The sequence below is a fragment of the Myotis daubentonii genome, assembly GCF_963259705.1.
Source record: "Myotis daubentonii chromosome 1 unlocalized genomic scaffold, mMyoDau2.1 SUPER_1_unloc_1, whole genome shotgun sequence".
NCBI classification, from domain to species: Eukaryota; Metazoa; Chordata; class Mammalia; order Chiroptera; family Vespertilionidae; genus Myotis; species Myotis daubentonii.
The window spans coordinates 472,831-542,859 of record NW_026775446.1 but is presented as its reverse complement, the minus strand read 5'-3'; the positions used below and the strand labels follow the sequence as shown (position 1 = coordinate 542,859).

General features: G+C 48.1%; 1 pseudogene and 6 gene segments (V, D, J or C); all 7 read left to right on the top strand.

The window, feature by feature from the left end:
• Window positions 1-8,155: 8,155 nt before the first annotated feature.
• On the top strand, window positions 8,156-8,635 carry LOC132225737 (immunoglobulin heavy variable 4-38-2-like; the record flags this gene model as incomplete). The annotated part of the segment is given in 2 exon segments: window positions 8,156-8,239; window positions 8,322-8,635. Coding segments are annotated over 2 exon segments (360 nt in total), but the record flags the coding sequence as incomplete, so codon positions are not given.
• A 7,198-nt stretch (window positions 8,636-15,833) lies between these two features.
• Window positions 15,834-16,340, top strand: LOC132225733 (immunoglobulin heavy variable 3-21-like; the record flags this gene model as incomplete). The annotated part of the segment is given in 2 exon segments: window positions 15,834-15,925; window positions 16,021-16,340. Coding segments are annotated over 2 exon segments (366 nt in total), but the record flags the coding sequence as incomplete, so codon positions are not given.
• Window positions 16,341-24,433: 8,093 nt separating this feature from the next.
• On the top strand, window positions 24,434-27,695 carry LOC132225707 (immunoglobulin heavy variable 1-46-like; annotated as a pseudogene).
• Window positions 27,696-43,476: 15,781 nt separating this feature from the next.
• On the top strand, window positions 43,477-43,973 carry LOC132225736 (immunoglobulin heavy variable 3-43D-like; the record flags this gene model as incomplete). The annotated part of the segment is given in 2 exon segments: window positions 43,477-43,561; window positions 43,657-43,973. Coding segments are annotated over 2 exon segments (363 nt in total), but the record flags the coding sequence as incomplete, so codon positions are not given.
• Window positions 43,974-46,561: 2,588 nt separating this feature from the next.
• LOC132225706 (immunoglobulin heavy variable 4-30-4-like) lies at window positions 46,562-58,425 on the top strand (the record flags this gene model as incomplete). The annotated part of the segment is given in 2 exon segments: window positions 46,562-46,617; window positions 58,121-58,425. Coding segments are annotated over 2 exon segments (351 nt in total), but the record flags the coding sequence as incomplete, so codon positions are not given.
• Window positions 58,426-62,254: 3,829 nt separating this feature from the next.
• On the top strand, window positions 62,255-62,763 carry LOC132225705 (immunoglobulin heavy variable 3-48-like). The segment is given in 2 exon segments: window positions 62,255-62,336; window positions 62,432-62,763. Coding segments are annotated over 2 exon segments (378 nt in total).
• Window positions 62,764-65,109: 2,346 nt separating this feature from the next.
• Window positions 65,110-65,597, top strand: LOC132225704 (immunoglobulin heavy variable 4-30-4-like). The segment is given in 2 exon segments: window positions 65,110-65,184; window positions 65,266-65,597. Coding segments are annotated over 2 exon segments (378 nt in total).
• The last annotated feature ends 4,432 nt before the right edge of the window (window positions 65,598-70,029 follow it).

Sequence of the window (70,029 nt, the reverse complement as noted above, 5' to 3'; positions counted from 1 at the left end):
CACACCTGGTCATGACGGAGGTTCTTCTATGTCTCAAGGCATGACACTGGATCCACAACAGTCTAGACCATCCTGCAGGTGCAAACAATGAAAATCCATCCTGCATATCAGATATTTACATTACAAGTCACAGTAGCAAAATTACAGTTATGAAGTAGCAACGAAAATAATTTTATGGTTGGGGGTCACCACAACATGAGGAACTGTGTTAAAGGGTCACAGCACTGGGAAGGTTGAGAACCACTGGGAGAATAAACACGACAAAGGAGGCCGTGCAGCTGCTACACATCCAGCACCAAACTGCCCTGAAGAAATATAACCCAGGATCTCTGTCTGTGTCTCCCTAGTTCATGCTTCTGATCCCCAGGGACCCTCACAGACACTCTGCTCTCCCCAACACTTGCTCCACTGGCTCTAGGCTCACACTCTGGTCTTAGTTTATCCTCTGATCACTTTGTAAGGGAACAGTGTCACATGGGTACTTCTGGTCTCCTGAACATGAACCTCCTGCAACAAATGAGGACTTTAAATGCTGAAGGAAAATTGAGTAGCCATCAAGGGTGAATTCTAAACTAACTGGAAATGTATTTCAAAACTGAATGAAGCCATGCTGTGGCACAGTGGTTGAGCTTCAACCTATGATTCCATTCCTGGTCAGGGCACACACCTGGGTTGTGGGCTTGATTCCCAGTCGTGACCATACAGGAGGCAGACAATCAATAAATCCCTTTCATCATTGATGTTTCTCTCTGTCTCTCCCTTCCTCTCTGAAATCTATAAAATATATATTAAAACAAATAAATGACAATGTTGTGGGTATGATTCCCAGTCTTGGCAGACATGGGAGGCAAATGATAAATATGTTCCCTGACGTCAACGTTTCTCTCTTCCTCCCCAACTTTCTCTGTTCAATATTTCCATCTCAAATCAATTTTTCTCTCTCTCTCCTTTCCATTTCTCTAAAAATCAATGAAAATATCTTCAGGTAAGAGTAAAGAAAACCATCTCTATATCAATACTATATCTATATCTATAAAGACGTTTATAGTCAAATTATACATATATTTAAATCAATATCTAAATCAATATCTATATCTATAACTATATCGATATCTATCTATCTATCTATCTATCTATCTATCTATCTATCTATCTATCTATATCCATGGGAGCAGAGGCACATTGATGTTATCCCTAAGGAGTCACGGACTGTGCCCACATCCTACTTCCTGATCCCCTCCTGAAGCAGAGCCCCTGGTGTGGAAGGAGAGGTCATTGGGCACAGTGACCAGGACCCTAAGGAAGGTCTGGTTCTCTGAGGGCACAGTCAGCACCTCCTTCCAGGAGAAGCCCCAGAGACCAGGACCTCCCTCACCTCTTGCCCTTTGTATGTGCAGACACCTCCCATATGCAAATGCCCACACGGCCACCAGACACACACACAGTTGGCGTCCACTTAAATGGAGGACCTCCTCACCCTGGAGAACACTTTCTGGGGGACGAGGACCTCTCACCTGCAAGGTATGACTCCCATGTGGCTCTTCCTCTTCCTGCTGTCAGCTCCCAGATGTGAGTGAGTCAGGGCTTAGACATGAGGAGGTGGTGATCCTGCGTCTGAACCCAGGACTCACTGTGTTCTCTCTGTCCCAGGTGTCCTGTCCCAGGTGCAGCTGCAGGAGTCGGGTCCAGGACTGATGAAGCCCTCGCAGACCCTCTCCATCACCTGCACTGTCTCTGGTTACTCCATCACCAGTGGTTCCTACTGGAGCCGGATCTGCCAGCCCCTGGGGAAGGGGCTGGAGTGGATTGCTTACATAGATTATGATGGAAACACTGCCTACAGCCCCTCCCTCAAGAGCTGAACCTCCATCACCAGAGACACGTCCAAAAACCTGTTCTTCCTGCAGCTGAGCTCCATGACCACCGAGGACATGGCCCTGTGTTACTGTGCGAGACACAGTGAGAGGAAGTCAGTGTGAGCCCAGACACTAACCTCCATGAAGGCAACAGCAGGGTTGGACTGCAGGGAGAGTCCATGACCACCAGGAGGCGGTCAAGACCAGCACAGGGCACTGAGCAAGAGCAGGTGCAGAGTTGAGCAAAGATACCATTTCCTGCTCCATCTTAAATTAGTTTTGCTGGTTGGCTCAGCCACGGAGCTCACAGAAAGCCCTGTCCTAGGTCTACTTGTAGGGATTGTATTTGTGACCAAAAAGGGGGCTCTGTCCTAAATCCGACAAAACTCAGTGACTGACTGGACCCTCACAGGAGGCTCTGATCAGACATCCTACCTGGGCAGTCCTGGGGTGGGAACGCCCCAGGCTCCTGACTTCTTTACTAAAAGGCTCATCTTTGCCTTAAGCACCCCGTCCATGGTTCCTGTGCATCTGGGTTAACACACCTTTGACATCAGCATGACCACCCTCAGGAGAGCACGTCTTGGCCGTCTGTGTGTCCACTTTGGAGACTTACCTATGAGGCCCTTCGCCCATTATTCAATTGTGTTGTTGTCTTCCTTTTGTTTAGTTGTATGAGTTCCTATGCATTTTGGAGATTAACCCCTTATCAGACGTACCCCTGCTGTTGCAAATGGTAAGAGTTCTTTCTTTTTCACAGCTGCATAGTGTTCCATGGGGTAGATGTACCACAGTTTTCTTGTTTTCTTTTTTTTATTCAATCATCTGCTGCTGGGCACTTAGGCTGTTTCCAAAGCTTAGCTGTTGTAAATTAACTGCTATGAACATAGTGGTGCATGCATTCTTTCTGATGTGTGTTTTGGGTTTCTCAGGATATATTCCTAGAAGTGGGATCACTGGGTCAAATAGGAGTTCCATTTTTAATTTTTTAGGAAAATCCATACTGTTTTCCATAATGGCTGCCCCAGTCTGCATTGCTTATGGACCAAATAAACTGATGAACAAAAATAGACCCAGAGACATGGAAGTATGAACAGACTATGGAACCTCAGAAGGAAGGCAGGGGAGGGTGGATGGGAAGAGATCAACCAATAAACTTGTCTGCATATTAGTATATTCCTAACCCGTGGACACAGATAATGGGGTGGTGAGGGCCTGGCATGATAATGGGAGTGAGAGGGAAGATGATAATGGGTAGAAAATGGGAACCTATGCAATACTTTCAACAATAAAGATTCGAAAAAAGAGAGAGTGAGAGAGAGAGCACCTCCTGTTAACTATCTTGGCATCCAGTCCCACCTTGATCTCTCCCATGTCCATTTCACTCCTCACCTTCCCTCCTTAACTTCAAATGCACAAACGCAGCTGCAAATGGTTATTCTCTGGAGCATTGGAGGCCTTGCTCCCCCACAGTTGTCATCATTTTGGCTCTTATAAAATAGTAGTGACCCGGTAAACAAAATTTGTGCACATTAAAAGGGGATTATTTAGGGGAAATATTTTAATATATTTCCTTTCTCTATAATAGAAGTGTCAGAGCTGAAAGAAAATTAGTAAAATGTATATGAAAATCTTCCTCTTGTCAGAGTCTGGGGTGCACCACAGGACCCAGAGTCAAGTCCCTGCCCATCCGCGGCACCTCAAAATCACAGGAGACCCAGAACCAGACGTCCCCACTCCCACTGGGAGAGATCCAGACCCTGCTGGTCCCACCCTTCTCAAGCCCCGCCAGGTGGGGGGCATGGCCTGAGGGGCCCCTGCCTGGTTCTGGGGCAGGAAGGCAGCCTGAGGTCCCCTGCCAAGCCCACCCAGCGGGGGGTGCATCATCAGGACCCATGCCCGAGCCCAGCACCACGCAGCCTCAGGTCCCTGCTGATTGCTCGTGAAGGCTCGTTACAGGAACTCAGCCTCTGCTGTGGACGCAGCCATCTTGTGTTGTGAAAACCACCTCCACTGTGGGCGCTGCCATCTTTGTGGTGGTGTGACGGTCAATTTGCATATTCCCTCTTTATTAGGTAGAATTGTATACATGTTAGGACATTTCTCATATAAAAATATTCTGTTTACTTCATTCACAGCATACGTTCATATGTGTTTTTTCTCTGTGTGCAGAGGGAAGTTCACACAATTATTAAAAAACAGCTACTCTTACAGAATTTACCAGGTGATAGAAAAATACACAGGAGTGCCTGGAGATACAGGAAGAAACCATATATTTCTAGAGGTACTGGTAAGATGACTCAGGAGCGGCTATTTCCAAATCCTGAACAAGCCAATATGAGGAATATTTCCTTTTATGCCCTTTGGTTTCTTTGTCACCCAAATATGGATCAGACTTCTGGACCTTTTGCGGGCTTTCCAAAAAGCCCCGTGTGTTGGCATGGGGATTATGTGAGCACACCTAAAGGCCTGGCCTGGCGCCAGCGCTGATAACCCTCTCTGGGTGTTGTGTATGGTTCATGAGGCCTCTGTAAAATGGGGATATTTAGGTAAACAGGTCTTACAAGACCAGATAATTAAGGAGACGCAGTGACTAGACTACAGGCTTGCAGGAATGTGCATTAGGGATACTGATTAACTGGGTACAGAGTCAGGCTGCTGGTCTCATACATTCTTTCACAAATGTCTTATTTACCTCATCACTACCTCGACAGAGTGACTTCTAAAGAGTTCACACCATTTGGTGTGGGGATGACGCTCCAACCACTGAGTCCCACCAGCCATGGCTCCATGTGTAAATGATAGAAATTCTCCCACTTTGAGAGTCTGGGAAACAGGACTTCTGCACACAAACACAGGGAAGTTGAATGAAATGAGTGGTTTCAGGAGGCAGCCATGTCGTTGTGAGAGTGGCAGCAGGTTTGAGATGGAGGCTGCAGCCACAGCGTCCAGCCCAGCCTCCCCCGCCTTCTCACAAGTAGAGGTTCGAGTTTTATAAAGGATCTGATTGAGGAATATAACCAGGAGAATCCTTCAGTCTCAAAATAAAAGCATCATTCAAAGAAAAATCTTATTCCCAAACCCCAGAAAGTCGACATGGCCCATGGCGGGGAAAGGAGAGAGAGAGGAAGCCCCATCCATGCACCTCTGGGGGAGCACCCCTGGGTCCTCATCAAAACCCCAGAAAGAAGAACTCTCAATCCTGAAAACTTCCCACAAAGATATGGGATCAGGGCGACAGGTCTCAGGTAAGGGGGGAGGGAGGGGGCTCAGGAAGGACCCCTTGTGGCCAGCATCCTTCAGTACTTTCCCATCTGGGGTAGCGACTTGGATGACAAGGTCAGACATGCAGCCCATGGTCCCAGCTGCACCTTATAAGCAGACTCCATGGAAATGGGGCTCTCCTCCTGCTCAGAAAAGGGGGCCCTTGCCCGGCATGTTGGGGAAACACCCAGAACCCAAGCGCCTGAGACAGGACCCCAGCGGCTCCACCATGGACTTGGTGCCAAGCTGCGTTTTCCTACTGATCATTTCTCAAGGTCGTTCTCAGGAGTGGGGAGCGCTGAGACCTGTGCCTGTGCCTGTTGGTGCTTCCATGTGATTCTCAGTCCACCTTGTGTCTCTGTGTTTGCAGGTGTCCAGTGTGAGGTGAAGCTGGTAGAGTCTGGGGGAGGCTTGATGCAGCCTGGGGCGTCTCTGAAACTCTCCTGTGCAGCCTCTGGATTCACCTTCAGTAGCTACTCAATGCACTGGGTCCGCCAGGCTACACGGAAGGGGCTGGAGTGGGCCGCATACATTAGTAATGGTGCTGTTAGCACATACTTTGCCGACGCTGTGAAGGGCCGCTTCACCATCTCCAGAGACAACGCCAAGAACATGCTGTACCTACAAATGAGCAGCCTGAGAGCTGAGAACACGACCGTGTATTACTGTGCAAGAGACACTGTGAGGGGAAGTCAGTGTGAGCCCAGACACAAACCTCCCTGAGGGAGACAGCAGGGTTGGGTCGCACTGGGCTCTCAGGTCACCAGGGGGCGCTCTGGACCAGCAAACCCAGGGTCCCAGCTCAGAGGCTGTCCCTGGAGGGATGTGAAGGCTTCCTATTGGGGTCAATGCTTTCTTCCCTCCTCGTGTCCCTGGGGCCCTTCCTGCTTCCTTCTTTGTGTTTTTAATTAGATTCTCTGCAGGAAAAAAGCAGGAAGTGGCTGTGTGTCAGATCTGGTTGACTTCTCATCTGTGTCCTTCCTGTCACCATGTCCCTGATGGTCCTCTCTGGGTTTACAAGGAAAACATTGTAGGGATTCTGGTCCCCTCACTGAGAGCGCCATCCCCCACCCTCCACGCAGTGCTGAGCAGGATCACAGAGTCCAGGCCCCAAACCTCACCTGAGGATGATCAGTCCCTTCCTCTGCCCAGGAGGAGCCCTTTGGGGGCAGCTAGCTACTTGCCTCTCACTGACATGGCTGCACATGGAGGTGTAGGGTCGGACCCTGCAGGCGCTGCCTCTTTGTGAGTCTGGAAGCTCCCACCTCTCTGTGTGCCCCAGATAGAGTCAGGAAGACCTGCTGGGTATGTTCCCCGTGGGTCACAGAACTGATCCCAAGGGACTGCTGCTTCCCCTCTAGAATCCACCTGGATCCTGAGAACCTGCTGAAGGAAGTCATGGTCCCACCCACCTCTGCTGTACCTCCACCTCCGCAGACACCACCCCATCCTCACCCTCTGTCCTCTGCTGCCCACATTCTCACCGCATGGGGCCTACACAGGACGTCCTGTGTGGATGTGTCTGCCCTCTCCTTGCCGCCCTGGTTGGTTTTGCCTTAAATACAGTCCCACATCATCCCCTCATGCCCATCTCCTGTGCTTGGCTGTTCCTGAGACTCCGGGGCTGGGACACTCAGGCGCCCTGCCCTGCTGAGCCCACGGGCAGTGCCCGTGAGTGCTGTCAGGTTGTGGGGGTCTCTCCTGTGTCAGGTGGAGACATAGCTGAGCACTGAGCTCTGAGCACCTCCAACAGCTCACACCTGTGCTGAGGGAACCTCCAGGGGCCCATGAGCTGCAGGGCATTGTGGTGGACAAGCCTGTGGCCACTGGGGTCAGAGGGCAGTCAGGGAAGGGCTGGGGCCTGGTCACCTATGATGTTGCCAACATCTCGCTGACCAGAGCCCAGGTACACAGGGAGCTCTATGAATCCTAAAACTGCAGGTACAGCCCCGCCAGCATGGCTCAGTAGTTGATCGGCGACCTATGAACCAGGAGGTCATGGTTCAATTCCCGGTCAGGGCACATGTCCAGGTTGCCAACAACATCTCCAGTGTTGGACACGCAAGAGGAAGCCAATAAATTATTCTCTATCATTGATGTTTCTCTCTCTCTCCCTCTCCATTCCTCTCTCATATCAGTTAAGGAATATTTAAAGAAATAAGTACATAAATGAAAATGTTGACTGTTTGATTCACAGTATGGGCATATATGGAAGGCAACTGATCAACATTTCTCTCTCACATCAATGTTTCTCTCTCTCTCTTTCTCTCTCTCCTTTCCTTTCCCTCTAAAAATCAATGAAGACATCCTCAGGTGAGAACAAAGAATGAAGATCCAGCCTGGCTCATGTGGTTCAGCAGTTGACCATCAACATAGGAACCAAGAAGTCACTGGTTTAATACCTGGTGAGATCAGATGATAGGGTTACAGTCTCCATCCCAAGTGGGGCCCACGCAGGAGGGAGACAATCAATGATTCTCTCGTGTATGTTTCTCTCTATCCCTCTCCTGTCCTCTCTCAATATCAAGATAATTATATTTTTTAAAAGAAATGTATCTAAGTCTATCTCTACATCTATATATATAACTATAACTATATCTATAACTATATCCCTATCTCTGTCTCTATATATTATCTATATCCACATTTAAATATATATATGTATATATATATACATATAAATATATATATATATATACATATATATATAGCTGTATCCATGGGAGCAGAGGCACATTGATTTTATCACTAAGGAGTCACTGACTGTGCCCACATCCTACTTCCTGACCACTTCCTGCAGCATAGCCCCTGCTGTGGAAGGAGAGGGCCCTGGGCACAGTGACCAGGACCCCAAGGAGGGCCTGGTTCTGTGAGGGCACAGTCAGCACCTCCTTCCAGGAGAAGCCCCAGAGACCAGGACCTCCCTCAACTCTTGCCCTTTGTTTGTGCAGACACCTCCCATATGCAAATGCCCACACGGCCACCACACACACACAGTTGGCGTCCACTTAAATGCAGGGCCTCCTCACCCTGGAGAATACTTTCTGGGGGACCAGGACCTCACCTGCAAGACATGACTCCCATGTGGCTCTTCCTCTTCCTGCTGTCAGCTCCCAGATGTGAGTGACTCAGGGGCTTAGACGTGAGGAGATGGGGATCCTGCATCTGAGCCCAGGACTCACTGTGTTATCTCTGTCCCAGGTGTCCTGTCCCAGGTGCAGCTGCAGGAGTTGGGCCCAGGACTGGTGAAGCCCTCACAGACCCTCTCCCTCACCTGCTCTGTCTCTGGTTACTCCATCACCAGTGCTTACTATTGGAGCTGGATCCGCCAGCCCCTAGGGAAGGGGCTGGAGTGGATGGGGTACATAGATAGTGGTGGGAGCACTTACTACAGCCCCTCCCTCAAGAGCCGAACCTATATCTCCAGAGACACGTCCAAGAACCAGTTCTCCCTGCAGCTGAGCTCCGTGAGCACCGAGGACACGGCCGTGTATTACTGTGCAAGACACAGTGAGGGGAAGTCAGTGTGAGCCCAGACATTAACCTCCCTGAGGGAGACAGCAGGGCTGGGCTGCAGAGAGAGTCCAGGACACCAGGGGGCGCTCAGGACAAGGTGCAAGGCCATGGACCAGGAGCAAGTGGAGAGTTGATCAAAGATACCTCCTCCTGCTCCATCTTAAAATACTTTTGCTCCCGGGCTCAGCCACAGAGCTCACAGAAAGCCCTGTCCTAGGTCTAGTTTTAGGGATTGTATTTGTGAACAAAAAGGGGGCTCTGTCCTAAATCTGACAAAACTCAGTGACTGACAGGACCCTCACAGGAGGCTCTGATCACACATCCTCCCTGGGCAGTCCTGGGGGTGGGCATGACCTAGGCCTATAACTTCTTTACTAAAAGGCTCATCTTTGCCTTAGAAACCCCATCCATTGTTGCTGTGCATCTGAGTGACACCTTTGACATCATCAGCATGACCACCCTCAGGAGAGCACCTCCTGTTCACTGTCCTGGCACCCAGTCCCCGCCTTGCTCTCTCCCACCTCCATGTCACTCCCCACCTTCCCTCCTTAACTTCAAATGCACAAACGCAGCTGCAAACAGTTATTCACCAGAGCATTGCAGGTCTTTTCCCTAACAGTTCTTATACATTTGACTCCAATAAAATCTTATAAAACATTCCCTACATATTTGAACATTTCTTACATCAACATGTTGTCTTTTCTTCATTGACAACATACGTTCATACACGTTTCTTCCCCGTGTGGAGAGGGAAGTACACACAATCATTAAAAACCTGCTCCCTGGACAGGATGAGTTTAAATGAGCTCACAGGTGGTGGAGATGAGACAAGTTTGCTGTTGGTTGTCATGGACATAAGTGCCCCATCTTTTTCCAGCCCAGCAGGCATGACTGGGAGGTTGAGCATCAACCTATGAACCAGGAGGTCACAGTTTGATTCCTTGGTCAAGGCACATGCCCAGGTTGCAGTCTTGATCCCCAGGGGGAAGGTGAAGAGGAGGCAGCTGATCAATGATTCTCATCATTGATGTTTCCATGTCTGCACTGGTCTCCTCTCTGGAGTCAAGGAAAGTGTATAAAAAAGGAGAAGGAAAGAAAGGAGGCTTCCCCAGCTATGCCGCCCCCCACCCTTGACACTCTGGAAGGTTCCCCTGCTGGTTGAATCAGCATAAAATTCACACCATAAATTAGCCACTTTGAAGTTGTTGACATGAGAACCTCTAAGCCTGTGGAGAATATTTTTTGGGGGTGGGAGGCAAATCACAGCATTTTATTCATTAATACATTTCATTCCATAATGCACCATCTTGTTCCTGGCACCATTAATACTACTGTCATTGTTTCCCTTGGAGAGGACCATGCCTCTAAAAAATCTGAGTTGGATTTCCATCGATTAACTCTAACATATTTTACCTTACTGAAAAGCAACACCTAATCAGCTAAGATGGAGGTGAATGGGTAAGGTGTTTCAGTGAAAAGCTGGGCACACAGGTAGACCAACAAGCAAATGCAGTATGTGTCGTAAACCAGATGGCAGGGAGAGAGCACCAGCACAGCCAAGGCCTTCGGGAGGGTAGCTAGAAGTACCCTGCCAAGTAGGTTAATCTGCAGAATGGGAAAGATACAACCCTTTCCCATTATCCACTCAAACCCAAGCAGAGAATCATATCTAATAAAGAGGGAATATGCACATTGACCATCACACAGTATTGGTCAAGATGCCTGTACACACAACGAAAGCCGAGTTCCCGTAATGAGCCTTAACGAGCAATGAGCGGGGACTTGAGGCCGTGCCCCCCACCAATACAGCGCTTGCTTGGGGACTTTTGTTGAGCCCCCCATCCGCGGGGATTGATAGGTCACCTCAGGTCATGCCCCCACCCAAGCACCAGGCTAGGGACCTGAGGCCATGCCTCCTGCCTGGGGGGTCGTAACAGGATGGGGCGCGGGGGGACCTCAGGCCTCTCTCCCTAGCCTGGGCCAGGGAACCTCAGGCCATGCCTTCCACCCCGGCAGGACTTGAAGTGATTGGGCCGTCTGGGTCTGAATCTAGCCCATTGGGGGTGGGGCCTGATGGGTGTGGGTCTCCCATGATTTCCAGACGCACATGGATGGGAGGGAATTGGACTCTGGTTCCATGGCGTACCCCAGACTCTGACAGGAGAATGATTTTCATATACACTTTACCAATTTTCTTTCATCTCTGACACTTCTATTATAGAGAAAGGGCAAATAGCAATATTAAAATATTTCCTCTAATTAATTCCCTTTTAATGTGCACAAATTTCGTACACCAGGCCATTAGTAAGAAATCATGAGTAACTACAGGGTCATGACTTCCCAGAAAACAGAAAGGTGGAGTAAGCACACCATCCCCCGATAAGAGTGAGGTGATGTCAGTGCAGGGAAAGGTTGGGTAAGTTCTTTAAGTTTGTTTTTGGCGTTTTGGTCTGTGAGCAATCAAGATGGAGAGGGAGGCTCGCCCAAAGGGGAACATCTGCAGGAACCAGAGTAGCTGAGCCCGACCATTCATGGTGCCTTTACACTTGCACATACCATGGCGACAAGGACTCTCCACGTGGATCAACCACAAGCCACACCCATTGCACAGAGGGTGTGATGATGGTCCACCAAGTACTGAGTGAGGAGCGCAGGGGCCGAGGCCAGAAGACAACCCACGTGTAATAGCCAAGGAAAGGGTGATGACCATGAAGCAGAACAGACTGCCCCCTGGAAGTAAGCCTCATCGCCTGCCGCCTTCCCCATCGCTGCAGCACATCCCCTGGAGAATTTTTTTTTTTTTGGAATACTATGCAAATATTTTTTGTGTGTGTGTAATTTTTTTTATTGCTTAAAGTATTACAAAAAGTATTACATATGTCTCCTTTTTTATTTTTCCCCACCCTTGACAATCCCCTGGCCTCCCCTACCTCCCAGTGTCTTATGTCCATTGGTTATGCTTATATGCATGCATACAAGTCCTTTGGTTGATCTCTTACCCACCCCCCTCCTGCCCTCCCACCCTCCCCGGCCTTCCTGCTGTAGTTTGACAGTCTGTTCGAGGCAGCTCTGCCTCTGTATCTATTTTTGTTCATAAGTTTATAATGGTCTTTATTATCCAGAAATGAGTGACATCATGTGGTATTTTTCCTTCATTGACTGGCTTATTTCACTTAGCATAATGCTCTCCAGTTCCATCCATGCCATTGCAAATGGTAAGAGTTCCTTCTTTTTTATAGCAGCATAGTATTCCATAGTGTAGATGTACCACAGTTTTCTAATCCATTCATCTACTGATGGGCACTTAGGCTGTTTCCAGATCTTAGCTATGGTGAATTGTGCTGCTATGAACATAGGGGTGCATCTATCCTTTCTGATTGGTGTTTCTGGTTTCTTGGGATATATTCCTAGAAGTGGGATCACAGGGTCAAATGGGAGTTCCATTTGTAGTTTTTTGAGGAAACTCCATACTGTTTTCATAGTGGCTGCACCAGTCTGCATTCCCACCAGCAGTGCACAAGTGTTCCTTTTTCTCCACATCCTCTCTAGCACTTGTCGTTTGTTGATTTGTTGATGATAGCCAGTCTGACAGGTGTGAGATGGAACCTCATTGTTGTTTTGATTTGCATCTCTCGGATGATTAGTGACTTTGAGCATGTTTTCATATGTCTCTTGGCTTTCTGAATGTCCTCTTTTGAAAGGTGTCTATTTAGATCCTTTGCCCATTTTTTGATTGGATTGTTTATCTTCCTTTTGTTAAGTTGTACGATTTCCCTATAAATTTTGGAGATTAGGCCCTTATCAGATATGACAAATATTGGCAAATATGTTTTCCCACACAGTGGGTTTTCTCGCTGTTTTGTTGATGGTTTCTTTTGCTGTGCAGAAGCTTTTTATTTTGATGTAGTCCCATTTGTTTATTTTCTCTTTAGTTTCCAATGCCCTAGGAGCTGTATCGCTGAAGAAATTGCTTCGGCATATGTCTGAGATTTTGTTGCCTTTGGATTCTTCTAGTATTTGTATGGTTTCCCGTCGTATATTTAAGTCCTTTATCCATTTTGAGTTTATTTTTGTGTATGGTGTAAGTTGGTGGTCTAGTTTCATTTTCTTGCATGTATCGGTACAATTTTCCCAACACCATTTATTGAAGAGACTATCTTGGCTCCATTGTATGTTCTTGCCTCCTTTGTCAAATATTAATTGAATGTATTGGTTGGGGCTGATTTCTGAGCTCTCTTTTCTATTCCATTGATCTATATTCCTGTTCTTGTGCCAGTACCAGGCAGTTTTGAGAACAGTGGCTTTGTAATCCAGCTTGATATCTGGTATTGAGATATCAACTACTTTGTTCTTTCTCAGGATCCCTGCAGCTATTCGGGGTCGTTTTTTATTCCAGATGAATTTTTGGAGAGTACGTTCTAGGTCTGTGATATATGCCATTGGTATTTTAATGGGAAGTGCATTGAATTTATAGATTGCTTTGGGCAGTATGGACATTTTAATGATGTTGATTCTACCTATCCAAGAACATGGTATGTTCTTCCATCTGTTTATGTCTTCCTCTATCTCTTTTTTCAACGTCCTGTAGTTTTCTGAGAAGAGGTCTTTTACCTCTTTAGTTAAGTTTATTCCTAGGTAGCTTAATTTTTTTTGGTGCGATGGTAAATGAGATTGCTTTTTTAGTCTCTCTTTCTGCACATTCACTATTGGTGTATAGAAATGCCATAGATTTCTTGGCGTTAATTTTGTATCCTGCTACAGTGCTGAATTCTTTTATTAAGTCGAATAGTTTATTGATGGAGTCTTTAGGGTTTTCTATGTACAGTATCATGTCATCTGCAAATAAGGACAGTTTTACTTCCTCTTTTCCAATTTGGATGCCTTTTATTTCTTCTTCTTGTCTAATTGCAATGGCTAACACTTCCAGTACTATGTTGAAAAGGAGTGGTGAGAGTGGGCATCCCTGTCTTGTTCCTGTTCTTAGGGGAAATGGTGTTAGTTTTTGTCCATTGAGTATGATGTTGGCTGTGGGCCTGTCATATATGGCTTTTATTATGTTGAGGTATGATCCTTCAATTCCCACCTTGCTGAGAGTTTTTATCAAAAATGGGTGTTGAATTTTGTCAAATGCTTTTTCTGTATCAATTGATATGACTATGTGGTTTTTTTCTCTCAATTTGTTTATGTGATGTATCACGTTTATTGATTTGCGGATATTGTACCATCCTTGCATCCCTGGGATAAATCCTACTTGATCATGGTGTATGATCATGGATCCGATTTGATATGATTTTGTTGAGGATTTTGGCATCTATGTTCATGAGGGATATTGGCCTGTAACTCTCTTTCATTGTGTTGTCTTTACCTGGTTTTGGTATTAGGGTGATGCTGGCTTCATAGGATGAACTTGGAAGTGTTCCTTCCTCTTGAATTTTTTGTAGTAGTCTGAGGAGGATAGGTTTTAGTTCTTCCTTGAATGTTTGGTAAAACTCCCCTGTGAAGCCATCTGGTCCTGGGCTTTTGTTTGCTGGAAGCTTTTTGATGACTGCTTCAATTTCTTCCATAGTTATTGGCCTATTGAGATTTTTAGATTCTTCCTGATTAAGTTTTGGAATGTTGTATTTTTCTAGGAATATGTCCATTTCCTCCAGGTTGTCTAGTTTGTTGGAGTAGAGTTGTCCATAATATTTTTTAACAATCATTTGTATTTCTGTGGGATCTGTTATTATTTCACCTCTATCATTTCTGATTTTGTTGATTTGGGTCCTTTCTCTTTGCTTCTTGATGAGCCTGGCTAGAGGTTTGTCAATCTTGTTTATCCTTTCAGAGAACCAGCTGTTGGTTTCATTGATTTTCTGTATTGTATTTTTGGTCTCTATGTCATTTATTTCTCCTCTAATCTTTATTATCTCCTTCCTTCTGCTCACTCTGGGCTCTTCTTGTTGCTCTCTTTCTAATTCTTTGAGCTGTAGAGTTAGATGATTTACTACCATTTTTTTCTTGTTTTTTGAGATAGGCCTGTAGAGCTATAAACTTCCCTCTCAGGACTGCTTTCATTGTGTCCCATAGGTTTTGGATTGTTGTGTTTTCATTGTCATTTGTTTCCAGTGATTGCACTTTCCAAGTGGCAGTTGCCGCCTTCCCAGGGAACAAGTGACCACATTCCCAGATACCTGTGTCTGTCTGTCCTCACCTGGGGCTGTGTTCCCAGGGTTTTGTTCCAAGAGCCATCATATTCCATTTTTAATCATGTTTTGTAATTATTTAATTTTATTTTTATTATTTGTTTAATTTTTATCATTACTTTGTTTGTTAATCCTCACCTGAGGATATTTTTTCATTGGTTTTTAAGGAGAATGAAAGAGAGACGGAGAGACAGACAGAAACATCGATGTGAGAGAAACAGATGGATTGATCGCGTCCTGCACCAGACCCGACCAGAGTAGGAGCCTGCAAGCAAGGTAAGTGCCCTTGACCAGAATCCAACCTGGGACCCTTCAGTTCATAGGCCCAAGCTCTATCCACTGAGCAAACCAGCCAGGATTCCTTTTTTAAATGATAAAAATTCCCCCAATTTGAGAGGCTGGAAAAAAGACTTTTGTACACAAACAGCAGGGAAGTTGAGTGAAATCTGTGGTTTCAGGAGGCAGCTGTGAGCTTGTGAGAGTGGCAGCAGGTTTGAGACAGAGGCTGCAGCAACCGTATCCAGCCCAGCCTCTCCTGCCTCCTCACATGTAGAGGTTAGAATTTTGTGGATCATCTGATGGAGGAAAATAACAAGGAGAATCTTTCAATCTAAAAATAACATCATCATTCAATGCAAATTCTTATTCCTAAACTCCAGAAAGGCAACATGGCCCACGGTGGTAGAAGGAAAGTAAGAGGAACGCTCATCCACGTGCCTCTGGGGGAGCACCCTGAGTCCTCACCAAAACCCCAGGAAGGAGGACTCTCAATCCTGGAAGCTGCCCCCAAAGGAATGGGGTCAGGGTGACGGGTCTCAGGAAGGGAAGGGGGGTCAGGATGGGACCCCTTGTGGCCAGCATCCTTGAGTCCTTTCCCATCTGGGGTCGCCCCTAGGATGACAAGATCAGGCATGCAGCCCAGGGTCCCAGCTGCACCTTATATGCAGACTCCATGCAAATGGGGCTCTCCTCCTGCTCATAAAAGGGGGCCCTTGTCCGGCATGTTGGGGAGACACTCAGAACCCAAGCGCCTGAGACAGGACCCCAGCGGCTCCACCATGGACTTGGTGCCAAGCTGTATTTTCCTCCTGATCATTTCTCAAGGTCGTTCTCAAGAGAGGGTAGCACTGAGACCTGTGCCTGTGCCTATTGGTGCTTCCATGTGATTCTATGTCCACCCTATGTTTCAGTGTTTGCAGGTGTCCAGTGTGAGGAGCAGCTTGTGGAATCTGGGGGAGGCCTGGTGCAGTCTGGGGGGTCTCTGCGACTCTCCTGTGCAGCCTCTGGATTCACCTTCAGTAGCTACGACATGCACTGGGTCCGCCAGGCTCCAGGGAAGCGGCTGGAGTGGATCTCACGCATTAGTGGTCCTAGTGGTACTTACATATCCTACGTCAACTCTGTGAGGGGCCGCTTCACCATCTCCAGAGACAATGCCAAGAACTCGCTGTATCTGCAAATGACCAGCGTTAAAGCCGAGGACACGGCCGTGTATTACTGTGCTAGAGACACAGTGAGGGGAAGTCAGTGTGAGCCCAGACACTAACCTCCCTGAGGGAGACAGCAGGGCTGGGCTGCAGGGAGCGTCCAGGACACCAGGGGGCGCTCAGGACCAGCAAACCCAGGGTCCCAACTCAGAGGCTGTCCCTGGAGGGCTGTGCAGGCTTCCTATTGGGGTCAATGCTTTCTTCCCTCCTAGTGTCCCTGGGGCAGTTCCTCTTCCCTCTTTGTGTCTTTAATTAGATTCTCTGCAGGAAAAAAGCAGCAAGTGGCTGTGTGTCAGATCTGGTCGGCTTCTCATCTGCGCCCTTCCTGTCACCATGTCCCTAATGGTCACTCTCTGGGTTGTCAAGGAAAACAGTGTAGGGATTCCCATCCCCCTCACTGAGTGCGACTTCCCTCACTCTCCACGCAGTGCTGAGCAGTGAAACTCTGAGTCCAGGTCCCAAACCTAACCTTAGTGTGATCAGCCCCTCTCTCTACCGCAGGAGGAGCCCTTTGGGGGCAGTTAGCTGCTTGCCTCTCACTGACATGGCTGCACATGGAGGTGTAGGGTCAGACCCTGTGGGCACTGCCCCTTCGTCTGCCTGGGAGATGAACCCAGCTCTCAGTGTGTCCCTGGGCGGAGGCAGGAAGGAGGCCCAGTGAGGGACCCTGTCACAGCCCTGCTGGGCATGTTCCCCGTGGGTCTCAGAACCTGGTCTCGGGGGACATGTCCCAACACCTGTGCTGCTTCCCCTGGAGAACCACCTGCATCCTGAGAACCTGCTGAAGGAAGACATGGTCCCACCCACCTCTTCTGTGCCTCCAGCTCCGCAGACACCACCCCATCCTCACCCTCTGTCCTCTGCTGCCCACACTCATCCCATTGGGTCTACACAGGATGGTCCCTGTGGAGGTGTCTACCCTCTCCATCCCTCCTGGTGTGTTTTACCTTAAATGTACCCCCATCTCATCCCCTCATGCCCATCTCCCGTATCAGGCCCTCCCTGAGACTCCAGGGTCAGGACTACTAGGCTGCCCTGCTGAGCCCACGTGCAGTGCCCACTTGTGATGTCAGGTCCTGGGATCCAACCTGTTTCAGGTGGAGACACAGCTGAGCACTGAGCTCAAGCATCTCCAACAGCTCAAACCTGTGCTGAGGCAACATGCAAGGGGGCCATGAGCTGTAGAGCATTGTGGTGGAGAAGCGTGTGGCCACTTTGGTCAGAGGGCAGTGAGGGAAGGTCTGGAGCCTGGTCACCTATTATGTTTCCAACATCTCGCTGACCAGAGCCCAGGTACACAGGCAGCTCTGTGAATCCTAAAAGTGCAGGGACCACCCAGCCAACATGGGTCGCGATTGAGCATCTACGTATGAACCAAGAGGTCATGGTTCAATTTCCAGTCAGGGCACATGTCTGGGATGTGGGAAACATCCCCAGTTTGGGGCATACAGGAGGCAGCCAACCAATAATTCTCTCTCATCGATGTTTCTATCTGTCTCTCTCTCTCTCTCCATTCCTCTCTGAAATCAATTTTAAAAAATTTAATAATAACAGTCCCTGCAACAACAACAACAACAACAAAAAAAAAAGCACAGACATTCCAGAAAACTGGGATCTTAAGCCAACCAAAGGAATGGCATTTCAATTTTTCATTTTTATGTTTTTATTATTATTTTGTTAGCTTTTTTTGCTTTTTTTCTTTGTTATCCTTTTTTCTTGTTTGTTCCTTTATTTCCAACTTCTTTTCACATTATTTTTTCAACCACGTGAGCAGCAGACACATGAGAGGCGTGCTCTTGTCCTGGGAGCATCAGCCCCATGAGCAGCCTGCCTCGAGCCTAAGAGCAGCAGCCTCATGTGGCCTGCCCCTGTCCAAAGAGCAGCAGCTGTGTGAGCAGCCCACTTCCCTGTCCGAGGAACAGCAACCACGCGAGCAGTCCGACCTGTCCGAGGAGGAGTAGCCAAACGAGCAGTCTTCCTACGTCTGAAGAGCAGCAGCCTTGCGCAGCCCGCCCCATCCGAGGAGCAGCAGCTGAACACACCCTGCACTAGTCTGAGCAGCAGCAGCTGCACAAGCATTTTGCCCTCGTCCAAGCAGCAGCCACCACACAAGCAGCCTGCCCAATCCGAGGAACAGCAACTGTGTGAGCAGCCCTCCCCCATTCGAGGAGCAGTAGTTCTGCGAGTGGCCCAGCCCCATTTGAGGAGCAGCAGCAGCCCACCCCGGTCCGAGAAGCAGAGCCACATGAGCAGACCGCCCATGTCTGAGGAGCAGCAGCCTTGCGCAGCACGCACCAGTCCGAGGAGCAGAGCCACAACAGCCTGCACTTATCTGACGAGCAGCAGCCAGGTGAGGGGTACGTCCCTGTCCGAGGAGGAGCAGCCACATGTGCAGCCCACTCCCGTCCAAAGAGCAGCAGCCGCGCAAGCATCCCACCCCCATCTGAGGAGCAGCAGACTTGCAATCAACCTGTCCAAGTCCTAAGAGAAGTAGCCCCACAAGCAACCCACCGCATCAGAGGAACAGCAGCGTGCAGCCAGCCCCCATCCAAGGATCAGCAGCCACGTGAGCAGCCTGCCCCAGTTCAAGGAGTAGCAGCTGCGTGTGTATCCCTCCCCCATCCAAGGAAAAGCAGCCTCGTGATCAGCACACCCTCTGTCTGAGGAACAGCACATGTGTGTGAAGCCTCCCCCCACCAGCCAGAGGAGCCACCACGACTGTGAACAGCACCCACCAGAGGAGCTGATGCCAACTGAGGAGCAGCTGCTACCACAACCGCCCAAGAAGCAACCACAGCCCAAGGAGCCACTGCTACCCAAGGAGCAGCCCCTGAATGACTCAACATCTAGATATGTCAGTGAGATCAAACATGGGTAGACAAAGAAACCCCCAAAAGAAAGAAAAGGAGGACTCACCAGAAAAGCAGCTAAGTGAAACAGAGGCATGCAACATGACTGAAAAAGAATTCAGATTAAGGGTCCTAGAATGCATAAACCAGATGGAGGAAAAAATCAACAACCTATGCAAGAGTCAAGAAGAAACAGATGAAAAAATCAACTTATGTAAGAATCAAAAAGAAATGGATGAAAAAATCAATAACTATGTAAGAACCAAGAAGAAATGAAAAGTGATATAGCTGCAATAAAAAACACCATTGAAAGTTTCAACAGTAGACTAGGAGAAGCGGAGGACCGAATTAGTGAATTAGAAGACAGGGAAGCAAAACACACCCAAACTGAACTGCAATTGGAGAAAAAAAATTAAAAGACAGGAGGAGAGCCTGAGGTGACTATGGGACAACGTGAAACAAAACAACATATGAATAATAGGGGTGCCAGAAAAACCAAAAGAGGAACAAGGATTAGAAAACCTACTCGAGGAAATAATATCAGAAAACTTCCCTGAGGTGGGAAAGAAAAAAAGTCACACAAGCCCAGAGAGTCCCAAACAAGGTGAACCCGAAAAGACACACACCAAGACACATCATAATTACCATGGCAAATGTTCAGGACAAAGAGAGAATCTTAAAGGCTGCAAGAGAGAGAGAGAAAGTTACATACAAGGGATCTCCCATTAGATTATCAAATGATTTCTCAACAGAAACACATCAGGCCAGAAAAGAATGGACGGAAATTTACAAAGTGATGCAAAGCAAAGGACTGAATCCAAGAATACTCTATCCAGCAAGGCTATCATTCAAACTTGAAGGGGAAATAAGAAGCTTCACAGACAAAAAAAGGCTAAGGGAGTTTATCACCACCAAGCCAGCAATGCAAGAAATGCTAAAGGGACTGGTGTAAAAAGAAGAAAGAAAAAGCTCAGAAAGTTAAAAGCCACACAAAAAAAGAAATGGCTACAAATAGTACCTTTCAATAATAACTTTAAACGTAAATGGACTAAATGCTCCAATCAAATGACATCGAGTGGCTGAATGGGTAAAAAAAACATGACCCATATATTTGCTGTCTACAAGAGACCAACCTCAGAATAAGGGACTCACACAGACTGAAAGTGAAGGGATGGAAAAATATCTTTCAGGCAAATGGAAAGGAAAAGAAAGCTGGGGTATCAATACTTATATCAGACAAAATAGACTTCAAAGTGAAGGCCATAACAAGAGATAAGGAAATCCACTTCATAATACTAAAGGGATCAATACAACAAGAGGATATAACCCTGATAAACATATATGCACCCAATGCAGGAGCACCGAAATACATTAAAAAAAAAAAAAAAACTACTAGAAGATAGCAAGGGAGAGATCGACAACAATACAATCATATTAGCGGACTTTAATACACCACTGACATCACTGGATAAGTCCTCTAGACAAACATTCAGCAAAGAAACAGCAATCCTAAATGACTCACTAGATCAGATGGACTTAATAGAAATCTTCAGAACACTTCACCCCAAAGCCATGGAATATACATTCCACTCTGATGCTCATGGGACATATTCAAAAATAGACCACATATTGGGTCACAAGCAAAGTATCCCCAAATTCAAGAAGATTGAAATCATAAAGAGCATCTTCTCAGACCACGATGGCATAATATTAGAAATAAACTACAATAAAAACAACCCCAAATACTCAAACACTTGGAAGCTGAATAGCATGTTATTAAATATTGATTGGGTTACCAATGAGATCAAAGAAGAAATTAAAAACATCCTGGAAACTAATGACAATGAAAACACTACAATCCAAAACCTATGGGACACAATGAAAGCAGTCCTGAGAGGGAAGTTTATAGCTCTACAGGCCTATCTCAAAAAACAAGAAAAAATGGTAGTAAATCATCTAACTCTGCAGCTCAAAGAATTAGAAAGAGAGCAACAAGAAGAGCCCAGAGTGAGCAGAAGGAAGGAGATAATAAAGATTAGAGCAGAAATAAATGACATAGAGACCAAAAAAACAATACAGAAAATCAATGAAACCAACAGCTGGTTCTTTGAAAGGATAAACAAGATTCACAAACCTCTAGCCAGACTCACCAAGAAGCAAAGAGAGAGGACCCAAATAAACAAAATCAGAAACGATAGAGGCGAAATAACAACAGACCCCACAGAAATACAAATGATTGTTAAAAAATACTATGGACAGCTCTACTCCAACAAACTAGACAACCTGGAGGAAATGGACATATTCCTAGAAAAATACCACATTCCAAAACTCAATCATGAAGAATCTAAAAATCTCAATAGGCCAATAACTATGGAAGAAATTGAAGCAGTCATCAAAAAGCTTCCAGCAAACAAAAGCCCAGGACCAGACGGCTTCACAGGGGAGTTTTACCAAACATTCAAGGAAGAACTAAAACCTATCCTCCTCAGACTACTACAAAAAATTCAAGAGGAAGGAACACTTCCAAGCTCATTCTATGAAGCCAGCATCACCCTAATACAAAAACCAGGTAAAGACAACACAATGAAAGAGAATTACAGGCCAATATCCCTCATGAACGTAGATGCCAAAATCCTCAACAAAATCTTAGCAAATTGGATCCAGCAGTACATCAGAAAGATCATACACCATGACCAAGTAGGATTTATCCCAGGGATGCAAGGATGGTACAATATCCGCAAATCAATAAACGTGATACATCACATAAACAAATTGAGAGAAAAAACCACATGGTCATATCAATTGATGCAGAAAAAGCATTTGACAAAATCCAACACCCATTTTTGATAAAAACTCTCAGCAAGGCGGGAGTAGGAGGATCATACCTCAACATAATAAAAGCCATATATGACAGGCCCACAGCCAACATCATACTCAATGGACAAAAACTAACACCATTTCCCCTAAGAACAGGAACAAGACAGGGATGCCCACTCTCACCACTTCTGTTGAACATAGTACTGGAAGTGTTAGCCATTGCAATTCGGCAAGAAGAAGAAATAAAAGGCATCCAAATTGGAAAAGAGGAAGTAAAACTGTCCTTATTTGCAGACGACATGATATTATACATACAAAACCCTAGAGACTCCATCAAAAAGCTAATAGACTTAATACATTAATTTGGCAATATAGCAGGATACAAAATTAACCCCTAGAAATCTGAGGCATTTCTATACACCAATAGTGAACTTTCAGAAAGAGAGATTATAAAAACAATTCCATTCACCATCACACCAAAAAAATTAAGCTACCTAGGAATAAACTTAACTAAAGAGGTAATAGACCTCTTCTCAGAAAACTACAGGACGTTGAAAAAAGAGATAGAGGAAGACATAAACAGATAGAAGAACATATCGTCTTCATGGATTGGTAGAATCAGCATCATTAAAATGTCCATACTACCCAAAGCAATCTATAAATTCAACTCACTTCCCATTAAAATACCAACGGCATACTTTACAGATCTAGAACGAGCTCTCCAAAAATTCATCTGGAATAAAAAAAGACCCCGAATAGCTGCAGCAATCCTGAAAAAGAACAAAGTAGGTGGGATCTCAATACCAGATATCAAGCTGGATTACAAAGCCACTGTTCTCAAAACTGCCTGGTACTGGCACAAGAACAGGAATATAGATCAATAGAATAGAATGGAGAGCCCAGAAATCTGCCCGAACACTTGTGCACTGCTGGTGGGAATGCAGACTGGTGCAGCCACTATGAAAACAGTATGGAGTTTCCTCAAAAAACTACAAATGGAACTCCCATTTGACCCTGTGATCCCACTTCTAGGAATATATCCCAAGAAACAAGAAACACCAATCAGAAAGGATATATGCACCCTTATGTTCATAGCAGCACAATTCACCATAGCTAAGATCTGGAAACAGCCTAAGTGCCCATCAGTAGATGAATGGATTAGAAAACTGTGGTACATCTACACGATAGAATACTATGCTGCTCTAAAAAGGAAGGAACTCTTACCATTTGCAATGGCATGGATGGAACTGGATAGCATTATGCTAAGTGAAATAAGCCAGTCAATGAAGGAAAAATACCACATGATCTCACTCATTCATGGATAATAGAGACCATTATAAACATTTTGAATAATAATAGATACAGAGGCAGAGCAGCCTCAAACAGATTGTCAATCTGCAGCGCGAAGGCCGGGGAGGGGGGGGAGGCAGGAGGGAGGGGGGTAAGAGATCAACCAAAGGACTTGTATGCATGCATATAAGCATAACCAATGGACATAAGACACCGGGGGATAGGGGAGCCTAGGGGACTGTCTAGGGCGGGGGGAAAAATGGACACATATGCAATACCCTTTGTAATACTTTAAGCAATAAAAAAAAAATCAACAAATGACAAGTGCTGGCAAGGATGTGGTGAAAAGGGAACCCTCATACTCTGCTGGTGGGAATTCATGCTGTGCAGCCATTATGGAACACAGTATGGAGTTTCCTCAAAAAATTAAACATGGAACTGCCATTTGACCCAGTGAGCACACTTTTAGGAATATAAGCGAAGGCACCCAATCAGAAACAATGTATGCACCCCTATCTTCATAGCAGCACAATTTGCAATAGCTAAGATCTGGAAACAGCCCAAATGCCCATCAGTAGCTGAGTGGATAAAAAAGCTGTAATACATTTATAATACTGAATACTCCGCAGCAGTAAAAGAGAAGGTTCTCTTATGCTTTGAGACAGCATGGAGGGGCCTGGAGAGTATCATGGTTAGTTCAATAAGCTAGTGAGATAAAGACAACTATCACATGACCTCACTCATATGTGGAATCTAATGAACAAAATAACAGAGACCTCGAAGAATGGAGCAGACTGGGGAAGCTCAGAGGGAAATCGTGGTCAGGTGGGAGGGTGGGAAGAGGTCAACCAGCACACTCATATGCATATGTGCATCATCCAGGAACACAGACAATAGGGTGGTGAAGACTGGGCACCTGGGGCCAGGCTAGAAGGTGTCAATGGGAATAAAGGGGACATGTGTAATACCTTCAACAATAAAGGTATAATTTAAAGAAAAAGAATTAGGACTTGGACCCTCAGACTCCCACTGAACATGGTCCCTGTGTCACCCATCTTCTCTCAGGTGGGGTCAAGACCTCAGCTATTAAATACTCTGCCTCATGAATATGCAAAAGAGAGGAGGGAGACCAGGTTAAATATGGGTAAGTCTGTGCCCTGAGGGCATCACCCACAGCCACACCCTCCCCTAAAGAAGTGCTCACAGCACAGCCCTCAGCATGGACTGGAGCTGGAGAGCCCTCCCCCTGGTGGCCATGGCGACAGGTAAGGGGCTCCTGTCCTGGGTTAAGGAGGGTCCAGGGAGAGTCAAGGGGGATTCCACTGACTCCTGTCTCCTCCCCACAGGTGTCCACTCCCAGGTGCAGCTGGTGCAGTCTGGGGCTGAGGTGAGGAAGCCTGGGGTTTCTCTGAAGGTTTCCTGCAAGGCTTCTGGATACACCTTCACCAGCAACTACATCCACTTGGTGCGACAGGCCCCGGGACAGGGGATGAGTGGGTGGGGATAGTTTTCCCTTTACTTGGAATCACAAAGTAAGCACAGAAGTTCCAAGGCAGAGTCTCCATAACTGGAGACAAGTCCACGAGCACAGCCTACATGGAGCTCAGCAGCCTGAGAGCCGAGGACACGGCCGTGTATTACTGTGAGACACAGTGAGGGGAAGTCAGTGTGAGCCCAGACACTAACCTCCCTGAGGAGATAGCAGGGCTGGGCTGCAGGGAGCGTCCAGGACACCAGGGGGCGCTCAGGACCAGCAAACCCAGGGTCCCAGCTCATAGGCGGTCCCTGGAGGGTTATGCAGGCTTCCTATTGGGGTCAATGCTTTCTTCCCTCCTAGTGTCCCTGGGGCAGTTCCTGCTTTCCTATTTGTGTCTTTAATTAGATTCTCTGCAGGAAAAAAGCAGGAAGTGGCTGTGTGCCAGATCTGGTCGACTTCTCATCTGTGCCCTTCCTGTCACCAGGTCCCTGACAGTCGCTCTCTGAGTTGATATAGAAAACATTGTAGGGATTCCTGTCCCTTCACTGAGAGAAACCACCCCAACCCTCCACCCTCCATGCAGTGCTGAGCAGGATCACAGAGTCCAGGTCCCAAACCTCACCTGAGGGTGATCAGCCCCTCTCTCTGCCCAGGAGGAGCCCTTTGGGGGTAGTTTGCCACTTGCCTCTCACTGACATGGCTGCACATGGAGGTGTAGGGTCTGACCCCTGTGGACACTGCCCCTCTATGAGCCTGGGAGATGGACCAAGCTCTCACTCAGGGTGTCCCCGGATGGAGGTAGGAAGGAGGCCCAATGACGGGCCCTGTTACAACCCTGCTGGGCGTGTTCCCCGTGGGTCTCAGAACTGGTCCCGGAACATGTGTCCCAACACTAGTCCTGCTTCCCAAGGAGAATCCACCTGCATCCTGAGAATCTGCTGAAGGGAGACATGGTCCCACCCACCTCTGCTGTGCCTCCAGCTCTGCAGTCACCACCCCATCCTCACCCTCTGTCCCCTACTCCCACACTCTCACCCCATGGGGCCTGCACAGTACATCCCATGTGGATGTGTCTGCCCTCTCTTTCCACCTGGTATGTTTTGACTTAAATGCACCCCCATGTCATCCCCTCATGCCCATCTCCTGTGCCAGGACCTCCCTTAGACACCAGGGCCAGGGCTACTCAGCCATCCTGCTAAGCCCACAGGCAGTGCCCACATGTGATATCAGGTCCTGGGTTCCCCACATGTGCCAGGTGGAGACACAGCTGAGCACTGAGCTCAGAGCACTTCCAACAGCTCACACCTGTGCTGAGGGAATCCCCAGGGGCCCGTGAACTTCAGAGCATCGTGGTGGACAAGCCCATGGCCACTGGGGTCAGAGGCCAGTCAGGGACAGGCTTGGGCCTGTTCACCTATGATATTGCTAACGTCCTGCTGACCAGAGCCCAGGTACACAGGGAGCTCCGTGAATCCTAAAAGTGCAGGTACACCCCAGCCAGCATGGCTCAGTGGTTGAGAGGCGACCTATGAACCAGGAGGCCATGGTTCGATACCTGGTCAGGGGACATGCCCAGGTTGCCACCAACATCCACAGTGTGGGGTGTGCGGGAGGCGGCCAATCAGTTATTCTCTTTTGTCATTGATGTTTCTCTCTCTCCCTCTCCATTCCTCTCTGATATCTATTTTAATATATTTAAATGAATAAATGAAAATGTTAGGTGTGTGATTAGCAGTATGGGTGTATATGGGAGGCAACTAGTCAATATTTCTCTCTCACATCAATGTTTCTCTCAGTCTTCCCTCTCTCTCCTTTCTTTTCCCTCTAAAAATCAATGAACACGTCCTCAGGTGAGGACAAAGAAAAGAAGGTCCAGCCAGCCTGGCTCATGTGGCTCAGCTGTTGAGCATCGACTCAGGACCCAAGAAGTCACTGGTTTGATTCCTGGTGAGGACACATGACAGAGTTGCAGTTTCCATTCCCAAATGGGGCCACGCAGGAGGCAGCCAATCAATGATTCTCTCTCACGGATGTTTCGCAATATACCTCTCCATTTTCTTTCTCTCTAAAAACAAGAAAATCATATTTTTAAATGATGTATATCTATGTCTATCTCTACATCTATATACCTAGACATCTATATCTATATCTATATCTAATCTATATATCTATATCTATATCTATATCTATATCTATATCATCTATATCTATATCTAATCTATATATCTATATCAATATCTATATCTATATCTATATCTATATAATCTATATCTATCTATATCCATGGGTGCAGAGGCACATTGATTTTATCCCTAAGGAGTCACTGACTGTGCCCACATCCTACTTCCTGACCACTTCCTGCAGCATAGCCCCTGGTGTGGAAGGAGAGGTCCCTGGGCACGGTGACCAGGACCCCAAGGAGGGCCTGGTTCTCTGAGGGCACAGTCAGCACCTCCTTCCAGGAGAAGCTCCAGAGACCAGGGCCTCCCTCACCTCTTGCTCTTTGTATGTGCAGACACCTCCCATATGCAAATGCCCACACGGCCACCAGACACACACACAGTTGGCGTCCACTTAAATGCAGGGCCTCCTCACTCTGGAGAATACTTTGTGGGGGACGAGGACCTCACCTGCAAGACATGACTCCCATGTGGCTCTTCCCCTTCCTGCTGTCAGCTTCCAGATGTGAGTGACTCAGGGCTTAGACGTGAGGAGATGGGGATCCTGCATCTGAGCCCAGGACTCACTGTGTTCTCTCTGTCCCAGGTGTCCTGTCCCAGGTGCAGCTGCAGGAGTCGGGCCCAGGACTGGTGAAGCCCTCGCAGACCCTCTGCCTCACCTGCTCTGTCTCTGCTTACTCCATCACCAGTAGTTACCGCTGGAGCTGGATCTGCCAGCCCCCAGGGAAGGGGCTGGAGTGGATCCGGTACATAGATAGTGGTGGGAACATTTAGTACAGTCCCTCCCTGAAGAGCCGGACCTCCATCTCCAGAGACACGTCCAAGAACCAGTTCTCCCTGCAGCTGAGCTCCGTGACCACCGAGGACACGGCCATGTATTACTGTGCAAGACACACAGTGAGGGGAAGTCAGTGTGAGCCCAGACACAAACCTCCCTGAGGAGGCAGCAGGCCTGGGCTGCAGGGAGCGTCCAGGACACCAGGGGGCGCTCAGGACCAGCAAACCCAGGTCCCAGCTCAAAGGCTGTCCCTGGAGGGTTAAGCAAGCTTCCTATTGGGGTCAATGCTTTCTTCCCTCCTAGTGTCCTGGGGCAGTTCCTCTTCCTTCTTTGTGTCTTTAATTAGATTCTCTGCAGGAAAAAAGCAGGAAGCGGCTGTGTTTCAGATCTGGTTGACTTCTCATCTGGGTCCTTCCTGTCACCATGTCCCCGATGGTCACTCTGTGGGTTGACAAGGCAAACATTTACTGTCCCCTCACTGAGAGTGCCGTCCCCCACCCTCCACGCAGTGCTGAGCGGGAAACACGGAGTCCAGGCCCCAAACCTCACCTGAGGGTGATCAGCCCCTCCCTCTGCCCAGGAGGAGCCCTTTGGGGACAGTTAGCCGCTTGCCTCTCACTGACATGGCTGCACATGGAGGTGTAGGGTCTGACCCTGGTGGGCGCTGCCCCTCTGTGAGCCTGGAAATGGACCCAGCTCCCAGAGTGTCCCGTGATGGAGCAGGAAGGAGGCCCAGTGATGGGCTCGGTCACAGCCCTCCGGGCCCCTGTTCCCTTTGGGTCTCAGAACCTGCTCCCGCGGGTCGTGTCCCAACTCCTCTCCTGCTTGCCCTGGAGAACCGCCTGCATCCTGAGAACCTCCTGAAGGGAGACATGGTCCCACCAACCTCTGCTGTGCCTCCAGCTCTGCAGACACCACCCCATCCTCAGCCTCTGTCCTCTGCCACCCACACTCTCACCCCATGGAGACAGCACAGGATGTCCTGTGTGGATGTGTCTTCCCTTTCCTTCCCCCTGGTAGGTTTTGACTTAAATGAACCCCCACGCCATCCTCTCATGCCCATCCCCTGTGCCAGGCTTTCTCTTAGGTGCCAGGGCCAGAGACACTCAGCCGTCCTGCTGAGCCCACGTGTGATGTCAGACCATGGGGGCCCGCCCCTCCTGTGTCTGTGGAGACACAGCTGAGCACTGACCTCAAAGCACCTCCAACAGCTCTCACCTGTGCTGAGGGAAAGTCCAAGGACCCATGAGCTGCAGAGCTTCATGGTGGATAAGCACATGGCCACTGGGGTCAGAGGTCAGTCAGGGAAGGACTGGGGCCTGGTCACCTATGATGTTGCCAAACATCCCGCTGACCAGAGCCCAAGTGCAAAGGGAGTTCCATGAATCCTAAATGTTCTGGAACAGCCCAGCCAGCATGGCTCAGAGGTTGAACATCGAACTATTAACCAGGAGGTCACAGTTATTCCTGGTCAGGGCACATGTCCCGGTTGCCGACAATTTCTTCAGTGTGGGCCATGCAGGAGGCAGCCAATCAATTATACTCTCTTATCATTAATGTTTCTCTCTCTCTTCCTCTCTATTCCTCTGTGATATCAATTAAGAAATATTTAAACAAATAAATACATAAATGAAATGTTGCTGGTTTGATTCACAGTATGGGGATATGTAGAAGGCAACTGATCAACACTTCTGTCTCATATCAATGTTTCTCTCTCTCCTTTCCTTTCCCTCTAAAAACAATGAACATATCCTCAGGTGAGAATAAAGAAAAAAGTATCTATATCTATACCTATGTATACATCCACAAACACATCTACATCTCTATGTCTACATTTGTATCTCTATATCTATCTATATCTATATCTATATCTATATCTATATCTATATCTATATCTATATCTATATCTATATCTATATCTATATCTATATCTATATCATCTATATCTATATCTATATCTATATCTATATCTATATCTATATCTATATCTATATCATCTATATCTGTATCATCTATATCATCTATATCTATATCTATATATCTCTGGAACAAGAGGCACATTGATGTTATCCTGAAGGAGTCACTCATTATTCCCACATCCTACCTCCTGACCACCTCTAGCAGCATAGCCCCTGGTGTGGAAGGAGAGGTCCCTGAGCGCGGAGACCAGGACCCCAAGGAGGGTTCTCTGAGGGCACAGTCAGCACCTCCTTCCAGGAGAAGCCCCAGAGACCAGGACCTCCCTCACTTCCTGCCCTTTGTATGTGCAGACACCTCCCATATGCAAATGCCCACACGGCCACCAGACACACACAGAGTTGGCTTCCAGTTAAATGCAGGGCCTCCTCACCCTGGAGAATACTTTCTGGGGGAGGAGGATCTCACCTGCAAGACATGACTCCCATGTGGCTCTTCCTCTTCAAGCTGTCAGCTCCCAAATGTGAGTGACTCAGGGTTTAGCCGTGAGGAGATGGGGACCCTGCATCTGAGCCCAGGACTCACTGTGTTCTCTCTGTCCCAGGTGTCCTGTCCCAGGTGCAGCTGCAGGAGTAGGGCCAGGACTGGTGAAGCCCTCACAGACCCTCTCCCTCACCTGCTCTGTCTCTGGTTACTCCATCAGCAGTGGTTACTACTGGAGCTGGATAGGCCAGCCCCCAGGAAAGGGGTTGGAGTGGATAGTGAGCAAACATAGTAGTGGGAGCACTTACTACAGCCCCTCCCTCAAGAGCAGAACCTCCATCTCCATAGACACGTCCAAGAACCAGTTCTCCTTGCAGCTGAGCTCCGTGACCACAGAGGACACAGCCGTGTATTACTGTGCAAGACACACAGTGAGGGGAAGTCAGTGTGAGCCCAGACACAAACCTCCCTGAGGAGACAGCAGGGCTGGCCTGCAGGGAGCATCTGGACACCAGGGGGCGCTCAGGACCAGCAAACATGGGGTCTCAGCTCAGAGGCTGTCCCTGGAGGGTTGTGCAGGCTTCCTATTGGGGTCAATGCTTTCTTCCCTCCTAGTGTCCCTGGGGCAGTTCCTCTTCCTTCTTTGTGTCTTTAATTTGATTCTCTGCAGGAAAAAAGCAGGAAGTGGCTGTGTGTCAGATCTGGTTGACTTCTCATCTGGGTCCTTCCTGTCACCATGTCCCTGATGGTCGCTCTCTGGGTTGACAAGGAAAATGTTGTAGGGATTCCTGTCCCCTCACTGAAAGCGACGTCCCCATCCTCCATTCAGTGCTGAGCGGGGCACACGGAGTCCAGGCCCCAAACCTCACCTGAGGGTGATCAGCCCTCGCTCTGCCCAGGAGCAAACCTTTGGGGGCAGATAGCTGCTTGCCTCTCACTGACATGGCTGCACATGGAGGTGCAGGATCTGACCCCTGTGAGCACTGCCCCTCTGTGAGCCTCTGAATTGGACCCAGCTCCCAGGGTGTCCCCGGACAGAGGCAGGAAGGAGGCCCAGGGACAGGCCCTGTCATTGCCCTCCTGAGCCCTGTTCCCTGTGGGTCTCAGAACCTGGTCCCAGGGGACGTGTCCCAACACCAGTCCTGCTTCCCCTGGTGAACCACCTAGATCCTGAGAACCTGCTGAAGGGAAATATGGTCCCACCCACCTCTGCTGTGCCTCCAGCTTCACAGACACCACCCCATCCTCACCCTCTGTTCTCTGCCGCCCACTCTCACCCTATGGGGCCTGCACAGGACATCCCGTGTGGATGTGTCTGGCCTTTCCTTCCCCCCTGGTAGGTATGCCTTAAATGCACCCTGACATTACCCCCTCATGCCCATCCCCTGTGCCAGGCCCTCCCTGAGACACCAGGGCCTAGGCCACTCACGTGGCCTGCTGATCCCATGTGAAGTGCCCACATGTGATGTCAGGCACTGGAGGCACCACTTGTGTCCGGTGGAGACACAGTTGAGCACTGAGCTCAGAGCACCTCCAACAGCTCACATCTGTGCTGAGGGAACCTCCAGGGGCCCTTGAGCTGCAAAGCATCATGGTGGATGAGCCCAAGACCAAGGGGGTCAGAAGGCAGTCAGGGAAGAGCTGGGCCTGGTCATCTATAATGGTGCCAACATCTCACTGATCAAAGCCCAGGTACACATGAGTTCTGTGAATCCTAAAAGTGCAGGGACAACTGGGACTGCATGGCTCAAAGGTTGAGTGATGACCCATCAACCAGTTGGTCACTGTTGGATACCCAGTCAGTGCACATGTCTGGGATACAGGCAACATCCCCAGTGTGGGGCATGCAGGGGGCAGGCAATTAATTATTCTCTCTCATCATTGATGTTTCTATATCTCTCTCCCTTTCCCTCTCTGATTTCAATTATAAATGTTTAAATCAATAATAAATACATAAAAATTTTGCAGGTTTGATTTCCAGTAGAATCTATGTGAGAGGCAACTGGTCAATATTTTTCTCTCACATCAATGTGTGGGAGACCACCTGTTGTCTTCACTGGCAGAGAAGTATAGACAGAGAACCCAGAAGACCGGTGACCCTTGAAGCCCTAGCAAAGGTCAGAGCTGTGCACCCAGTTAGTCCAGTCAATGGTAGCTGAAGCAACTTCCCCACCAGATAGTCATGTAAATCCTTATTGATAAGATAGTCTGCCTATTACTGGAAATTGCCTGCCTAAGGGCTATGCTATGGGTGTATCCCAGATCAATAAAAGGTTGGTGCAGCCAGAGCACCAGTGGAAGTCCTTCCTCTTGAGTTGGACTTGCCCGCCTGGCCCCTCAATATTCCCCAATTATCTCTTGTCTCTTCTCTTTCATCTGAGTGCGGCTCCTCTTCCAGATCCTGAACCCTGAACCACGCAGGACGTGGAGGGAAACAATTACGACATCAATGTTTCTCTCTCTCTCCTTTTCTTTCCCTCCAATAATCAATGAAAATATCCTCAAAAGATAATTTAAAAAGAAAGAACTATATCTACATATGTATTTGTATCTATATCTATATTTGTATCTATATCTACATCTACATATGTATCTATATTTTTATCTATATCTATATCTACATCTACATCTATCTATTTCCATGGTGGCACAGCCACATTGATGTTATTCCTAAAGAATCACTTATTGTTCCCACATCCTACTTCCTGACCACCTCCTGCAGCACAGCCCCTGGTGTGGAAGGAGAGGTCCCTGGGCACGGTGACCAGGAACCCTAGGAGGGCCTGGTTCTCTGAGGGCACAGTCAGCACCTCCTTCCAGGAGAAGCTCCAGAGACCGGGACCTCCCTCACCTCTTGCCCTTTGTATGTGCGGACACCTCCCATATGCAAATGCCCACACAGCCACCAGACACACACAGTTGGCGTCCACTTAAATGCAGAGCCGCCTCGCCCTGAAGTATAGTAGCAGTCATCTCAGGTGAAAACTAGTTTCACTTTAAGCGTGCTGTTTGGCTTCACAATAGAAAAGTTATTTTGATATAAATCATCCTATTGGACATGTACCGGGGTATGCTAGGGACATGGGGCTTAATGTGCTAAGGGGCAGGGAACATGGCATAGAAAAATTACTGTCTTAGAAAAACAATGTATTATGATTAAACCCAGCCAGGTGTGACCCCGTTTTCCTTCCATTTGTACTTGTGAACTTTTTACCCTGCCAGTACTAGGAACAGCTAAAGAAACACTTTGTAGTTGTTGCAAATGAAAGCTTTGCTGTACCCTTGGTCACTACTGCAGTACAAGGCTCCCTGCAAGGAGGGACGTGCTGTAGTCAGCTGGCCAGCTTAATAAAGGCTCTTAAATTTAAATTCTGAGTCGGTGGTCTATCTCGCTGATTGAACCCATAAAACCCCTTTAGAATACTTTCTGGGAGACGAGGACTTCACCTGCAAGGCATGACTCCCATGTGGCTCTTCCTCTTCCTGCTGGCAGCCCCCAGATGTGAGTGACTCAAAGCTTAGACGTGAGGAGATGGGGACCCTGCATCTGAGCCCAAGACTCACTGTGTTCTCTCTGTCCCAGGTGTCCTGTCCCAGGTGCAGCTGCAGGAGTTGGGCCCAGGACTGGTGAAGCCCTCACAGACCCTCTCCCTCACCTGCCCTGTCTCTGGATTCTCCATCATAACTAGTTGTTATGCCTGGGACAGGAACTGCCAGACCCTGGGTAAAGGGCTGTAGTGGATGGGGCACATATGTTATGAGGGAACACTTCCTACAGCCCCTCCCTCAAGAACTGAACCTCCATTTCCAGAGATGCATCCAAGAACCAGTTCTCCCTGCAGCTGAGCTCCGTGACCACCGAGGACACGGCTGTGTATTACTGTGCGAGACACAGTGAGGGGAAGTCAGTGTGAGCTCAGACACAAACCTCCCTGAGGGAGACAGCAGGGCTGGGCTGTATGGGGTGCCCAGACATGAAGGGACGCTCAGGACCCACAGCACAGAGAGCAGCCCCTGGAGCAGGGGCAGAGGGAGGTGGGAGAGAAGGGCCTTCCTGTTGGGCACAGGGATTTCCTCTCAAGGTCTCAGCTGCCTCCAGGAAAGCTCTTCCTTCTCATGTTCTCATCACAGACAACAGTGAAGAAGGGACATTGTGTTTGCAGGTGACATGTCAGCAGTGACAGGGACTCTCCTTCACCAAGTCTCCTTCACAAATTCTGCAAGTGACTTTTTTCACTCTCTTTTCAATGTTTTGCTGAGGAATGTGAACTCTGCAGCTGGGTTACTGGGATTGGGCTATGTGTACAGCTCTGCATCCCTCCCTTGCGGGTGAAGGGGTCACAGGTCCCTCAGTGTCTGACTCTCCATATGCCCCCCCCATCCTGGTCCAGGGAAATCACAGAGTCCTCCCTCTGCTGAAAGGCCTGAGCTCACTCAGGGCTGGTGGACCTCACCCATCCTCTCTGGGTCCACATTGGTCCCCAGAAGAGCTGTCAGCTCAGTGCACCAAACACAGGGAGCCCCACATCCACCCACAGGAGAAGCCTCGTGTCCATCACGAAGCAGTGCTAACCCCACAGCGGGGACAGGTGACCCTGAGGCTGGGATGTGCATCATCGAACTCCTCCTCCACCTTTCCCCCTGGATCCAAGGTTTTCTAGCTTCACTCTGGGTGAGATGTGCATCGGGAGGATGTTGGAAGCCCAGGAGCATCCAAAGGACTCCCTGTGTCCATATCGTCTTCTTATTACTTGCCCAGGAAACACAGAGTCACACAGACACATAGTCACACACTCGGAGTCACAGTCACAAATACACACACACACACACACACACACACACAGAGTCACACACACACACAGTCTCACACTCCTTTCTGGAAAAGACATGCATTCACACATGAGCAGTGATACAAAACCACTCATGTCATTACACAATGAATTTTAGGAATTCCATATAATAAAATGGTGCTATATTTTGTTTTCTTGGATGCCATATGAAATAAATATGTGGTCTGCAAGCAGCTATCTTTTCAACACTGACCACACCCTGTGAAGGTCAACAATTGTATTTCTCAGTCCACTTAGTAGGAGCTCAAATTAGGGATTTAATCCAAACTTTGCTAGATTGCTACAAATTTTAAAAATATAGTTGATGTATTAGTGAAAACCTTTCACCAAAAGCCAAGGACCAAATGGACTCAAGATGAATTCTATCAGAATTTCTAATAAGAATTGATAACTTTCTATCAACTCTTCTTGAACTCTTCCAAGAATTAAGGAAAGATATAGCACTTCCAAACAAAAGTGCTGTTCTTGAGGTGACCATTACACTCATAACAAAGTCAAGTAGAAATATACAAAAATGACAGGTCATTATCCCTGATGATATTACATGCAAAAACCATTAAAAAAATACTAGGAAACTAAACTGCACACTGAAAGAGTCATTTACCACGATCCAGGGGGAAACCATCCTAGCATGCAAGGATGGTTCAACATATGCAAAGAAGTAACTGTGATACATGTCATGCACAGAAAGAAGGATAAACCATACCATAGTATAAATAGATACTGAATAAAGCCTTTAAAAATTGAGAATCGCTTCAGAATTAAAATTCTTAGCAGATTAGGTGTAGAAGTGATGGACATCAATATACTAAAGGCCACAATTGAAAGTCAACCAGTGACATCATGCTTCACAGAGAATATTTCAAAGCTTTTCTTGTTTTCAGGACCAAGGGCTCCCTTGTGCCTATTTGTATACGTCAAAACCAGAAGTCCTACTCAGAATAATTAGGCAAGAAAAGGAAATTGCAAATCTCTAAATCAGACAGAAACCAGTTAAAATGTTTCTCCTTATCGGTAAGCAGACGACAGGATCTTGTACATAGAAAACCCTAAACACTGTATGAGAAGCTAATAGGACTAGGATTCAGGAAAGATGTAAGAAACAGAACCAACACACAAATGGCTTTTGCCCCTGCACCCTCTCAACAGAGTGTCTTCATGGCTCTAGGAAACATGTGGGCTGTTTCAGAGGAAGGTGAGAAAGAAAATTTGAACTGGCTACACAACAAGGAGATGAAAACCTAATGAATCAAGAGGCCTGGACGTGTGTGTCCTCAGTCTTGGTTAATCCACCATCACGTTCCCAGGTAGCTCTGACCCCAACGTGGTACTGGGTGAGGTGCAGGTTCCAGTTGACCACCATCAGGTGGCACAGTGATCACAAGATTCACATGCAGACATGAGCTCCCCAATATAAAGATTTTCATAACCTAAGCTTAATTATTCCTAAATCATTTCCGACATTTCTCCTCAACATACCTAGTCATGACAGAAGTTCTTCTATGTCTCAAGGCATGAAACTGGATCCACAACAGAGTCTAGACCATCCTGCAGGTGCAAACAATGAAAATACATCCTGCATATCAGATATTTACATTACGAGTCACAGTAGCAAAATTACAGTTATGAGGTCGCAATGAAAATAATTTTATGGTTCTGGTCACCACAATATGAGGGACTGTATTAAAGGGTCACAGCATTGGGAAGGTTGAGAACCACTGGGAGAATAAACACCACAAAGGAGGCCGTGCAGCTGCTACACATCCAGCACCAAACTGCCCTGAAAATAGGACCCAGGAGCTCTGTCTGTGTCTCTCTAGTTCATGCTTCTAGTTCCCAGGAGCCCTCACAGACACTCCTCTCTCCGCAACACTTGGTCCACTGGCTCTAGGCTCACACTCTTGTCTTAGTTTATCCTCTGATCACTTTGTAAGGAAGCAGTGTCACATGGGACTTCTGGTCTCCTGAACATGAACCTCCTGCAACAAATGAGGACTTTAAGTGCTGAAGGAAAATTGAGTGGCCATCAAGGTTGAATTCTAAACTAACTGAAAATATATTTCAAAACTGAAAGAATCCATGCTGGTGTGGCACAGTGGTTGAGCTTCAACCTATGATTCCATTCCTGGTCAGGGCACATACCTGGTTGTGGGCTTGATTCCCACTAGTGACCATGCAAGAGGCAGCAGATAAATGATTCCCTTCATCATTGGTGTTTCTCTCTGTCTCTCCCTCTCCCTTCCTCTCTTAAATCTATAAACTACATATTAAAACAAATTAATGACAAGGTTGTGGGTTTGCTTCCAAGTCTTGGCAAATATGGGAGACAAATGATAAATATGTTCCCTGCCATCAGTGTTTCTCTATTTCTCACCATCTTTCTCTGTTCAATATTTCTATCTCATATCAATGTTTCTCTCTCTCTCCTTTCCATTTCTCTAAAAATCAATGAAAATATCCTCAAGTAAGAAAAAAGAAAGCAATCTTTATATCAATACTATATCTATATCTATGAATACATTTCCAGTCAACCTATGCATATATCTAAATCAATATCTATATTTATAGCTATATCTATATCTATCTATCATCTATCTATCTATCTATCTATCTATCTATCTATCTATCTATCTATCTATCTATATCTATCTATATCCATGGGAGCAGAAGCACATTTATGTTATCCCTAAGTGGTCACTGACTGTGCCCTCATCCTACTTCCTGATCACATCCTGCAGCAAAGCCTCTGGTGTGGAAGGAGAGGTCCCTGGGCACAGTGACCAGGACCCCAAGGAGGGCCTGGTTCTCTGAGGGCACAGTCAGCACCTCCTTCCAGGAGAAGCCCCAGAGACCAGGACCTCCCTCACCTCTTGCCCTTTGTATGTGCATACACCTCCCATATGCAAATGCCCACACGGCCACCAGACACACACACCGTTGGCATCCACTTAAATGCAGGGCCTCCTCATCCTGAAGAATACTATCTGGGGGACCAGGACCTCACCTGCAAGACATGACTCCCATTTGGCTCTTCCTCTTCCTGCTGTCAGCTCCCACATGTGAGTGACTCAGGGCTTAGATGTGAGGAGATGGGGACCCTGCATCTGAACCCAGGACTCACTGTGTTCTCTCTGTCCCAGGTGTCCTGTCCCAGGTGCAGCTGCAGGAGTTGGGCCCAGGACTGGTGAAGCCCTCACAGACCCTCTCCCTCACCTGCTCTGTCTCTGGTTATTCCATCACCAGTGGTTACTGCTGGAGGTGGATCTGCCAGCCCACGGGGAAGGAGCTGGAGTGTATGGGGTGCATAGGTTATGATGGAAATACTGCCTACAGCCCCGCTTTCAAGAGCCAAACCTCCATCTCCAGAGACACATCCAAGAACCAGTTCTCACTGCAGCTGAGCTCCATGACCACTGAGGACACAGCCCTGTATTACTTTGCAGGAGACACACAGTGAGGGGAAGTCAGTTTGAGCCCAGACACTAACCTCCCTGAGGGAGACAGCACAGCTGGGATGCAGGGAGCGTCCTTGACACTAGGGGGCGCTCAGGTCAAGGAAAAGGCCAGGACCAGGAGCAGGTGGAGAGTTGAGCAAAGATACAATTTCCTGCTCTGTCTTAAAATAGTTTTGATCTGAGGCTCAGCCACAGAGCTCAAAGAAAGCCCTTTCCTAGGTCTAGTTTTAAGGATTGTATTTGTGAACAAAAAGGGGGCTCTGTCGTAAATCTGATAAAACTCAGTGACTGACAGGACCCTCACAGGAGGCTCTGATCACACATCCTACCTGGGCAGTCCTGGGGGTGGGCACGCCCCAGGCCTATGACTTCTTTACTAAAAGGCTCATCTTTGCCTTAAGCACCCCGTCCATGGTTCCTGTGCATCTGGGTTAACACACCTTTGACATCAGCATGACCACCCTCAGGAGACACCTCCTGTTCACTGTCCTGGCATCCAGTCCCCGCCTTGCTCTCTCTCCCACCTCCAATTCATTCCTCACCTTCCCTACTTAACTTCGAATGCACAAATGCAGCTGAAAAGGATATTCTCCGGAGCATTGGAGGTCTTGCTCCCCAACAGTTCTCCTGTATTTGGCTCCAATAAAATCTTATAAAACAGTCCCTACATGTTTGGACCTGTCGTACATCAATATGTTGTCCTTTTTTCATTTACAACATATGTTCATACATGTTTCTTCCCCGTGTGGAGAGGGAATTGCTCACAATTATTACAAACCTGATACCTGGATGGTATGAGGTCAAATGAGTTCACAGGTGTTGTAGATAAGACAAGTTTGCTGTTGGTTGTCATGGACATAATTTCCCAGTCTTTTTCCAGCCCAGCAGGCATGACTGGGAGGTTGAGCATCGACCCGTTGAGCATCGACCCATAAACCAGGAAGTCACAGTTCAATTCCTTGGTCAGGGCACATGCCCGGGTTGCAGTCTTGATCTCCAGTGGCTGGTGGGGGACAGGAGGCAGCCAATCAATGATTCTCATCATTGATGTTTCTATCGCTCCACTGGCCTCCTCTCTGGCATCCATGAAAGTGTAAAAAAAGGAGAAGGAAAGGAAGGAGGCTCCACCATCTGTGCTGTCTCCCCCTGAGTCACTCTGGTAGGTTCCCCTGCTGGTTGAATCAGCATAAAATCCACAACATAAATGAACCACTTTGAAGTCATTGACATGAGAACCTGTAAGCCTGTGGAGGATATTTTTTTGGGGGAGGGGGAGACAATTCACAGAATTTTATTCGTTAATCTGTTTCATTCCATAATGTACCATCAGTTTCCTGACACCATTAATACTACTGTCATTGTTTCCCTGGGAGAGAACCGTGCCTCTAAAATATCTGAGTTGGATTTCTGTTGATTCACTCTAACAGATTTTATCTTACCGAAAAGCAACCCCTAATCAGCTACAATGGAGGTAGTATGGGTAAGGTGTTTCATTCAAAAGGTGGATGCACAGGTAGACCAAGAAGCAAATTCAGTACGTGGCTTAAATCAGATGGCAGGGAGAGAGCACCAGCACAGCCAAGGCCTTCAGGAAGGTAGCTAGAAGTACCCTGCCAAGTAGGTTAATCTGCAGAATGGGAAAGATACAACCTTTTCCCATTAGCTACTCAAACCCAAGCAGAGAATCCTATCTAATAAAGAGGGAATATGCACATTGACCATCACGCTGTAACAGTCAAGTTGGCATCACCCAGCGTAGAGGCCGAGTTCCCGTAATGAGCCCTAACGAGCAATCAGCAAGGACCTGAGGCCATGCCCCCACACCATGTGGGGCCTGACATGGGACCTCAGGCCATGCCCCAGCCCCGGCGCCAGGCCAGGAGACCTGAGAACACGCACCCTTCCTGGCGTCCCTTAATAGGGGACCTCAGGCCTAACTCCCTGGCCTGGGCCATGGAACCTCAGGCTATGCCCTCCACCCCGGCAGGGCTTGAAGGGGGGACGGCATCTGGTTCTGAATATAGCCCATTGTGGGTGGGGCCTGTCAGGTCTTGGTCTAGCAGGATTTCTAGGTGCAAGTGGGTGGGCAGGAACTGGACTCTGGTTCAATAGTGTGCCCCAGACTCTGACAGGAGAAAGATTTTCATACGCATTTTACTAATTTCTTTCATCTCTGACACTTCTATTATAGAGAAAGGGCAAATAGCAATATTAAAATATTTCCTCTAATTAATTCCCCTTTAATGTACACAAATTTCATGCGCCGGGCCACTAGTATGAAATAATGAATACCTAGAGGGTCCTACCTTTCCAGGAAACAGAAAGGTGGAGTCAGAGTGGCTCCTGATAAGTGGCTCCATCCCCTGATAAGAGTGAGGTGGATGTCAGTGCAGGGAAAGGTTGGGTACCTTCTTTAAGTTCATTTTGGTGTTTTGGTCTCTGAGCAATCAAGATGGAGAGGGAGGCAATCGCAAAGCGGAACTTCTGAAGGAATCAGAGAAGCTGAGCCCGACCGTCTGTGGTGCCTTTAGACTGGCACATACCATGGCACACAAGGACTCTCCACATGAATCAGCCATAAGCCTCACCCATTGGGCAGAAGAGTGTGATGATGGTCCACCGAGTACTGAGTGATGGGACCCAGGGGCCCAAGGCTCTGATGAGGAATAAACTGAGGTCAGAAGACAACCCATGTGTAATAGCCAGAGGAGAGGGTGATGATAGTGAAGCAGAACAGACTGCCCCCTGGATGTAAGCCTCTTAGCCTGCTGCCCTCCCCATCGCTGCAGCACATCTCCTGGAGAATATTTTTGAGAGTTTATTTGAGCCAAACATGATAACTGGAACAGTGAGCCCAGCGTTTTCTGTCCCCTCTCTCTAAAATCCATTTTTTAAAAAAAACATGTTTTTAAAAGGAAGAGAGAAGTAAGGCTTCGTGGTGTTTACCTGTCCATGCCCCTCCCCTCCCCTGTGTGATTGCACTTTTCTGTTTTATAAATGCAGCAACAGGCCTGTTTGTACGCCCACCAGCAAAGGACAGCAGTCTCCTGTCAAGTGGAGAAGATCAGGATCTTACGGAGCTGATTGGGGACCCACTGCCATGGGGAGACTCACCTGGTTGCCTTCACATGCTGGGACTGTTCACCTGCCCCGTCAGCAGGCATTTCCAATGGGTCTCCTGCTCCTGGGCCTGCTTTTCTGATTCCTCATGATGCACAAGCTGCCGTTCCAGGTAGTTCATACAGGCACTTTCCCACGAAGCATAAGGTGTCATATTCCCTGTGGCCAGAGGCTGTGGTCCTCAGGTCCGGCAGGAGCTTGGTAACTGGCTCTCCAACTCCAGGGCTGACTCTGGAGCCTGTGTGTGGCTCCCCAGTTGTCTTTCAGAGGCCTCATTATCCCCAGAAGGCAGACTTACCCCTACATCCCCTTAGGAATTGCTTTCCATGTTCCCCCTTCTCCTCGGCTTGGTTTGCAAATAATGCAGCAAAACGCAGTCTTCCTGGCCTTCAGTGGGGTCACAGGCCACAGATAAGCAGCCTCACTGACGGCAGCTCACAGATGCCACGTGATGAACAGCAACCCCACACCCTTCAGAGAGTGGGTGCTGGCTGCCATCTCAGCTTTAGAGAAAACCAGGCAGAGACAGTTCTGGTCCCAGACTGCACTTTCCAAGGGGTGGTGGCCGCCTTCCCAGAGGAACAAGTGACCACGATCCCAGGTTCCTGTGTCCGTCTGTCCTCACTGCCTGGGGCTGTGGGAGGATGGACACAGGGGGCAGGTCTCCTCCGAGAAGGGAGGTGCTCACCTGCCCCCAAGGCAGACGTGGTGCCTCAACTCTCTACCCAGGGTTTTGTTCCAAGAGCCATCATGTTCCATTTTTAATCATTTTTTGTAATTATTTAAATGTTATTATTTATTTAATATTTATTATTACTTTGTTAATCCTCACCCGAGGATATTTTTTCATTGTTTTTTTTTTAATATATTTTATTGATTTTTTACAGAGAGGAAGGGAGAGAGATAGTTAGAAACATCGATGAGAGAGATACATCAATCAGCTGCCTTCCACACATCTCCCACTGGGGATGTGCCTGCAATCCTGGTACATGCCCTTGACCAGAATCAAACCCGGGAGCTTTCAGTCCACAGGCCGATGCTCTATCCATTGAGCCAAACCTGTTTTGGCTTTCATTGGTTTTTAAGGAGAGTGAGAGAGAGTCGGAGAGACAGAGAGGAACATTGATGTGAGAGAAACACATGGATGGTGTGCCTCCTGGACCAGCCCAGACCAGGGAAGGAGCCTGCAAGCAAGGCAAGTGCCCTTGACCAGAACCCAACCTGGGACCTTTCAGTCCATAGGCACACGCTCTATCCACTGAGCCAAACCAGCCAGGGCTCCATGTGTAGATGATGGAAATTCTCACACTTTGAGAGGCTGGAAACAGAGCTTTTACACACGAACAGCAGGGAAGTTGAAAGAAATCTGTGATTTCAGCAAGGCAGCTGTAAGCTTGTAAGAAGGACAGCAGGTTTGAGACGGAGGCTGCAAACTGTCCAGCAATGTCTTTCCTGCCTCCTCACATGTAGAGGTTCGAGTTTTGGGGAGGATCTAATTGTGTAAAAATAAATAAATAAATAAAGGATAATTTTTCAGTTTCAAAGTAAAAGCATCGTCCAATGCAAATTCTTATTGTCTCCCCCCCAGAAAGGCAACATGGCCCAAGGTGGGTGAAGGAGAGAGAGAGGAAGCCCCATCCACCCGCCTCTGGAGCATCACCCCTGGGTCCTCATCAAAACCCCAGGAAGGAGGACTCTCAATCTTCTAAGCTGACCCCAAAGAATGGTGTCAGTGTGACGGGTCTCAGAAAAGGAGGGAAGGAGAGGGGTCAGGACGGGACCCCTTGTGGCCAGCATCCTTTGTCCTTTCCCATCTGGGGTCGCCCCTAGGATGACAAGGTCAGACATGCAGCCCAGGGTCCCAGCTGCACCTTATATGCAGACTCCATGCAAATGGGGCTCTCCTCCGGCTCATAAAGGGGCCCTTGCCCAGCATGTTGGGGAGACAACCAGAGCCCAAGCACCTGAGACAGGACCCCAGCGGCTCCACCATGGACTTGGTGCCAAGCTGCATTTTCCTCCTGATCATTTCTCAAGGTCGTTCTCAGGAGTGGGAAGCACTGAGACCTGTTCCTGTGCCTGTTGGTGCTTCCATGTGATTCTCAGTCCACCTTGTGTCTCTGTGTTTGCAGGTGTCCAGTGTGAGGTGCAGCTGGTGGAGTCTGGGGGAGGCCTGGTGCAGCCTGGGGGGTCTCTGAGACTCTCCTGTGCAGCCTCTGGATTCACCTTTGATGATCATGCCATGCACTGGGTCCGCCAGGCTCCAGGGAAGGGGCTCAAGTGGGTCTCATTGATTAATTGGAATGGTGGTAACACATACTATGCCGCCTCTGTGAAGGGCCGCTTCACCATCTCCAGAGACAACAGCAAGAACTCCCTGTTTCTGCAAATGAGCAGCCTGAGAGCCGAGGACACGGCCCTGTATTACTGTGCAAGAGACACAGTGAGGGGAAGTCAGTGTGAGCCCAGACACTAACCTCCCAGAGGAGACAGCAGGGCTGGGCTGTAGGGAGCGTCCAGGACACCAGGGGGCGCTCAGGACCAGCAAACCCAGGGTCCCAGCTCAGAGGCTGTCTGTGGAGGGTTGTTCAGGCTTCCTATTGGGGTCAATGCTTTCTTCCCTCCTAGTGTCCCTGGGACAGTTCCTGCTTTCCTATTTGTGTCTTTAATTAGATTCTCTGCAGGAATAAAGCAGGAAGTGGCTGTTTCAGATCTGGTCTACTTCTCATCTGCTCCCTTCCTGTCACCATGTCCCTGATGGTCGCTCTCTGGGTTAAGAAGGAAAACATTGTAGAGATTCCTGTCCCCTCACTGAGAGCAAGTCCCTCACCCTCCATGCAATGCGCAGCGAGGAACACGGAGTCCAGGCCCCAAACCTCACCTGAAAGTGATCAGCCCCTTGCTCTGCCCCAGGAGGAGCCCTTTGGGGGCAGTTAGCCACTTGCCTCTCACTGACATGGCTGCACATGGAGGTGTAGTGTCTGATACTTGTGGGCACTGCCCCTTGGGAGCCTGAGAGGTTTACCCACCACCCAGGGTGTCCCGGGACACAGGCAGAAAGGAGGCCCAGTGACGGGTCCTGTAATAGTCCTGCTGGGACTTGTTCCCCTTGGGTCTCAGAACCTGGTCCCAGGGGATGTGTCCCAACACCTGTCCCGTTTCCCCTGGAGAATCCACCTGCATCCTGAGAATCTGCGGAAGGGAGACATGGTCCCACCCACCTCTGCTATGTCTCCAGCTCAGCAGACACCACCCCATCCTCACCCTCTGTCCTCTGCTGCCCACATTCTCACCCCATGGGGCCTGCACAGGACATCCCATGTGACTGTGTCTGCCCTCTCCTTCCTGCCTTGGTAGGTTTTGCCTTAAATGCAACCCCAGCTCATCCCCTCATGCCCATCTCCTGTGCCAGGCCCACCCTGAGACCCCAGGGCCAGGGCCACTCAGGTACCCTGAAGTGACCTCGTCCACCCTGTCCAGCCCACGTGCAGTGTCCACATGTGATTTCAGACCATGGGGGCCCCACCTGTGTCAAACGGAGACACAACTGAGCACTGACCTCACAGCACTTCCCACAGCTCACATCTGTGCTTAGGGAACCTCCAGGGGGTAATGAGCTGCAGAGGATCGTAGTGGATGAGTATGTGCCTACTAGGATCAAAGGGCAGTCGGGGAAAGGCTGGGGCCTGGTCACCTACTACGTTTCCAACATCTTGTTGACCAGAACCCAGGTACACAGGAAGCTCTGTGAATTCAAAACTTGCAGGAGGAGCCCAACCAGCACAGCTCACTGGTGGAGCATTGACCTATGAACCAGGAGGTCACCATTAGATTCCCAGTCAAGGCACATGTCCCAGATGAGGGAAACATCCCCAGTGGGGGGCATGCAGGAGGCAGCCAACCAATAATTCTCTCTCATCATTGATATTTCTATTTCTCTCTTTCTTCCTCTCTAAAATCAATAAAATGAATTTTAATAAAGAAATACATAAATAAAAATGTTGCAGATTTGGTGGGCAGTAGAGTCATATATGGGAAGCAACTGATCAATATTTCTCTCTCACATCAATGTTTCTCTCTTAACTTCTCTCTCTCTCTCCTTTACTTTCCCTCTAAAAATGAATGAGTATATCGTCGGGTGAGGATAAAGAAAACAATATCAATATCTATACCTTTATGTACATCTACAAATATGTCTACATTTTTATCTCTATATCTACATCTATATCTATAAATCAATGAACATATTCTTAAGTAAGGATAAAGAAAAGAAGATCTATCTATGTCTATCTCCATATCTATATCTATGTCTAAATCATCTGTAATAATAAAAGCATAATATGCTAATTATACTGGATGTCCTTCCAGAGGAAGCTGCAAGGACGGCGCGGGCCAAGCCCTTTGCATGAACTTTGTGCATCGGGCCTCTAGTATATCTATACCCATATCTTTATCTATATCCATATCTCTCTATCTATCTCTATCTCTATCTCTATCTCTATCTCTATCTCTATCTCTATCTCTATCTCTATCTCTATCTCTATCATCTATATCATCTATATCTATATCTATATCTATATCTATATCTATATCTATATCTATATCTATATCATCTATATCTATATCTATATCATCTATATCTATCTACATCTACATCTTTATCTATCTATATCCATGGAAACAAAACCTCAATGTCTTTTATCCCCAAAGGAGTCACTGATTGTACCCACATCCTACGCCCTGACCACCTCCTGCAGCATAATCCCTGGTGTGGAAGGAGAGATCTCTGGGCACAGTGACCAGGACCTCATGGAGGGCCTGGTTCTCTGAAGGCACAGCCAGCACTTCCTTCCAGGAGAAGCTCTAGAGACCAGAACCTCCCTCACCTCTTGCCCTTTGTATGTGCACACACCTCCCATATGCAAATGCCCACAGGGACCACCACACACACACACACACACACACACACAGTTGGCATCCACTTAAATTCAGGGCCTCTTAACCCTGGAGAATACTTTGTGTGGGACAAGGACCTCACCTGCAAGACATGACTCCCATGTGGCTCTTCCTCTTCCTGCTGGCAGCTCCCAGATGTGAGTGACTCAGGGGCTTAGACGTGAGAAGATGGGGACCCTGCATCTGAGCCAAGGACTCATTGTGTTCTCTCTGTCCCATGTGTCCTGTCCCAGGTGCAGCTGCAGGAGTCGGGCCCAGGACTGGTGAAGCCCTCGCAGACCCTCTCCCTCACATGCTCTGTCTCTGGTTACTCTATCACCAGTGGTTACTGCTGGAACTGGATCCACCAGCCACCAGGGAAGGGGCTGGAGTAGATGGGGTGCATATGTTATAATGGAGCCACTTACTACAGCCCATCCCTCAAGAGCTGAACCTCCATCTCCAGAGACATGTCCAAGAACCAGTTCTCCCTGCAGCTGAGCTTCTTGACCACCAAGGACACAGCCGTGTATTACTGTGCAAGACACACAGTGAGGGGAAGTCAGTGTGAGCCAAGACACTACCTCCCTCACAAGACAGCAGGGCCGGGCTGCAGGGAGCATGCAGGACACCAGGGGGCGCTGAGGACCACAGACATCAGGACCTGCTCAGGCCTGTGACTTGGAGGGTATGTTCTCCCATGGCCTGGTCAGTGGATTTATTCTCCAGGAGTAAACCCCCTCCTCCAGGGCTCACTGCCTCTCCCCTTTATGCCTTAAGTTTCCTTTCACACCACCCCTTAGAGGAGGTCACTTACTTCCTCTGCTCAATTAGAAAGTCAGAAGGAGCATAGGCAGTTTCACTCAGAGGATAGAGCATCAGCCTGTGGACTGATGGGTCCCGGGTTCCATTCAGGTCGAGGACATGTACTTCAGTGGCAAGCTCATTCCTTGTTGTTATAGTAATCATTATGGTACTTAATGTTAGGACCTTAGAATGTAAGACTTAATGCATGTAACCCTGTGTTGACTGATAAAATGTTAGATATAGGAATGCTGTGTGGGAACCAGGAATGCACCCTTGTAGCTCTGCTTAGTAATGATAAACAACCTATCTGATGGGAACGCTCAAAGCCTGTACAGACCCATAGATTAACAGACCCCAGGTGGATCCACACATGGCAGCCGCTGACAACACACACACCAACAAAGACCAAGTCTACAGAGGGGTATATAATCAGACAGTCTGATTGACCCAGCAGCTCATAGCTCTCCTGTCGCCAAAGCGTGAGGACCTGTGTGTGTTCACGTCTCGGTCCCCAGCACGAAACTGCCCAATTAACTGTTGATCAATGAAGGAGCCAGCAGCCAATGGCGCCATCTACCCCTGTGTGTGTGTCAGCGAACATCTCTGGGTGGATCCTTCCCAGCATCTGAGACCCATCAGGAACTGGTAAATAAACCCCCTGTGTGCTTGCATCTAACCTGTTTGTGTGTAATTTCTCTGGCTCCGCTCAGATCTCGGTGCTGTCTCTGTGAAAGTGTCTGACCAGAAGGTATTGGCGCAAGCCTCAAGCAGATGGTCCAGACCACCTGTCCATGTCACACTTAGGAGCAGCACCTTTTCTGGGAACCCCCTGCACCTTGACATAGGTGACGGGCCTTAAATATATAAAAATAGAAGCTTATTTGGGACACTTGTGTGCAGAAGGCAACTACTCAATGTCTCTATGGGCTCTGTCCCTCCCCCTCCCTTCCACAGTCTCTAGGAATAAGTGGGAAAATATCCTCCGGTGAGGGTAACACACTAACTAAATAAAGGAATTTTATTAGAAGAAAGAAAGAGAGAGAGAGAGAGAGAGAGAGAGAGAGAGAGAGAGAGAGAGAGAAAGAGAGAGAGAACCTCCTGTTCACTACCCTGGCATCCAGTCTCCACCTTGTTCTCTCCCACCTCCATGTCACTCCTCACCTTCCCTCCTTAACTTCAAATGTACAAATTAAGCTGCAAACAGTCACTCTCTTGGGCATTGGAGGTCTTTTTCCCCAACAGTTGTCGACAGTTTGGCTGGAGTAAAACCTTATAAACATGCTCTACCTGTTTGGACATTTCCTACATTAACATGTTGATGTTTATTCATTTACCACATATGTTCATACAAGTTTCTTCCCTGTGTGGAGAGTGAGGTACACACAATTATTAAAAACATGCTACCACCACAGTGATGGTGGTGGTGACTCTAAAGAGTTCTCACCCTTTTTGTGGGGATGAGAGGCCAACCACTGAGCCCACCAGCCAGGGTCCATGTGTAAATGATGGACACTCTCCCAATTTGAAAGGCTGGGAAAGAGGACTTTTGCACATGAAGAGCAGGAAAGTTGAGTGAAATGTGTGGTTTCAGGGGGCAGCTGTGGGCTTGTGAGAGTGACAGCAGGTTTGTAGTCACAGTGTCCAGCCCAGCCTCTCCTGCCTCCTCACATGTAGAGGTTAGAGTTTTGTGAAGAATCTGATTGAGGAAAAATAACAAGGAGAATCTTTAGTCTCAAAACAAGAGCATCATCCAATGCAAATTCTTATTCCCAAAACCCAGAAAGGCAACATGGCTCACGGAGGGTGAAGGAGAGTGAGAGGAAGCCCCATCCACACACCTCTGGGGGAGCACTCCTGAGTTCTCATCAAAACCCCAAGGAAGGAGGACTCTCAATCCTGGAAGCTGCCCACAAAGGAATGGGGTCAGGGTGACGGGTTCCAGAATAGGAGGGGGGTCAGGACAGGACCCCCTGTGGCAAGCATCCTTGAGTCCTTTCCCATCTGGGGTAGCCCTGAGGATGACATGGTCAGGCATGCAGCCAAGGGTCCCAGATGCACCCTTATATGCAGACTCCATGCAAATAGGGCTCTCCTCCTGCTCATAAAAGGGGGCCCTTGCCCGGCATGTGGGGGAGACACCCAGAACCCAAGTGCCTGAGACAGGACCCCAGCGGCTCCACCATGGACTTGGTGCCAAGCTGCATTTTCCTCCTGATCATTTCTCAAGGTCATTCTCAGGAGTAGGGAGCGCTGAGACCTGTGCCTGTGCCTGTTGGTGCTTCCATGTGATTCTCAGTCCACCTTGTGTCTCTGTGTTTGCAGGTGTCCAGTGTGAGGTGCAGCTGGTGGAGTCTGGGGGAGGCCTGGTGCAGCCTGGGGGGTCTCTGAGACTCTCTTGTGCAGCCTCTGGATTCACCTTTGATGACTATGGTATGCACTGGGTCCGCCAGGCTCCAGGAAAGGGGCTCGAGTGGGTCTCATTGATTAATTGGAATGGTGGTAGCAAATACTACGCCGCCTCTGTGAAGGGCCGCTTCACCATCTCCAGAGACAACGCCAAGAACATGCTGTTTCTGCAAATGAGCAGCCTGAGAGCTGAGGACACGGCCGTGTATTACTGTGCAAGAGACACAGTGAGGGGAAGTCAGTGTGAGCCCAGACACTAACCTCCCAGAGGAGACAGCAGGGCTGGGCTGCAGGGAGCGTCCAGGACCCCAGGGGGTGCTCTGGACCAGCAAACCCAGGTCCCAGCTCAGAGGGTGTCCCTGGAGGGTTGTGCAGGCTTCCTATTGGGGTCAATGCTTTCTTCCCTCCTAGTGTCCCTGGGGCAATTCCTCTTCCTTCTTTGTGTCTTTAATTAGATTCTCTGCAGGGAAAAAGCAGGAAGTGGCTGTTTCAGATCTGGTAGACTTCTCATCTGCATCCTTCCTGTCACCATGTTCCTGATGGTTGCTCTTTGGGTTGACAAGGAAAACATTGTAGGGATTCCCTTCCCCCCACTGAGAGCAATGTCCCCCGCCCTCCACACAGTGCTGAGCAGGGTACATGGAGTCCAGGCCCAAACCTCAGGTGAGGGTGATCAACCCCTTGCTTTGCCCCAGGGCGAGCCCTTTGGGGTCAGTTAGCTGCTTTCCTCTCACTGACATGGCTGCACATGGAGGTGCAGGGTCTGACCCCTGTGGGAGCTGCCCCTCTGTGAGCCTGGGAGATGGACCCAGCTCTCAGGATGTCCCAGGACTAAGGCTGGATGGAGGCCCAGTGATGGGTCCCGTCGCAGCCCTGCTGGTCATGTTCCCAATGGGTCCCAGAACCTGGTCTCAGGAGACATGTCCCAACACCTGTCCCGCTTCCCATGGAGAATCCACCTGGATCCTGAGAACCTGCTGAAGGGAGACATGGTCCCATCCACCTCTGCTGTGCCTCCAGCTCCACAGACACCACCCCATCCTCACCCTCTGTTCTCCGCCACCCACACTCTCACCCCATGGGGCCTGCACATGACATCTCATGTAGATGTGTCTGCCCTCTCCTTCCCACTGTGGTAGGTTTTATCTTAAATGAAACCCCTCACAATCCAGGACTGCTGCCTCCTAACCACTTGCCCGCCTGCCTGCCTGCCTGGCTGCCTGATTGCCCCTAACTGCTTCTGCCTGCCAGCTTCTCACATCATACCCTCATGCCCATCACCTATACCAGGCCCTCCCTGAGACGACAGGGCCAGGGCCACTCTGGCGGCATGAAGCGACCTCTGCTTCCCTGCTGAATCCACATGCAGTGCCCATGTATGATGTCAGTCTGTGCAGGTCTCTCTTGTGTCAAGTGGAGACACAGCTGAGCACTGACCTAGGAGCACTTCCAACAGCTCACACCTGTGCTGAGGGAACCTCCAGGGCCCCCTGAGCTTGAGAGCATCATGGTGGACAGGCCTATAGCCATTGATGTCAGAGGGAAGTGGGGGAAGGGCTGGGGCCTGGTCATCTATAATGTTGCCAAAGGCCCGCTGACCAGAGCCCAGGTACACAGGGAGCTCTGTGAATCCTCACAGTGCAGGAACAGCCCAGCCAGCATGGCTCAGTGGTTGAGCATCGACCTATGAACCAGGAGGTCACTGTTTGATTCTTGATCAGGGCACATGTTCAGGTTGCAGACAACATCTCCATGCAGGATGCAGTCAAACAATGATTGTCTCTTGTCATTGATGTTTCTCTCTCTCTTCTTTCCTTTCCCTCTAATAATAAATGAAAATATCCTCAATGGATGGTTAAAAAAGGAAGAACTATATCTACATATGTATCTGTATCTGTATCTGTATCTATATACGTACATGTATCTATATTTATATATGCATCTTTATCTTTATCTATATCTATATCTACTAAAGGCCTGGTGCACAAAATTCAGGCATTAGGGAGGGGTGCCCTCAGCCCAGCCTGCACCCTCTCCAATCTGGGAAACCCCCGGGGATGTCTGACTGCTGGTTTAGGCCCGATCCCACAGGAATGTCCTCTAGTTGGACATCCCTCTCACATTCTGGGACTGCTGGCTCCTAACCACTTGCCTGCCTGATTGCCCCCTAACCACTCCCCTGCCAACCTGATTGATGCCTAACTGCTCCCCTGCTGGCCTGATCCTCCCAAACTACCATCTCCTGCCAGCAATCTTGTGGCAGTCATCTTTGTGGTGGCCATTTTGTGGCGGACATCTTGTGATGATGTGGGGGGGCCATGTTGTGGTGGACTCCTTGTGACTAAATGGGGTGGCCATCTTGTGACATTGGGGTTGCCATATTGTGATAAAGTGAGGGCATCGCACCAGGGCACAAGGGCCACTTAGTATTTTATTAGTATAGATATCTATATCTATATCTATATCTATATCTATATCTATATCTAGATCTAGATCTAGATCTATATCTATATCTAGATCTAGATCTATCCCAGCAGAGACACATTTATTTTATCCCTAAGGAAGCAATAAAGGAGTCAAATATCTATAATAATAAAGGCATAATATGTAAATTGACCAAACAACCAAACAACAAAAAAAACATTCAGTCGACCATCCGGAAAACCATGCTATGACACGAACTGGCACCAGGCCCACCAAGGCTGGTGTAATGCAATGGTCGGGGGGCTCAGACATCGCCCCATGATCGCCCCCCAGAGTGAGGACCAGGCCATAGTCTGTGGGCAATTAATGGGCGGGGGAGGGCACCGCAATCTATCTATATCGGTATATATAACTATATCTATATCTTATGTATAATCTATATCTATGTCATCTATATCTATATCTATATCCATGGGAGCAGTGCCTCATTGATTTTATCCCTAAGGAGTCACTGATTGTGCCCACATCCTACTTCCTGACCACCTCCTGCAGCATAGCCCCTGGTATGGAAGAAGAGGTTCCTGGGCACAGTGACCAGGACCCCAACAAGGACCTGGTTATCTGAGGGCACAGTCAGCACCTCCTTCCAGGAGAAACCAGGACCTCCCTCACCTCTTGCCTTTTGTATGTGCAGACACCTCCCATATGCAAATGCCCACATGGCCACCAAACACACACAGTTGGTGTCCACTTAAATTCAGGGCCTCCTCACCCTGGAGAATACTTTCTGGGGGACGAGGACCTCACCTGCAAGACATGACTCCCATGTGGCTCTTCCTCTTCCTGCTGTCAGCTCCCAGATGTGAGTGACTCAGGGCTTAGACATGAGGAGATGGGGACCCTGCATCTGAGCTCAGGACTCACTGTGTTCTCTCTGTCACAGGTGTCCTGTCCCAGGTGCAGCTGCAGGAGTTGGGCCCAGGACTGGTGAAGCCCTTGCAGACCCTCTCCCTCACCTGATCTGTGTCCGGGGACTCAATTACCAGCAGTAACTACTGGAACTGGATCTGCCAGCCCCTGGGAAAAGGGTTGCAGTGGATGGGGTACTGGACAGGGAGCACAAGGTACAACCCAGCCTTCCAGGGCCACATCTCCATCACTGCTGACACTGCCAGGAACCAGTTCTCCCTGCAGCTGAGCTCCATGACCACTGAGAACATGGCCGTGTATTACTGTGCAAGACACATTGAGGGGAAGTCACTGTGAGCCCAGAAACAAACATCCCTGAGGAGACAGCAGGGCTGGGCTGCAAGGGGCGCTCAGGACCCACAGCACAGAGAGAAGCCCCAGGAGCAGGAGCAGAATGAGTTGGGGAAGGTTGGGTTTTCCTGTTGGGCCAGGGATTTCCTCTCAAGCTCTCAGCTGCCTCCAGGAAGGCTCTTCTGTCTCATATTCTCACCGCAGACAACAGTGAAGAAGGGACATTGTGTTTGCAGGTGACAGTGACAGGGACTCTCCTTCACCAAGTCTCCTTCACAAATTCTAAAAGTGGCTTTTTTCACTCTCTTTTTAACATTTCGCTGAGGAATGTGAACTCTGCAGCTGAGTTACTGGGATTGTGTTGTGTACCCAGCTCTGCCTCCCTCCCTTGGGGTCACAGCTCCCTCAGTATCTGACTCCCCATGTGCCCTTCCTCTCCTGGTTCCAAGGAGATAGCAGGGCCTTCCCTCTGATGAAAGGCCTGAGCTCACTCAGGGCAGGTGGACCTCAACCATCCTCTCTGGATCCACATTGGTCCCCAGAAGAGCTGTCAACTCAGTGAGCCAAACACAGGGAGCCCCACATCCACCCACAGGAGGGGACCTGCTGTCCATCAGGAAGCAGTGCTAACCCCACAGCGGGGACAGGAGACCCTGAAGGCTGGGATGTGCATCATCAAACTCCTCCTCCACCTTTCCTCCTGGATCCAAGGTTTTCTAGCTTCACTGTGGGTGAGATGTGCATCGGGACCATGTTGGAAGCTGAGGAGGATCCATGGGACTCCCTGCATCCATACTGTCCTCTTACTTCTTGCCCTGAAAACACAGTCACACAGATACATAGTCACACACACATAGTCTCTCTCTCTCTCTCTCTCTCTCTCTCTCTCTCTCTCTCTCTCTCTCTCAAACACACACAGAAACAGTCACACACACAATCACACACAGAGTCACACACACACAGTCTCACACTCATTTCTGGAAAAGACATGCATTCACACTTGAGCAGGGATACAAAACCATTCATCTTATTACACAATGTACTTTAGGAATTTTATATAAGAAAATAGGGTTATATTTCATTTTTTGGATGCCATATGAAATAAATATGTGGTGTGCAAGCAACTATTACTTCAACACTGGCAAAACCTGTGAAGATCAACAGTTGTATTTCTCAGTCCACTTAGTAGGAGCCCAAATTAGGAGTTTAACCCAAACTTTGTTAGATTGCTACAAATTTTAAAATATAATTGAAGGAATAGTGAAAACCTTTCACCAAATAAAGCCAAGGACCAAATGGACTCAAGGGTGAATTCTACCAGAGTTTCATATAGGAATTGATAACTTTCTAATCAACTCTTCTTGAACTCTTCTAAGAATTAAGCAAAGAGACAACACTTCCAAACTGATTTATGGAGGTGACCTGCTGGGGTCCAACCCCAGCAGGTCCAGGGGTTCACAAAGGTGTGGACGGAGTTGGTGAAGACTATCCACCCTCTTCCTACGGTGGAGTCCTATCCGTCCCAAGTGTGGGGCGCTTACCTAGAGGTCCCTGTTTGGGCGCCAGATGCTGGGGTCCAACCCCAGCAGGTCCAGGGGTCCCCAAAGGTGTAGAAGGAGTCGGCGAAGAAGGAATGACAAGGAGACAGCGTTCAGTTGATCAGCAGCCTAGCCAGGATCTCCAGCCAAGTTTGGGTCTGGATCTCCAGCGAAGTTCTGGTTCGGATCTCCAGCCAGGTTCTGTGTCCATGTTCTCTCCAGCCAGGTTCAGTCACCAGGTTCTAGTCAGGTTCTCTTGCCAATTTCTGTAGTCAGGTTCAGTCCAGGATTTTTTGCCATGTTCTCTCCAGTGAAGTTCTTCTGTCTCTAGGTTATGTGTAGGTTCTGTCTTCTAAGTTCTGTCTTCTCATTTCTGTGTCTTGCTGTCTTGTTACATCTGTATTTATACCAGTTGATTCAATCCTATCAATCTCTATTCCAAAGGTTAGGGTGTTTCTTATCTCCATTCCAGGGAGTAAAGATTATGTAGCTTAAGCATGATTGTTCATAGTTAAAGAGATTAATTACCCGCCTGGCACTTAGTGAAGGGGTTTTATTCCCTCCATAACTTCAGGGGAAAATCTCTACCTGGGGAAACAACCTTTCTTGGAGAGGTGACCTTGGTTAAAACACATAGTGCCAAGAAGGTGAGCAAATATATTAAGAACAGTATGCCATATATGCCAGGTCCCTTGAAACAGCAAGGATGGACTGGCTCCCAGCAGTGACCATTACACTTATATCAAAGTCAAGTAGAAACATACAAAAATGACAGGTCAATATCCCTGATGAAATTACATGCAAAAACCCTCAAAAATATGCTAGGAAACTAAACTCACACTGAAAGGGTCATTTACTATGATCAAGTGGGAAACCGTCCTAGCACGCAAGGATGGTTCAATGTATATAAAACAGTGTATGTGATATACATCATCCACAGAATGAAAGATAAAATATCCCATCTTATAAATAGATACAGAATAAAGCCTTTAAAATTGAGAATCTCTTCAGAATTAAAATTCTTAGCAGATAGGCTGTAGAAGTTATGGACCTCAATATACTAAAGGCCACATTTGAAAAGCCAACAAATGACATCATGCTACATAGAGAAAATTTCAAAGCTTTTCTTCCTACATCAGGACCAAGACAAGGGCTCCCCTGTGACTACTTCTATTCGTCAAAACAAGAAGTCCTTCTCAGAATAATTAAGCAAGAAAAGGAAATTTCAAATGTCTAAATCAGAAAGGAACGAGTTAAAATGTTTCTCCTTATCTGTAAGTAGGTGACAGGATCTTGTACATAGAAAACCCTAAACACTGTATGAGAAGCTAATAGAACTAGAATTCAGGAAAGATGTAAGACACAAAACCAGCACACAAATGGCTTGTGCTCCTGCACCCTCTCAACAGAGTGTCTTCATGGCTCTAGGAAACATGTGGGCTGTTTCAGAGGAAAGTGAGGGAAGAAAACTTGAACTGGTTACACAACAAGGAGATGACAACCTAATGAATCAAGAGGCCTGGACATGTGTGTTCTCGGTCTTGGTAAATCCCCCATCATGTTCCCATGTAGCTCTGCCCCCCAATGTGGCACTGGGTCGGGTGCAGGTTCCAGTTGACCCCCATCATTTGGGGACAGAGGTCACAAGGGTCACATGCAGACATGAGCTCTCCAATAACAAGATTGCCATAACCTAAACTTAATTATTCCTAAATTATTCCCAACATCTTCTCCTCAACACACCTGGTCATGACTGAGGTTCTTCTATATAACTATGTATGAAACAGGATCTACAACAGAGTCTAGAGAAGAAACACCACTAATGAGGCCCTGCCGCTGCTACACGTCCTGCACCAAACTCCCCTGAAGGAATAAGATCCAGGAGCTCTGTCTGTGTCTCTCTAGTTCATGCTTTTGGTCCCCAGGGACCCTCACAGACACTCCTTTCTCCCCAACACTTGGTCCACTGGCTATAGGCTCACACTCTGGTCTTAGTTTATCCTCTGTTCACTTTGTAACTGAAACAGTGTCACATGGGACTTCTGGTATCCTAAACACGAATCTCCTGCAACAAATGAGGACTTTAAGGGCGAAGGAAAATTGAGTAGCCATCAAGGTTGAATTCTAAACTAATTAAACATATATTTCAAAACTGAAACAAGCAGTGCAGGTGTGGCACAGTGGTTGAGCTTCTACCTATGATTCCATTCCTGGTAGGGGCACATAGCTGGGTTTTGAGCTTGATTCCCGGTAGGGACCATACAAAAGGCAGCCAATAAATGATTGTCTTTCATCATTGATGTTTCTTTCTGTCTCTCAATCTCCCTTCCTCCATGAAATCCATAAAATATATATTAATACAAATAAATGACAAGGTTATGGGTTTTATTCCCAGTCTTGGCAGATATGGAAGGCAAATGATAAATATGTTCCCCACCATCAATGTTTCTCTCTTTCTCACCATCTTTCTCTGTTCAATATTTCTATCTCACATCAATGTTTCTCTCTCTCTCTCTCTCTCTCTCTCTCTCTCTCTCTCTCTCTATATATATATATATATATATATATATATATATATATATATATCCTTTCCATTTTTCTAAAAATCAATGAAAATATCCTCAAGTAAAGATAAAGAAAATAATATCTGTATCAATACTATATATCTATAAATATATTTATAGTTTAGCTATACATATATCTAAATCAATATCTATATCTTATCAATATATATCTATATCCAGGGGAGCAGAGACACATTGATTTTTACCTTAAGGAGTCACTGATTGATCCCACATCCTACTTCCTGACCACCTCCTACAGCATAGCCCCTGGTGTAAAAGGAGAGGTCCCTGGGCACGGTGACCAGGACCCCAAGGAAGGCCTGGTTCTCTGGTGCACAGTCAGCACCTCCTTCTAGGAGAAGCCCCAGAGACCAGGACCTCCCTCACCTCTTGCCCTTTGTATGTGCAGACACCTCCCATATGCAAATGCCCACATGGCCACCAGACACACACACAAAGTTGGCATCCTCTTAAATTCAGGGCCTCCTCACCCTGGAGAATACTTTCTGGGGACGAGGACCTCACCTGCAAGACATGACTCCCATGTGGCTCTTCCTCTTCCTGCTGTCAGCTCCCAGATGTGAGTGACTCAGGTGCTTAGATTTGAGGAGTTGTGGACCCTGCATCGGAGCCCAGGACTCACTGTGTTCTCTCTGTCCCAGGTGTCCTGTCCCAGGTGCAGCTGCAGGAGTCGGGCCCAGGACTGTTGAAGCCCTCGCAGACCCTCTCCCTCACCTGCACTGTCTCTGGATTCTCTATCACAACCAGTGGTTATGCCTGGAGCTGGATACGTCAGCCCCCAGGGAAAGGGCTGGAGTGGATGGGGAATATCTGGTATGATGAAGACACTTACTACAACCCATCCCTCAAGAGCCGAACCTCCATCTCCAGAGACGTGTCCAAGAACCAGTTCTCCCTGCAGCTGAGCTCCATAAGCACCGAGGACACGGCCGTGTATTACTGTGCAAGACACACAGTGAGGGGAAGTCAGTGTGAGACCAGACACTAACCTCCCTGAGGAGCCAGCAGGGCTGGGCTGCAGGGAGCATCCCTGACAGCAGATGGCGCTCAGGATCAGGGATGGGCCAGGACCAGGAGCAGGTGGAGAGTTGAGCAAAGATACCATTTCCTGCTCCATCTTAAAATAGTTTTGATCTGAGGCTCAGCCACTGAGCTCACAGAAAGCCCTGTCCTAGGTTTATTTTTAGGGATTGTATTTGTGAACAAAAAGGGGGTTCTGTCCTAAATCTGACAAAACTCAGTGACTGACAGAACCCTCACAGGAGGCTCTGCTCACACATCCTACCTGGGCAGTCCTGGGGGTGGGCACGCCCAGGCCTATGACTTCTTTACCAGAAGCTCATCTTTGCCTTAAGCCCCCCGTCCATTGTTCCTGTGCATCTGGGTTAACACACCTTTGACATCAGCATGACCACCCTCAGGAGAGCACGTCCTGTTTACTATCCTGGCATCCAGTCCCTGCCATGCTCTCTCCCACCTCCATGTCACTCCTCACCTTCCCTCCGTATCTTCAAATGCACAAACACAGCTGCAAATGGTTATTCTTCGAAGGATGGGAGGTCTTGCTCCCCAGCAGTTCTCCTCTGTTTGGCTCCAATAAAATCTTATAAAACATTAACTATATGTTTAGATATTTCTTACATCAACATGTTGTCTTTTCCGCATTTACAACATACATTCATACACGTTTCTTCCCCGTGTGGAGAGGGAAGTGCACACAATTATTAAAAACTTGCTACCTGAATGGGATGAGGACAAATGAGTTCACAGGTGTTGGAGATGAGACAAGTTTGCTGTTGGTTGTCATGGATGTAAGTGTCCCACCTTTTTCCAGCCCAGCAAGCATGACTGAGAGGTTGAGCATCGACCTATGAACCATGAGGTCAGGGTTAAATTCCTTGGTCAGTGCACATGCCTGGGTTGCAGTCTCGATCTCCAGGGGTTGGGGGCAGGAGGCAGCCAATCAAGGATTCTCATCATTGATGTTTCCATCACTTCCACTGACCTCCTCTCTGGAGTCAAGGAAAGTGTATAAAAAAGGAGGACAGGAAGGAGGCTTCCCCAGCTGTGCCGTCTCCCCCTGTGACATGCTGGCAGGTACCCCTGCTGGTTGAATCGGCATAAAATCCACAACATAAATGAACCACTTTGAAATCTTTGACATGAGAACCTCTAAGCCTGTGGGGAACATTTTTAAGAGTTTATTTGAGCCAAACTTGATAACCGGAACAGTGAGCCCATCGTTTTCTGTCCCTGGGATCTTGTGTCCCAAAGTCCAAGAATGAAATCGGGACCAGAAGATTTAAGCAAAAGCGTGGAGTGTTTATTACAAGCAGATTCAGGCTCCTCACACAGGGAGGGGCCCACTAATGGGCTGCCCCTGAAGCCTGTGGTCTCGGGTGAACATGTGCCACAAGCCTGCTCTGTGTCCACCCGTGTGCCCACCTCATTGGCCCCCGGTTCTTCTTGCCCAGCAAGGGACCTGCACAACCCCTGCTCCCTTGTGTGCATTCACCTTACTGTCGCAGGCCGCACCTCCTTTCCCAGGCCTCTTACTCTGAGTCCAGAAACATTCTGTTATGTCCGCCTGGTTGGTCTCTGTGGTTGGGCTGCTCAGACTGCTATGTCTGCCCCGCCTACCCTCCTCCTGCCTTTGTGTCCCATCGAACCTGCCCAGTATCTCTGTCCGTCAAGCTCAATACTCTCAAAGCCGCCCCTTCTGGACGTGTATCTGGGGTCCTCCAGGAACAGGAAGCTCATCTTCCTAAAACACAGGGTCTCCTTACAAACACCAGAGTCACTGCTCAGCCCGGGCCCCTCCTCCCACCTCTGCTGGGCTGGGATGGGCACTGCCCAGTCAGTTTTCTCTGTTGTTGGTACATTTCCAGGGCAGTTGCTCTTCTCCCTTCTCTTTCTCTGTTTGTTCAAAAGGAGTCACTGAGCGGAAGGGGCAAAAGCAAAATGGTGTCGTAAGCAGCTCCAAACTCTTGTTCCTCCATAAAAAATATCAGAAAACAAACTGAAGCAATCAGTACTGGCATCTGTCAGGCTCTTGAAATCAGTCAGAGACTGACAGCAACTGAGCGAACCCAAGTCAAGTACATGCTCCTCAGAGAGGGAAAGATCCCAGGGGTGTGGCTCAGGGGTTGAGCATCCAAACAGGAACCACAATGTCACATGATGAGACCTGCTCAGGGCACATGTCTGCGTTGTGGGCTGGTTCCATGGGAAACAAATACAGGTCGACCTTAGGCCGGGGCAGACATGGCAGTCTGAGCAGCCTAATCACAGAAACCAACCAGGCAGAAATAACAGAATGTTTTTAGATTTACAGCAGGAGGCAGCCCATCCACGTTTGTCTCTCTTGATGTATCTACCTTTCTATCACTCTACTCCCCTCTCTAAAATCAATTTTAAAAGCCGTATTTTAAAAAAGGAAGAGAGAAGGAAGACTTTGTGGTGTTTGACCTGCCCATGCCCCACCCCCTCCCCAGCGTGACTGCACTTTCCAAGTGGTAGTGGCCGCCTTCCCAGAGGAACAAGTGACCACAGTCCCAGATTCCTGTGTCCGTCTGTCCTCACCTGGGGCTGTGGGAGGATGGACACAGGTGGCTGCTCTCCTCTGAGAAGGGAGGTGCTCACCTGCTCCTAAGGACGACTTGGTGCCTCAACTCTCTACCCAGGGTTTTGCTTCCAAGAGCCAACATATTCCATTTTTTACCTTATTTCATCCTCACCCAAGGATATTTATTCAATGCTTTTCAGAGAGAGAGTGGAAGGGAGGGAGGGGAAGAAAGAAACATTGATGTGAAAGAAACACATCAACTTGTTGCCTCCTGCACATGCCCTAACCAGGGCAAGGGCCAGGGAGGAGCCTGCAACCCACATACGTGCCCTTGATCCGAATCAAACCGAGACCCTTTGGTTCAAAAGCCAACACTCTATATACTGAGTGAAACTGGCCAGGGCCAGGACTCCATTTCAAAAATAAATTATCTAATTTGCTTCTTTTTAACAATTTTTTATTCTTGACAGTATCACACATGTCCCCCTTTTCCCCCATTGATCCCCTCCAGACTGCCAGCCCCCACCACAAATCAGGGTTACACGTGTAAATTATGGAAATTCTCCCACTTTGAGAGGCTGGAAATAGGACTTTTGCACACGAACAGCAGGGAAGTTGTGTGAAATGTGTGGTTTCAGGAGGCAGCTGTGTGCTTGTGAGAGTGGCAGCAGGTTTGAGATGGAGGCTGCGACCACAGCGTCCAGCCCAGCTTCTCCTGCATCCTCACATGTAGAGATTCGAGTTTTGCGGAGGATCTGATTGAGGAAAATAAAAGAAGAATCTTTGAGTCTCAAAACAAAAGCATCATTCAATGCAAATTCTTATTCCCAAACTCCAGAAAGGCAGTATGGCCCACAGTGGGTGAAGGACAGCGAGAGAACGCCCCATCCATGTGCCTCTGGGGGAACACCCCTGGGTCCTCATCAAACTTCAAGGAAGGAGGACTCTCAATTCTGGAAGCTGCCCCCAAAGGAATGGGGTCAGGGTGACGGGTCCCAGGAAAGGAGGGAGGGAGGGGGGTCAAGACGGGACCCCTTGTGACCAGCATCATTGAGTCCTTTTCCATCTGGGGTCTCCCCTAGGATGACAAGGTCAGGCATGCAGCCCAGAGTCCCAGCTGCAACCTCATATGCAGACTCCATGCAAATAGGGCTCTCCTTCTGCTCATAAAAGGGGGCCCTTGCCCGGCATGTTGGGGAGACACCCAGAACCCAAGCGCCTGAGACAGGACGCCAGCGGCTCCACCATGGACTGGGTGCCAAGCTGCGTTTTCCTCCTGATCATTTCTCAAGGTCATTCTCAGGAGTGGGGAGCGCTGAGACCTGTGCCTGTGCCTGTTGGTGCTTCCATGTGATTCTCAGTCCACCTTGTGTCTCTGTGTTTGCAGGTGTCCAGTGTGAGGTGCAGCTGGTGGAGTCTGGGGGAGGCCTGGTGCAGCCTGGGGGGTCTCTGAGACTCTCCTGTGTAGCCTCTGGGTTCACCTTCGGGGACTATCACATGAACTGGGTCCGCCAGGCTCCAGGGAAGGGGCTGGAGTGGGTCAAATACACTAGTAATGGTGATGGTAACCCCATATACTACGTAGCCTCTGTGAAGGGCCGCTTCACGATCTCCAGAGACAACACCAAGAACTCGCTGTATCTGCAAATGAACAGCCTGAGAGCCGAGGACACGGCCATGTATTACTGTGCAAGACACAGTGAGAGGGAGTCACTGTGAGCCCAGGCACAAACCTCCCTGAGGAGACAGCAGGGCTGGGCTGCAGGGAGCGTCCAGGACCCCAGGGGGTGCTCAGGATCAGCAAACCCAGGTCCCAGCTCAGAGGGTGTCCCTGGAGGGTTGTGCAAGCTTCCTATTGGGGTCAATGCTTTCTTCCCTCCTAGTGTCCCTGGGGCAGTTCCTCTTCCTTCTTTGTGTCTTTAATTAGATTCTCTGCAGGAAAAAAGCAGGAAGTGGCTGTGTGTCCGATCTGGTGGACTTCTCATCTGTGCTCTTCCTGTAACCATGTCCCTGATGGTCGCTCTCTGGGTTGACAAGAAAAACATTGTAGAGATTCCTGTTTCCTCACTGAGAGCGACGTCCCCCACCCTCCATGCAGTGTTGAGGGGGGAACACAGAGTCCAGGCCCCAAACCTCACCTGAGGGTGATCAGCCCCTCTCTCTGCCCCAGGAGAAGCCTTTTGGGGGCAGATAGCCGCTTGCCTCAAATTGTCATGGATGCCCATGGAGGTGTATGGTCCGACCCTGCAGGCACTGCCTCTTTGTGAGCCTGGAAGCTCCCACCTCTCTGTGTGCCCCAGATGGAAGCAGGAAACCTTGTGGGGCCCTGTTCCCTGCTGGTCTTAGAACCTGATCCCAGGGGACCTGTCCCAACACCAGTGCTGCTTCCCCTGGGGAACCACCTGCATCCTGAGAACCTGCTGAAAGGAGACATGGTCCCACCCACCTCTGCTGTGCTTCCAGCTCCGCAGACACCATCCCATCCTCACCCTCTGTCCTCTGCCGCCCACACTCTCACCCTATGGGGTCTGCACAGGATGTCCCATGATGTGCTCTGCCCTCTTTTTCCCACCTGGTAGGTTTTGCCTTAAATGCACTCCCCCCCACCTCCATCATCCCCTTGTGTCCATTTCCTGTGCCAGGCCCTCTCTGAGACGCCAGGGCAGGGACATTCAGGTGGCCTGAAGCCAGCTTCAGCCACCTTGCCGAGCCCAGGTGCAGTGTCCATGTTTGATGTCAGACTGTGGAGGTACCTCCTGGGTCAGGTGGAGACACAGCTGAGCACTTAGCTCAGAGCACCTCCAACAGCTCACACCTGTGCTGAGGGAAGCTCCTGTGAGCTGCAGAGCATTGTGGTGGACAAGCCCGTGGCCACTGGGGTCAGAGGGCAGTGGGGGAAATGCTGGTGCCTGGTCACCTATGATGTTGACAACATCCTGCTGACCAGAGCCCAGGTATACAGGGAGCTCTGTGAATCCTAAAAGTGCAGGGACAGCTTGGCCAGCATTGCTCAGTTGTTGAGATCAACCAATGAAGCAGAATTTTACTGTTGGATTCCCAGTCAGGGCACATGGCCAGGATGTGGACAACATCAACAGTGTGAGGCAGGAAGAAGGCTGCCAATCAATGATTTTCTCTCATCATTGATGTTTCTCTCCCTCCCCCCCCTCTCTCTCCCTCCCTCCCTCCTTCCTTCCCCCCCTCTCCCTTCCTCTCTAACATCAATAAAAATATATTTTAACAAATAAAAAAATAAATGAAAATGTTGCAGGTTTGATTGCAGTATGGATGTGTGTTTATATGGGAGGCAACTGATCAATGTTTCTCACTCACATAAATGTTTCTCTCTGTCCTTCTCTCTCTCCTTTCCTTTCCGTATAAAAATCAATGAACACATCCTCAGGTGAGGACAAAGTTAAGAAGATCCAGCCTGGCTCCTGTGGCTCAGTGGTTGAGCATCGACCCAGGACCCAAGAAGTCACTGGTTAGATTCCTCGTGAGGCCACATGATGGGGTTGCAGTCTCCATCCCCAGAAGGGACCATGCAGGAGGGAGCCAATGGATGATTCTCTCTCATGAATATTTCTCTCTATCCTTCTCCCTTCCTCTCTCTTTAAATATCATGAAAGTCATATATTTTTAAAAAGATCTGTATCTATGTCTACCTGTACATATATCTGTATCTATACCTATATCTGTATCTGTATCTCTATCTCTATCTATACTGATTTTTATTCCTAAGGAGTCACTGATTGTTCCCACATCCAACTTCCTGACCCCCTCCTGCAGCATAGCCCCTGGTGTGGAAGGAGAGGTCCCTGGGCACAGTGACCAGAACCCCAAGGAGGGCCTGGTTCTCTGAGGGCACAGTCAGCACCTCCTTCCAGGAGAAGCCCCAGAGACCCGGACCTCCCTCACCACTTGCCCTTTGTATGTGCAGACACCTCCCATATGCAAATGCCCACACGGCCACCAGACACACACACACACACACACACACACACACACACACACACAGTTGGCGTCCACTTAAATGCAGGGCCTCCTCACCCTGGAGAATACTTTCTGGGGGACGAGGACCTCACCTGCAAGACATGACTCCCATGTGGCTCTTCCTCTTCCTGCTGTCAGCTCCCAGATGTGAGTGACTCAGGGATTAGATATGAGAAGATGGGGACCCTGCATCTGAGCCCAGGACTCACTGTGTTCTCTCTGTCCCAGGTGTCCTGTCCCAGGTGCAGCTGCAGGAGTCGGGCCCAGGATTGGTGAAGCCCTCGCAGTCCCTCTCCCTCACCTGCACTGTGTCTGGATTCTCCATCACAACCACTTATTCCTACTGGAGCTGGATCCGCCAGCCCCCAGGGAAGGGGCTGGAGTGGATTGGGCGCATAGATTATGATGGGAGCACTTACTACAGCCCCTCCCTCAAGAGCCGAACCTCCATCTCCAGAGACACGTCCAAGAACCAGTTCTCCCTGCAGCTGAGCTCTGTGACGGCCAAGGACACGGCCATGTATTACTGTGCAAGACACAGTGAGAGGAAGTCAGTGTGAGCCCAGACACTAACCTCCCTGCAGGAAGGTCTCTGACCACCAGGGGGGCACTCAGAGTCCCTGAACACAAGGACCATCGCAGCAGCAGGTGCAGTTGGAGGTCTGGGCTGGTTCCTGTGTGGTTTCCTCTTCATGTCACAGTTTCCCTCAGGGAATCTCTGAATCCTGATTCTTTGCTGACGTCTGAGTCTCTGAGCTAGAAAGTCTGTTGAAAAGAGAGAGAAGGAGGAACCAAGATGGCGGCGATATAGGCAGACGTGTCCCAGGTCGTGTCCCGGAGCAAATGGAATGAACAGCTGAAGCTAGTAACACTCACACCGAATTGGCGAAATTGCTCAGGTGGTGAGAGGGTTTGCAGCCGGGAAGAGCAGAACTCCCCTGGAAAGGTAAAAAAAACCAGGGATTTGGGCAGGAAAGTTTGCCAGACCTCTGAGCCCAGAGAGTCGGAGGGAGACCGCGTGGCAGACAGCCGCGTCCCCTGGGACAGGCACAGCCCCTGACGGGGGAAAGGAGAACCGCGGGATTCCTGGCGCCGCCAGGGAAATTGAGAGCTGGGTTCTGTGATCACGGAGGACTGAGCCTAAAGGGGGCAGCCTGAAGAGCTGACCTGACCATGCAGTCCCGGTAAGAGAAGAAGCTTACAGAAACCAAGCCTTCCCCGTTTCCGCGGCCGGCATTTGTTTGTTTGTTTTCACTGAATCCTGTTCATGGGACATTTCGGATACAGACACTCACCTGTGCTGAAGAGAGGGAGAGTGTGCTGAGGAGTGGAATCTGGGGAGAGGTGGCAGCGAATTGAGTGCTGAGACACCCCTGAGCCCAGGACTGGGGCAGCCACCTGCTCCTGAGAGTGAGTCTCATCCCCCCAGCCCCCAGGCAAGGAGCACAGCCACACCCAGATTCCACCCTGTACGAGATCAAGGATTAAGATAACCTGATCAGTCCCTGGGAGTTAACAGGGTCTGGCCTATAGGGGGATTTTCAATCCCAGCAACAACATAGCACCGGTAACTATTACGCAGTCAGCTCTGGGCAGTGAACTTCCACTGGACAGAGAGGCCCTATAGCCTCAGAGGCCAACCCCAGAACACTGCCACCCAGAGGCTGACCCACAAACTGACTCTTTGCTAAACACCAAATAAGGCAGTCTGGGAAATAAATGCGGCATGCTTTAAAATAAGGACTGTGATTCACAACACAGAGGAACAGTATATCGCAGGGAAACTCAACACTCTCCTGAATACCTGGAAGGTCTAAGGCGAGCCACACTGAAGAACAGAAGAAACGAAGGACCTCCACTACTGCAATTTTTTTTTCTTTTTTCACTTTTAAACTAAGAAACCAATTTTTTTTCATTCTTTTTTTTTCTGTTCTTTTTTTTTCTTTTTTTGTTTTTTTCTTTCTTTTCTGCTTTTTCCATCACCTGATTTTACCCTTTTAATTACTACCTTCTTATTTTTAACCAGTATTATTACTGCTACCATTTTACCATTTTTTAAAGTGCCATTTTATTTTTTCTTTATTTTATTTTGGGATTAGTGTTCACCATTCTATTTTCATCGTTATATTATTGGTTGTTTCTAGTTTGCATTCATATCCAGGGAGCTGTTGCTGGAATTTGTTGGGATTAATGGCTGTTCTATAGGAGTATTCTCCTCATATAAAAAGTCTCTTCCCTCTTCCACTTCATTCTCTCTTTTCGCTCTTTTTTTTTTCTTTTCTTTTCTCGCTTTTATTTTCCCCCTTCCTTTTTCCCAATTTCATTTTTGCACTCCCTTTTTTTGGTCCCTACTTGTCTTTTCCTTTTTCTCTTTTATCTTTTTCTCTTCCTTCTTCCTTATCCCCTAATTCTCTTAATTCAGGTGGTCACCTTTAATTGGGGTTATTAATATCGTGAATATATTTGTGTATAGTGCCTGGTACGTGGTGCCTTGTTGTGTTGTATTTTGTGCCTTTAAATCAACACAGCAGATCCAAGCAACAGCACCTTCCTGAGCACCTCATCCTCTGCTGAGGAACAGCAGCTGTACGTGAAACCTCGCCCCACCAGCCGGAAGAGCCACCACAGCTGTGAACAGCACCCACCAGAGGAGCTGCTGACAACTGAAGAGCAGCTGCTATCGCAACCGCCCGAAGAGCAACCACAGACCAAGGAGTCACTGTCACCAAGGGAGCAACCACTGAACAACTCAACGTCTAGATATGTCAGTGAGATCAAACATGGGTAGACAAAGAAACCCCCAAAGGAAAGAGAAGGAGGACTCTCCAGAAAAGCAGCTAAGTAATACAGAGGCATGCAACATGACAGATAAAGAATTCAGAATAAGGATCCTAGAGTGCATAAACCGGATGGAGGAAAAAATCGACAACCTCTGCAAGAAGCAAGAAGAAACAGATGAAAAAATCGATAACATATGGAAGAAGCTAGAAGAAACAGATGAAAAAATCGATAACATATGGAAGAAGCTAGAAGAAACAGATGAAAAAATCAACAACCTAAGTAAGACCCAAGAAGAAATGAAGAGTGATATAGCTGCAATGAAAAACTCCATTGAAAGTATCAACAGTAGACTAGGAGAAGCGGAGGACCGAATAAGTGAATTAGAAGACAAGGAAGCAAAACACACCCAAAATGTACTGCAATTGGAGAAAAAAATTAAAAGACAGGAGGAGAGCCTAAGGGAGCTTTGGGACAACATGAAACGAAACAACATACGAATAATAGGAGTACCAGAACAACAGAAGGATGAACAAGGATTAGAAAACCTACTCGAAGAAATAATATCAGAAAACTTTCCTGAGGTGGGGAAGAAAAAAGTCACACAAGCCCAGAGAGTCCCAAACAAGGTGAACCCGAAAAGACCCACACCAAGACACATCATAATCACCATGGCAAATGTTCAGGACAAAGAGAGAATCTTACAGGCTGCAAGAGAGAGACGGAAAGTTACATACAAGGGATCTCCCATTAGATTGTCAAATGACTTCTCAACAGAAACACATCAGGCCAGAAAAGAATGGACTGAAATTTACAAAGTGATGCAAAGCAAAGGACTGAATCCAAGAATACTCTATCCAGCAAGGCTATCATTCAAACTTGAAGGGGAAATAAGAAGCTTCACAGACAAAAAAAGACTAAGGGAGTTTGTCACCACCAAGCCAGCAATGCAAGGAATGCTAAAGGGACTGGTATAAAAATAAGAAATAAAAAGCTCAGAAAGAAAACAGCCACACACACACACACACAAAAAGAAATGGCTACAAACAAGTACCTTTCAATAATAACTTTAAACGTAAACGGACTAAATGCTCCAACCAAAAGACATCGAGTGGCTGAATGGATAAAAAAACATGACCCATACATCTGCTGTCTACAAGAAACCCACCTCATTAGAAGGGACTCACACAGACTGAAAGTGAAAGGATGGAAAGATATCTTTCAGGCAAATGGAAAGGAAAAGAAAGCTGGGGTAGCAATACTTATATCGGACAAAATAGACCTCAAAGTGAAGGCCTTAACAAGAGATAAGGAAGGCCACTTCATAATACTAAAGGGATCCATACAACAAGAAGATATAACCCTGGTAAACATATATGCACCCAATGTAGGAGCACCCAAATTCATAAAAAAACTCCTGGAAAATATCAAAGGAGAGATCGACAACAATACAATCATAGTAGGGGACTTTAATACACCATTGACAGCACTGGATAAGTCCTATAGACAAACAACCAGCAAAGATACAGCAATCCTAAATGACTCACTAGATCAGATGGACTTAATAGACATCTTCAGAACACTTCACCCCAAAGCCAGAGAATATACGTTCTTCTCAGGTGCTCATGGGACATATTCAAAAATAGACCACATATTGGGTCACAAGCAAAGTATCCCCAAATTCAAGAAGATTGAAATCATCAAAAGCGTCTTTGCAGACCACGATGGCATAATATTAGAAATAAACTACAATAAAAACAACCCAAAATACTCAAACACCTGGAAGCTGAATAGCATGCTATTAAATATTGATTGGGTTACCAATGAGATCAAAGAAGAAATTAAAAACATCCTGGAAACTAATGACAATGAAAACACAACAATCCAAAACCTATGGGACACATTGAAAGCAGTCCTGAGAGGGAAGTTTATAGCTCTACAGGCCTATCTCAAAAAACAAGAAAAAATGGTAGTAAATCATCTAACTCTACAACTCAAAGAATTAGAAAGAGAGCAACAAGAAAACCCCAGAGTGAGCAGAAGGAAGGAGATAATAAAGATTAGAGCAGAAATAAATGACATAGAGACCAAAAAAACAATACAGAAAATCAATGAAACCAAGAGCTGGTTCTTTGAAAGGATAAACAAGATTGATAAACCTCTAGCCAGACTCACCAAGAAGCAAAGAGAGAGGACCCAAATAAATAAAATCAG